Source organism: Pseudopodoces humilis, chromosome 2, assembly GCF_049639895.1.
Source record: "Pseudopodoces humilis isolate 2021_Gansu_Grassland_sample_001 chromosome 2, ASM4963989v1, whole genome shotgun sequence".
NCBI classification, from domain to species: domain Eukaryota; kingdom Metazoa; phylum Chordata; class Aves; order Passeriformes; family Paridae; genus Pseudopodoces; species Pseudopodoces humilis.
The window spans coordinates 26,149,312-26,221,100 of NC_142201.1; the positions used below are offsets into that span (position 1 = coordinate 26,149,312).

General features: G+C 40.9%; 2 protein-coding genes across 3 annotated transcripts; one reads left to right on the plus strand and one right to left on the minus strand.

Moving 5' to 3' along the window:
* Positions 1-28,104: 28,104 nt before the first annotated feature.
* SOWAHC (sosondowah ankyrin repeat domain family member C) lies at positions 28,105-32,816 on the minus strand. Its single transcript, XM_014250662.2, has one exon. The coding sequence runs from the start codon at positions 32,719-32,721 to the stop codon at positions 31,219-31,221; it is 1,503 nt and encodes a 500-aa protein (XP_014106137.2). The 5' UTR covers positions 32,722-32,816; the 3' UTR covers positions 28,105-31,218.
* A 161-nt stretch (positions 32,817-32,977) lies between these two features.
* Positions 32,978-57,318, plus strand: SEPTIN10 (septin 10). Of its 2 annotated transcripts, XM_088051088.1 has the most exons (9): positions 32,978-33,091; positions 36,534-36,651; positions 37,354-37,549; positions 39,010-39,196; positions 43,125-43,286; positions 44,766-44,862; positions 45,447-45,609; positions 52,571-52,703; positions 55,110-57,318. In XM_088051088.1, exons 1-9 carry the CDS (start codon positions 33,062-33,064, stop codon positions 55,332-55,334), a joined length of 1,311 nt encoding a protein of 436 aa, XP_087907214.1. In that variant the 5' UTR covers positions 32,978-33,061; the 3' UTR covers positions 55,335-57,318. The 2 variants fall into 2 exon arrangements, with proteins under 2 accessions (XP_087907214.1, XP_014106871.2); XM_014251396.2 differs by lacking the exon at positions 52,571-52,703 and having other exon boundaries at positions 55,110-55,248.
* The last annotated feature ends 14,471 nt before the right edge of the window (positions 57,319-71,789 follow it).

Here is a 71,789-nt window from a genome sequence, read left to right on the forward strand (position 1 = left end):
CTAGTATGACAACTTTCATCTGCTGACTAAGCAAGCACAGTCTTGCCTTTTCTCAGCATGGTCATGAGTCAAAAACAAGTCATTGGGAGCTGAGGATCTTAGGGCTCGCCCGCACATGGTTTTTCCATTAGTGCAATTAGACAAGTTCAAGTCAAAACAATGCATCCCCCAAGTATGGGTGAAACTGCATTTCTGTTAAATTCAGCACAGCTTATTTGAATCAGTTCAGTGTAAAAAAGCAGTCCATGTTAGAATAACTGCTCTGGGGTACATGACTGACTATCCTGCTCTGGCTGAGATGGTACCACAACATCCACTACAGTGACAGTGTTCCCAGAAAGTTTTTTTCTGACAATATAAACATGAAATTTTAGAAAGAGTTCTTAGGATAAGAAATTGGACATTCATGCTGTTCACCAAAAACATGAGATTTTTTTCCCTCTGCCTCCTTTCAGATCTGGGAATTAAGAGCCTGGACTCTGAAGCTGCAATTGGCTATAGGGAACAACATAACACAGGGAACTGGTGTTAATCTCACACCAAATGACTGGGTGCAGAAAAAACACCCTTTGCCACTTACCCTAGGGCATCAAATGTTCTTCAGACACAGAAGCTCATGCAAAGGGCTTACAATGCAGAAACCTTACCACAGGACCAAACTGAGGGTAGTTGTTCTTTACCACATGTTGCACTGTGCATGACACATTTTCTGTATCATGAGAGATTTCTTTGTTCCTTTTTTATTTTTTTCTTTTCTTTCTTATTTTAAAGCCTGACTACCATGTGCTGATGGTGCAGGTACACAATGTGTTTGCTTTGGCAGTGAAAGCAGCTGAATAATCTCCCACTTCTTCTTCCCCCAGCCCAGCTGTTCACCCTGTTCCTCTTGGTTGTGCTGACTGTTTGCATACGGGTAGGACAAGCCAGGACAGAGAAATAACAGTGTTAAAAAGTAACTTTCAATAAAAAAGCCCCAGCATTCACAGTTGCAAGGAGGACTGACTTGTGATAGAGACAGGAATGCACTGCAGAGGACAAACAATTTAAATACAGCATTACAAAAGTAGCTCGTACAGGAGTCTGCTAAAGAAGTAGGAAGCAGCTTGTGTTAGGGACAAGGATGTTAAAGCTACAAAACATGTGAAAAAAAAGTGTTGAAATAAATAGACTAAACAACTAAGATGACATTTAGAATTACACAAGTCTGTTGTCATCTACTGTGAGCATCACGTGTACTTCTTCAATTTGTCTAATCTAATATAAACATAGAACAGCAGGTATATCTAAAAAAAGCCTCTTTGAAAACACCACAGATACCCATCTTGCCTGGGGAGATGATAAGGAAGACAGCAAACCAGGTATGACAGCACCTGGAGGCATAATTTAATGTGTGGTTAGAAGGCATTCACATTCCACTCTGATGAGAACAGTAAACGAGAGGAGAGGAGACTCGAGGAGAGGACACTCGAGGAGAGGAGACTCGAGGAGAGGAGAGGAGAGGAGAGGAGACTCGAGGAGAGGAGACTCGAGGAGAGGAGACTCGAGGAGACTCGAGGAGACTCGAGGAGAGGAGAGGAGAGGAGACTCGAGGAGAGGAGAGGAGAGGAGACTCGAGGAGAGGAAAGGAGACTCGAGGAGAGGAGAGGAGAGGAGAGGAGAGGAGAGGAGTGGAGAGGAGAGGAGAGGAGAGGAGAGGAGAGGGTGAGGAGAGGAGAGGAGAGGAGAGGAGAGGAGAGGAGAGGAGAGGAGAGGAGAGGAGAGGAGAGGAGAGGAGAGGAGAGGAGAGGAGAGGAGAGGAGAGGAGAGGAGAGGAGAGGAGAGGAGAGGAGAGGAGAGGAGAGGAGAGGAGAGGAGAGGAGAGGAGAGGAGAGGAGAGGAGAGGAGAGGAGAGGAGGAGAGGAGAGAGGGACTATGCAAGTTCAGCATAAAAAAAAAAGATAGCCTTAAAGCTTCTTTTTTGGATGCTAAATTTACTGGAGCAAATGGAATGTTTTTATTGCCACTGACATATTTAAAAGCAAGTTTTCCCTCAATATGTTTTTTTTCTTTTTTGTCTTAGAGCAAACTGTTATGATTAAAAAACCCCACCTGTTTCCAAACACACAGCATTAGGACAAAAGACTCCGTTCATGAATTCCGGCTTGTAGGAGTAACTTTGACTCGAATATCTTTTGGGACACTCCTAGAGCTTGTGTTTTGTAGAACTTCTTCTGAACTTCACTGATTACAGAATTTTTTCTTGACTGGTAATTGATGAACCTACATGGGTTTGTCCTTCCACCCTAACTTATTATTGGTAAGTAAAGTGAAGTGTCAAGATTTGATTTTGCAGTAAGGATAGGAATGAAACTGCCATTTGATTTTAATGGTGACTTTCTGGGCCCTGTTTTGTCCACAGATGACCTTGCTCAAGAAAGAGGAGAGAACTTCAGATTCTGCAGATGAGAAAACTTCCTTCTGAGAGTAGAAACAACACTGCCTGATATGTGACCCTTGAATGTCTTTTCACTCTGATTTTAAATTAAGCTAACAGATATTTATTAAAACTTCTGCCATATTTTGAGTGTTGTTTGGATGTAATCTGTACAGTAACAACTTCCAAAATGTCCTCACTCTAAACAGGAGAGGATTTAACATGCGTTTTTATCTCATGCTAAGAAAAGGTTTCAGAGCAGGATTAGTCGAGGAGACAGTGTTTGCATTTGAATCACTTTTCTCCCTTAAGTTTAAATTCTGCTATAATAACACTGTCTTTCCAAAAAATCTTTTTGATGTAATTTTCCCCAACAATGCTGGAAATCCCATTAAATCACTGGTGATCATATTTCATTGGTTTGTGGGTGAAAATTTGAAGGAGTTCCTGAGATTTTTTGGCTGTGCATGGTCAGAAATTGGAAAATTGTTCCTTCTTTCTTTGGTTTTGATGCAGAATAACTCCTACCTTAGTGATACAGTGTTTGTTCCTGTCCATGGTGTTCTGGCAGGAACACCTGCACCAGCTGTTTCCTTCTCTTGCTGCTCTTCCCCCTCACTGTTGCACTGCTCAGATCTTCTTCCACCTGCAGAGCTGGGCTTTTAGTGCCCAACACGCTGTTCCCTTAAAATGTTCTCTGTCGATGCTTCAATCTGTCTTAGCAACTTTTGCCTGTGGCCTGGAGGGAAATGCTTTAAAACCCAACAAAGAACAGATTTCTGCTGTTGACCTCAGCATTTCTTGCAGCTACATCATTTCCCTGATACTTGCAATCTGGTAACTGGAGAGGACACAAGCTGGCTGGCTTTTGGCCAGGGAGCCGGTTGCTCTGCACATTTCTTCCATCACTCCAGTCCATTGCCACAAACACCACTGGGAGTTTAAAAAAAAAAGAAACCCAAAGATGTGTTACAGATGCCTCAGTCTTTGCAACTGTGTATGAAAGAGAAGCCGACAGCCTGTCGCTGCTTTGGGGATTTACAGTACTGGGATGTGAACAAGACCATTCTCTTGTATTCATTTCTGCACAGGCATTGTTGAAAACAGTGGTAAAGCAGTGATTTTTTTCTTGAACTTCAGATCAAGCCCATATTCCTGGGAGGGCCCCATTCTTCCCCCATCAAGCAGGTTGGAACTTACCTGAACTGATGGTCACAGAGAGGGAAAATTTAGGTAGAATGAGATACCAGCTTGCCTAGGCAGGAGACGTGCCCCCCTGGCCATTTGAACGATGGGTATTTTTGTGGATCCGTTGTTCTCTTCTTCTTGTGTGTTTACTCACAGAACAAACAATGTATTTGCTCATATTTCAACCACGTATACACCAACACCTTTCTTTTACAATGCATCTCCCCAGTACATTTCAGATAGATCTTTGCATTGAATTCCAGCTATTGCAGCACAATTAGTACTAAATAGCTAGTCTTGTTGCTTCTGATGTTTTGGGGGTTAGTTTGGGTGCTTTCTCTTTGTTCTGTTTTGTTTTGGGACAAGCAGTGATAAATTCAGGCTCCTTCCCCACTGCAGTGGTAGGCACTGGAATCATTGGGGATCTGTCATGGCTGTAAGACAGGAGTATATCAAAGGGAATGTCATCTCTGCAAGGTGCCTGATTGTCTTGTAACCATCGCTCTCAAAGGTCACCCCTGGGACAGTCAGACCAGCTCCTGCTGCAGACAAGACAGAAACAGGTAAGGGGGCACACCCAGGCATGGTGCACAAGAGGCTGACACTTCCTAAGGCTGTAACTTAAAACTACCAAAGCAAATGGTACTTAGACCCTTTGAAAATTTTATCACCACTTCCTAGTCCAATATTTTGGATACTGGGCCAAAATATGAGTTTCCTTGGATTTTTGGGTTTTTTTTGGATGTTGTTCAGTACTTTCTCAAATCAAAAGCCAGTAACCCAAGGCAAACCCGATGGAAAGGGTTCCTTCTCAAATTCCCTCTGTGACTGAATGCACAGAAGAGAAAGGATTCTTTTTTTTTTTACATTTTCTAAAAGTTTTAAATTTTTTTTTACAGAAAGAGTGATAAAGTATTGGAATTTTCTGCTCAGGGAGGTGGTGGAGTCACCATCCCTGGATGTGTTTAAAAAAAGATTGGATGTGGCACTCAGTGCTGTGGTTTAGTTGAGGTGTTAGGGCATGGGTTGGTCTCGATGATCTTGGAGGTCTCTTCCAACCTTGTGATTCTGTGACTCCTAGTCTCAGCTCCTCTGTCTAGCCCCAGAACAGTCAAGAGAGTAGAGAAACTGCATAAAAAGAGAAGGCCTATGCAACTCTAAACTTGACCGTGCTTTCAGAAAATAAATGTAAAAGTTGTTACCTTGTCTCTACTAATCATACTCATTTTTTTCGACATCTGTAACCTAGAAATAGGAAAAAGCACATTTCATGCCAAACTGCAATTTTTTCCTTACAAGGATGGTGATATTGCAACCTTTACATAATTTTCTATGTGAAAAACCCCACTTCGGTGTTATTCTGCAGTGCCTTATCTCCCTCAGCTGACATGGAAAGAAACAAGCTTCCCCCTGCCCAAAGCCCTTGATTAAATCAAACTGAAGTCAGAGAATGGAAACTTTCAGACCATATGTTCAAAGTTATAAACAATTGAAATCAAGGTAATTTTCTAGCCAGAACTATCAACCATGTCTACAATGATTAGTTCTAGTTATGTTTCTTTAAACCATGTTCCTTTTTATCCCCATACAAATACATTTGTGATCTAGAGCTCCAAATACACTGGAAAAAGAAAAACAAACAAACACAGAAATCCTCTTCCTGAGAAGATGAACAGAAACAAAATATAATTCAAGTCAGAAACAAGGATACTGCTCACAGAGGAAAAAAAAAAAAGAAGCCATATCTTCATCTGCTTACAGAAATGGCTTACAATCAGATGGTGTGTGGGTTTGTTGCCACCCTTGGCAGCAAATTACTTTCATCCGCTATCCATAGCTCTTTGACATGACCATCCATGGCTTTATCATGGTTTCAGATGAGTTAACAGCACACAGTCTCCAAACTTTCCTAAGGGGAAAAAAAGTTTGCATTTTTAATCTTTTGCATTTTTCACATTTTTGACATATTTGTGGTATTGCTGCATAGCAGGTAACCTGCAGAGGAGCATGTACATTTAAATGCTTCTGTCACTATCTACTGGCAGCTTCACCCTCAGCAGTCAGCAACCTCAAAACCCATTTCCATTTGAGAAAATCTGCCAGGGTGAGGATGATTCCCTAATTAGCCACATCCTCTGTGTTTCACCATTAGATAACACAAGGAAATGTGTTCACGGCTTGCTGCTTCATCAAGCTGCTGTAGTGATTCATTCCACATCAACTGGCACTGGGATAGCAGAAAAGCCCAGGCTGACAGGGATGTGAAGGAGAGCACCATTCCTGCTCATGACTTCAGACAGTATCTCTCCCATTGTTTTTTCACAGATGAAATTTTGCCCTGTGCTGCCCCAAGGGCCTTGCCCTCCATTTACCTCCCAGAGTAGATGTTTTTGGTTGGGTCAGTTCAAAACATGTGTGTCAAAATGTGTGTTTTTCATAGGGATATCAGCTGATTGCCAGTATCTCTCCAGAGCAATAAAATACTCAGTTCCCATGAAATCCTGCTCCCGGAGACAGGACATCTCTTGATGACATTCTTGTAGTCACAGGACTATTTGCCTACAAGAAGAAAAGGGGCATGATGCCCTGCTCTGGGCACTGCACACACAACACAATTAATCATCCTATGTGGGATTCCCCATTCAGCTGTGCCTGGCTGAGCACTGGTGCATCCTCCCAGAGCAGGGCCTGGACTCCTTCTGTGGCCAGGGAACAACAGCCACATATATGCATCTCCAGCAGGTGTGTCATCTGTCTTGGTTCAGACACTCACAACTGTACAGGAAACCTAAGCAACCATTTTTTGGATCAAGCTCTTAGAATGTTGTACTTCAGCAAGATGCATGCAGCCCTCTATCTGTAGTAATAGGGCATGTCTACATTTTCACTTGATTCCATCTGTCCCAGCACCATTCCTTGTCACCCACATGTAACCTGCCTATGCTTATGATTCCATACTCTGTGTATGTGTAGTCTCAGGGTCTGTCATCAGCCTGCTAAGAAATGTGATGTGTGCAGGAATTACTGACAGTACAGCCTGGTGCTCTGAGTTATTCCAGGGCCTCAGAGTTATTTTTGAAGGATGCACTGTATTTTATATTACATGTCTACAACACTGTTACTTACAACTGCAGAAAGTCATCAGCTTTTATTGCAAAGAATAGTCTCTTCCAGGCATCTCCACTGGGCCTGTCATGTCTGCAAGCACAAACCCAAAAGGGTTGAAGCAACACTCAAATGTATCATGAACTTGATGACTACCCTCACAGGACTTAGGCCAGTCTGAAGGACTAGACTCAGTTCATGGAATAGTGCTGGGAGTTTCCCTCAGGAAGAAAGTCTGGTTCAGTGAAGGTTAGCATTCATCCCAGCAAGAAATATGGTTTTATGGTTTAGCCCTGGTAGCAGTACACCAGTTAAGTCCTTATTAAAACACAGCTCAAGTGTACTTTGTCAGTGTTTGTGGCCAGATGGCAAAGCCCTGTGCTGACCTGCATCAAGGGAAATATCATGCTTTGATCTCCAGACTGGCTAGCCCACGCTCCTCCCAAGCTTCTCACCCCCAGCCTCTTTATCTACCATTGAGCAGGCTGATCAGCTAGGCATTTGAATTCTCAGTACTGCTTTGTCTGTCCTCATTTACCTTGCTGAAAGGTTTCCTTTCCCTCCAAAAGGTGACTCCTTTCATGCATTGGCATTGCAGCCCAATCTGCTCCAGAAACCTGCCTGAAGATGATTGATACCTTTTAAGCAAACAAAATGTTTAATGATATTCTAAGTTCTTTGATACCATGTGAACCATGTAGGGAAGGATGGTTTTGGTTTTTTGGTCCTTCCTGTTTGCCTGTGGGCTCATGGTGAAAAGCCTAATGGTTGGGTTTCAATTTTTGTATGTGGAAGTGAAAGGAATTAAAGCAAGAACTTGAGTTTCTGTCCTGCAGCCATATTCAAAGTAAAATGCCCAGGTGTTTCTGCATATGAAGCTTATCATATGTCAGTGCTGGAATCTCTAAAACGTGCACATATCTTAAAAAAGGAGAGACATATTTTTTGGTCATGTCTGGTCAGTAATATCATTATTTTTGTAGCTTCGAAATATTGTGGAAGTTCCTTACTTTACATCAGCTCCTCAAGCAGGGCATTTGTCTAGTGTCAAAGTAGTCTGGCAGGCCAGCCTGACTTCTAAGAGGACAATGTCCTCATTATTAGTTGTATCTCTCTTGGGATGCCATTTTTTTATTTACTTAAGAATAAGATAAGTCAGTTAAATAATGTTTGTGATCAAACTTTCCATTCTTAGGAAAGGAGGGGCCCTTTTCCTCTTTAAGGGTGTTTGTTCTACTTCTGCTTCTTAGGATTACTCATTTCCAGCACACTGGCAGGTAGCATAGAGAGCGGCGTTTAGCAACAGATTTTCTACACCTGAGTCACAGGATGTACTATGGAAAGAATATAATGTTATTTAGAAGGAATTACAGTCTCCAATGTAGGGCATATACAATGTAAAAACTAGCAAAGTAATGAAGTGGTGATGTCTCATAATTTTCTTCCCAAAGAAAATGTGGCCAAACCCACATCAATCTTTTAAGAAAACATATGAAGCCACTAACATATTTCATTACATCTCTTTTTCACACTGATAGTGATCTGTTTTGAAATAGTACCCCCTAATTTCTTAATCCTATTCTTTTTAATGCGAAGCAGTAAATAACCTGAGATGCAGCTCCTTGCTGCACAATTACTTGGAACAGAAAACTACCATGAGCAGGGATTCATTGGAACTATCACTGCCTAAACACCTTTTTGTGTAAAAAGCCTGTCTCTGCAAAGATTTCTGTCTTGGCCTGCTGCTGTGCCACTTGCTTGTGGAGGTGCTCACCCCTTGGCTGCCATCAGATCAAGCAGAACTCCTCAGAACATGTCACCTTCCTGCTCTTCACCATCCCCATGCTCTGTTCCTGTTGGCAGCAGCCCAGGCTGGCTGCCAGCTGCTCATGCTCTTACTTGGGTAACAGCTCAACAACTATTTGAAATACAGTTGATTTGAAGTACAGTTGGCCACGCTTTCAGCAACAAAATAGGTAAAATCAGTGTTCTGCAGTCCGTGATTGCATGACAATGTGATCCAGGAAAAGACTGCAGAATGGTATTTGTAAATAATTTCCCACACAGTCACTCACTGATATGACTGAAGAACAACAAAAAGAAGTACTGGTGAGAGACAAAGCTTCAAACTTGGGCCCTTTTTCATAGTTGTAAGTGCAGATCTCTGTGACACTGCTGTACAAATAGTCTCATGTCCTTCAACAAAAAATGTTGAGGAACACTGGAATTGACATCTCTCAGCTTCTACAATTTTCTCCTATGCAAAGGGTAACTTAAATAGCTTTTCACAAAGGCAGTCGTGTCTCTTGCACTGCAAATGTGACCCCCTTTAGCAGCAAAAACGTAGTGAACAAGACAGGTTGGTTGAAGCCCCTGCCTGAGTAGCCCTGTTCATGAAACGACTTTAAGAGGAGCACTGAGACTTTTCCCATTTCAGTGAAATACCCATTCCCCACAGGCATTGTTGAAGTGATCATCTGATCCTCCTTACAACCCCTCCTCAAAGTCCTTCTTTGACATTCCACCAAACCTCACAGATACCCACCAGCAAGCAGTGGGCCAACTATTACAAATCGCATGGCCTTGCTTTGCCTCAGCACTTGATTACTCTCTTGTCTTGTACTGCAATCAAACTGTAAAATCTGGGGTGATGACTATCTCCTCCTTTTCTCTGGACCTCTTAGCCCAACAGGATCAGGTCCATGATAAGGATATTGAGAAGCTAAAGCAAAAGTAGTAAACAAAATATTGCAAATTGTTAAAATAATGAAGAGTTAAACAAATGAAGTAATAAGTACACGTATTTGGCACATTATACATATTTTTAAACAGTTAGTAATGGAAAAGATCACCATAGGAATAATAATTGTTACTATTTTTGTCTTGTGTAGATCTTTTAATCTGTGACTCTCTGAGCATACTAATTAAAGACTGCACATATCCAAGTACAAATAATTCCCATCTGGAAGGGATGGGATGTGAGAATGAAGCAATTTAATGCCAATAATATCCTCATATGACATGATCACTGTAGATCTGCGGTTGAGTTTCCATTTTTAATTAGCTAGCAATCTACATGTGGCATAGATGGAATAAGTACATCCTCACCTACTGTTTGGTACATGGGCCAGTAGTCACCATCAGATTATGGATGTTTGCAATGGGCAGGTAGCAACAAATCTCTGACCTCTGAAGTGAATCTGATATTGGCCAGAAACACTTGTGTGCCAGTCTGCAGCTGTAAAACTGGGACACAGCTTCAGACCTGAAGGTGGCAACTTCCTTTTCATTTTACCACTCATTATGTGTGGTAAAATAATTCCTTCCTCCCATTTCTTACTGATGGCACTAAAATTTCAGCTTTTCCTTTGTGGGATGGCAACCACCTCTTTTCTGCAGTAAACAGCTGAGGTAGGTGTCAGTATCAACCACAGACTTTCTTGCCAGGCAGCTACAGCCCCAGAAGACAGTCTGCTCAGCAGAAAGCAGAGAGCTTTTAAACCTTCAGCATACCCCTATTTATTAAAACTTCTGCAGGTGGTTACACAACTTTTCACTTTGCTCTGTGCCCACGGGGAGGGATAAAGGAAATCACTTTCTCCCCTAGCTTCCCTGTTTGACACCAAGGTGATTCCCATCTCTGTTTTAGAGGTCAGCTACCCATTTGCAAAACTTGCAGGGTCCAACTCTCTTTGCCTTTCACAAACTAACAAATGCCCAGTATTTCTCGGAGCAGCTCTGAGTCAGGTTTGGGTAGGTGCCACAAACCCGTCACAAGGCAGCCAAGTAGGCAAAAGGCACTGCAGTCACATTTAACAGTATCCTTCAGTAGCTGTTTCAGCTGTAATTCCTCTATTGTTCAGCCTGGAGCAGATGGTGAATCAGAGCACATTTGGGCAGGTGGAAAATCTTCCAGCAGCAATGTCTGGAGCTCTGAACTCGACTCCTTGCTTGCCCTCCCCACTGCCTATCTTGCTGGCCCATAGTGCTGTGTCTGCTCAGATGGCTCCAGACAGAGAAGTGGGCTGGGGAGGAAAAGTGGCAGATGGCAGCTGAAGCTGGATCAAAGCAGGAGGCCTCACCTCCATAAAAGCACTGATAGCTGGAAATTTTTTCCAGCTGTGTTTTAGGCGGCTATATTTAAAAAAAAAAAAAAAAAAAAAGAAGTGCCCTTTACAGAGAATTTTGGTTTTAAAAGTTCACAACCTTTTGCTGTTTTCCCCATCTCACCCTGCCTGTGGGCATGAAGGGACAGATCCAGACCTAAATTGAAGTAAGTGTGAAGCTCAGGTGGAAGGACCTCATGGCTCTGTGTTGACCAAATGTAATGCTTCAGCTGCAGGGAATTTTTTTCAAGGGGTGATCCATCTTTATTGCCATGTTTGCTCTGTGAACATGTCTCTGCAAGATGTGTAATAGAAGCGAGGCAGCTTTTCCTATGGCCTTCCTGAGTTAACAGAAAGCTGGCAAAGCTTTCATAGCCCTTCCCAGGTGCCTTTCTTGTGACCATGCCAACATGTTTTGCAAACACTGAATTGGCCAAAATTACTGCTTTCACATAACCTAAAATTTGTCCACATAAAGTGCTGGGACGGGATGAGTAAGAGTGGTGAGCAGGCCTGTAGGAACTGGTATGTGCCCCTGCAGTGCTGTTCTCTGTGCAGCTCAGGATACAATAATGCTCTTGTGAAAGTCCGGCAGGATTTAGCAGAGGTGCTTGGTACCTGCTGCTCTTTCTTTTCACTTCTCCTGCTTTGACAAAAAAGGGGATGGGTCTGCCAGCAGAATGATGCCAAGTCCTTGAATAAAGCAAGTATCAGACATCTATAATTTTGCAACCTCACGATATGGAAAATCTAAAGAGAGACCAATACATGATAGGAAAACTTGCTAGCAGGACAAGAAAATGTGCCGGAGGTATCAGGACAGCTCTAAGACTTAGGTCTTCACTACTCACATTGATTAGGCAGCACTGCTGAGATCCATAAGCCTGTGTTTGCTGCTCCACCAGAAGTGCTTGTGCCAGTAACTGTAGTCTTGCCATAGGACAGAAGTGTCCCACCTACTCTGTCATGACATCCCTGAAGAAAAAGAGATCTAGCTATGAAGTTTGTCAGTCTGGGGGAACCTAAACCAAAGCTAATCTGAATTACAGAATCACAGAACAATTTAGACTAGAAAAGACCCTTGAAGTTGAGTCCAGCCATTAGCCCAGCTCTGCCAAGTCCACCACTAAACCAGGTCCTTCAAGTGCCACATCTACATGTCTTTTAAATACCTCCAGGCATGGTGACCCACCACTTTCCTGGGCAGCCAGGAAACACTTCAGTGAAGAAATGTTTCCTAGAATCCAATCTAAACCTCCCCTGGCATAACTTGAGGCCATTAATTATGTTAATAGTAGACATGGGACAATCTGTTTCTCCTGGCTTTCATCCTGATGATTAGGACCACTTCAAGCATTTCCAATCTTGTCAATCTATTTTTATCTGGAGGACGTCTCACAGAACATGCAGTATCTCAAAGAGAACAATACTCCAGTAAATTGAACTGTGTGACTTATTCCAAGCAGGAAGTGGTCTTGATAAGCTTTCCTAGTTCTCTGTTTACAGCTTCAGAAGCAAATTGCCAACCTAGGAGTCACCTTGTTAGATGACCTAGGAGAAGATGTGCTGGCAAGGGTCCCTAGTCCATCAGCAGGAGGCTAGGCTGGAGCAAATGGGCTCTACTTGCAAATTGTGTCCTGAAGCATTGCATGGTTTGTAAATGGTTATCCTCTGTGTCTTTCTTTTGAGCTGGAGCTCCATCCCATCATCACCTGTAGATCGAAGAAGTTACAGGGAATCCCCTGCCTGATTGCATGAGATGTGACCTTCTTCCATGGAGGTAACTCTCCATTGCATCAGGTACCCTTTAAAATAAGCTCAAAGAAAAGTGCTTTGGTCTATTTTAATATCTGAACTAACTGCTTTTGTCATTTCACATTCATGAGGTGAAATGACAAAGATTCTAGCAGAAATTGTGGGGCATTGTCATACCTGTAAATGAGAAGGAAAACATCTGGGTTTCTGAATGCTGGTTTGCAGGAAAAAGCCAGGGATCTGCCAAAAGTTTGCTAAAATTTAAAATATTAACTAAGCCTCAGAAAAATGTTTGAGGTGGTACTTCCACAACCGCAGTTTTGAGTGAAGACCAAGGAGGACAGCAACACCCCCTCAAGACAGATTCCTTGCAGAGGGGAAAAGTGGGCAGGGGAAGGGGACCCAAAACAAGCCCTATAGATTGGCAGGGGGTCAGCTTGCAGCACCCAGCTCTGGTGTTTTGGTGAAGGAGTCCATGGGCTGCATGGCTGAGAGAGTACTAAAGAGGGATAACACTCTTTAAAAGTGCTTCTGGAAAACCTAGCAGTGCCCAGAGGACTTACTGTAGTTCTGAAAGGCAGTTGTGTTTGTTCCCTTTTTGTCGAGGTATCAAACTGGCTGCCCGATTCTCCACCTTATTTGCAGAAATGGAAAAGCCAGAAATAATCTCCAAAAAAAGCTGTCTTCCAGCATGTAGATCTACTGTATAGGCTCTTGCATCACCATGGAAATTAAGAAATCTCTGACAGCTTAAATCTCACTGAGAAGGAAATAAAATAGTAAAATGTCACAACATGGCAGGATGAAATCTGTCCTTCCTGGATACCTAGTGAAATAAATAGTTCTGGACCAGGGGCAGACAGAGCAACTGAACTATAATAGGCTCCTGTCAGAGGGCTCCACTGTCAGAGAGAAGTATTGTTTTGAGTAGTTAAAGTGCATTGAAAATTTCTATCCTGCCCCTTGGAAAAACACATTAGTTAAACATTAATGGGGTTCCTTTGCCAGTGGCACAGGTCACAGAACGGGGACAAGCACAGACAAATGACCACAAACTTGTTTCTCTCACCTTTCACAGATCCAGTGTTATATCCTGGTTTTAGGCTTCATAGGTCATATTTACTTTATATATGACATAGTGATTTTAGGAAATAGTGTTGCTGATTAGCCAGCACAGTCTAAAGCCTGCTGAAGAAAGTGCTGCTGTGCCAGAGCCACCACTGCCTTCTTTCTCAGTCTCTCAAATATTTCCTACTGCCATGTCATTTGGCTGGGCATTGGTGCTCCTCTGATCCTTCTCTGAGTCAAGTTATTCCATTAAGATGGCAAATAACTAAGGAAAACTGAATCCCTGCTGGGTCTTTAGTAGGGAACTAGATCCATTCACTAAAGGGTCAGATAGCTGGCAAGGAAGGAATTATATATTGGGGAAGAGCAGGGCTTGAGAAGGCAAGGGGCAGGCCTCCCTCCTTGGGAAACAAGGAGCTGAGGGAGCAGGGAGGTTGTCTTGTCTAATTGCATCCATATTGCTCACAATGCAATAGTACCCTGGCAGCAGGGCTGGCCTCAGCCCCTGTTCCATCCTCCAGTGAGGAGGACAATGAGACAGGCTGCAGGAGCCACTGCAAGATGGATTTCACTGGAGCTCTGACCTGGGGGAAGCTATGTGGCAGTCTAGGACAGGGAAGATATGAAATATATGGCCAAGGGAAGGGAAAACAGAGAAGGAGGCTTTCCCTGGCTCCAGCTGCAGTAGTCCCACATCCTGTTTTGGTTACTGCATTCCCTCCCCTATGCTGATTTGCTCCAAAACCTTCCAGGGAAGTGAAAGAATAACCAGAACAACATGTTTGCTACTGAAAGGTGCTCAGCCTTGAGCTGTACACGTGCAGCAGAAAACAGGGTGTCAGAACCTGGTGCTGAACGTGACAGGCCAGAGATAACATGGATCAGGCAAAGACACAAGGTCCCAGCCCCATGGGGTCAGGAAGTGTGTGACACGGGACTTGTGCCGTCCCCAGGCTGGCCCCAGTAGATGATGGGCGATGCAGCATAAAGCTCGAGCAGCACAAACAGATGATTCTAAAGCTCCTATTAAAACCCCAACCCTGCCAGCACAACAGATTAATGGTGAATACTTGACTCAGCAGCAAGGGTTTGGTGTAAGTCAGCACTTTACTTTGTGTGGCTGCAGTGATTTTGACCTCAGATCCCTAATGCTGGATTTATTGCACTGTGAAATCATGGGCACAGTAAGGGAAAATCAACAAGTGTGGCCAAAGCACCCAGCACCTCAGGGATAGCAGCTGGTAGGACTAAGCCTGCAAAAAAACTAGATCTGCTAGGTCTGGCAGTGTTCAGAGCTCTCAGCTCTACTGTAAGCACACATCAGAGCAGATAAAGAACTTGCCAAGTCCAGTGTCTATATGAAAAGTTGGGAAGAAGGAATATGATAAATTATCTTCCCATATCCTGATTGCATCTAATTTGGTAACTGACCATCTGTCTACTTTTTTTCAGCCTCTTTTTACATCTGTGACGTGTACTTGTTTTCAAAATAACTTCCAGATATAAAATTCTTTTAGGTAGCAATTCCTTTTTAATTCTTTCACATTAGATATTTGGGTGTAATGGGTATTGGTGAAATGATGTTTTTACCATTGCCTTGTTCATAAACTCTGCTTTTTATTCCAGAATAAGAATGCTCTGCCAGTCCTTTCATGTAAGTATCCCCAGTGCCTACAATATACACACTGACATCCAAAGTTGCAGTTCTACAAACTCCTCTGCACAAAATAAAGGTCCTTTAAACTAGCAGAGAACCAACTCAGCTCCTGGGGTAGTGTGCTTGAAGTGCAGTCTGTAGAAAGGAACTTCATGAGAGAAAGGAACCATGTAAGAAAGAGATTGGTGTTGTCTCTGATTAACAGATTTTTGTTTAATAGCTGGAAGGACTGGAGTATCAGACCTGCACAGTGACAAGGACTGAGTTCATAGAAAAATTAAATAACCTAAACATTAAATCCGCATGGAATGCCATGAATTTTAATGCCTAAAAATTTGTCTCCTAAGGATTTCTGAAAGACAAATTCCAATACTCTTTAACAGACAGTGAAAATGCTCTGAAGCCAGGTCTGAAATGAATGCATTTCTCAAGATGCATCATCTCCTCTCATGTCGTTTTACTTTCTGGCTCAGCTTCAGATAACATGTAGGAGGAGGCATAGTTTCTACAGAACTTATCACAGGCAGTATATTCTGGCTATTATTAAGAATGAGGGATCTTAAATATTTTCATTTCTTTTACGAGAAAGTTAAGAATTTCTTCAATAAGGAAAATATCTTTCTTTGAAAACAGATCCTCGTTATTCATGTTAACTGGAAATAGGATAATGAAGATAATGGATATTTTGAATCACAGGTAGTTCAGAAAAGTGACAGGGAAAAATAACTTTGAGTTGCATAAAAATGGAAACCTTTCAGAAATGGCTGTTGAAATTAAAAGGTTTGAGAAAAATAACTTCAGGATAAATTAAGTACTTGATTTGACTAAAATGCATTATTCTTTCTCCTTTAAGCATTGCCATACATAAGAAACATAGTAGAAGTAAATTTCAAGGAACTACCAAGTCAGAAAGGTCAAAAGAAATCCATTTCATTTTGAAAAAAAGCAGAAGTGAAACGAACAATTTTCTTAAAAATAATCTTATTTTTTTCTCTTAATAGACAATTATAGCCCAGCATCAAATCACAAAAGCTCACAGCGTTACTGAAATTTCTCTGAGAAATAATCCCACATTTGTGCATGTAAATTGCTTTCCAGGTGAGAAGAGGAGAGAACAGGAGGGGGATGCAAACAGCCATAAGGAGACAGGACTTGCAGGCCCTGCTGCCCATCTCCTCTGGTGAATGTCCTGAGGGGCCCCAGTCCTGGTTTGCTGGCAGGACTCAGAGCAAATGAATCCACCTGGGACTCCCAGCCTACACTGTGCACAGATGGAGATGTCTTGAGCCAATGGAAGAAAATCAAAACCTCTTGTGAAACGACTTTAATCTGTTGAGAGAGAGACCTCCATACGGATGCTAAAATAAGCAGAAATTCTTACTGACAGTGTAACCCATTTAGACTTCCTGTATATATGGATTTAAGGAAGACACTGGAACATTGATTTTTGTGACCCCCTTCCCTGTCTGTGCATGGCACCTGAGATGCCACCCTGACTCAAAGGAAATTCTAGAGAGAGGAGCCCTCCCCTCTTTCTCCCTCTGGGTCAGCTGTTGATGCACCAGCCTCTTGCTTCTAAGAGCAAAGGGGCTGAGCACCTTGAGTTCATGCTTTGAGTGATTTTGCTGGGAAAAACATGAGTGTTGCCTTGGTATTGGTAGCTCAGGTGCAGCTCTGTTCTTTACCTTTCAATTTCACCCCAAATTTTCAAATCACTTTCTGTTTGATTTTCAATTTATGCTTCAGGTTACATCTTCTTTTTGATCTTCCGAAAAGTTGTATTTGCTGTATTTGCAAAGCCATTATCAATCAGCTGCTAATACAGAGAAGGGAAAAAAACATTTCTGGCAAAAACCATGAGATTCCTACTCCTAAGGGCAGCATGTCTCAGCTCTAAAACCTTATCTGCACATGAACTGCACTGCCTTGTAATGGCTTAACCATCTTGAGGTGGAAGTGCTTATTTCTAGGAAGAAGAATCCATCTGCAGAGGCATATTTATGTTAATCTGATGGAAGATGGGACTATAAGGTGTGTGAGGCATGAGTGAACCCATAAGGATAAAGCCTCATCTTCATATATAACTCAGTGGAAACTTCCCAATTGGAATATTTTGGCAGTGTGTCACTATTTGAAAGGACGTATTGCTGCAATGTATTGTTTTCTTGCTTTCTGCATACACTATGTACTCCATGGATTAAAAAAAAAAAAAAAAAAAGTATTTTGGCATAGGACAAAGCAAAGACATGAAAACTATAAAACACAGCACAGAAACTCTGATGGCAATCACCCTGCACAGCAGGGGGCTCCTATTCAGCTAAACCAGTCTTCTGGTACAGCAGGTTCTGGCTAGTGAGACTCCATTGTCATTTACAAGCAAACATATTTAAGTGGTTAGGATATCTTCATTCCATTTTGTTCTGATTTGGCTGGTCTCCTTGTACTCATTCTCTCTGAGCACACTAAAGGGACCAACCCCTTCATTTGCATATTCAGTTGCACAATAATTTTTTCATCAGGTCACTCTTCTGTGAGTTGCCATTTGCCAAGTACTGCATTTGGAAGCATTTGCTGGTCTCAGGAGAGGTGATTCTTCAATTTTCTTGGAAAGAAGACGGAAGTCCTCACAGGCAAGAAAAGCTGGGCTAGATGAAAAATCCATTAGCATAAGATAAAAATTTAAGGCGCAGAAATTGTAATTGCAAAATACATCTGTATGAATTCTGGCATTAAGGGAACCCTGGAAACCACAAAGAAAATAACTGCCATTAGCCTGGGAATGACATTAAAACAGGTTTAAACTAAACTACATTATGTGGTGTTCAGGATGCACTGAGGACACGTGCAGTCATTGGGGTGTACCAGTACAGCACATCTGAGGGTTGCCAGCAGTTTGCCACTGCCAGAAGGGGCAGCCTGGCCATTCTCCACTGGACTTAGCTTTACCCCATCTCTGTCCCTCAGATGAGAACCTGTGAACCAATTCTCAACTGGCTCACCTTTTATTTTTGGTAGGGTTATTTTTAGTCAAGACAAGCAGCTTCGGTTAGTGCTTCATTCCAGTACTTGCAAGAGATCAAGGTCTCTCACCCAGTGTGAGCAGGACAGAGCTCAGTTTGCAGCACCTGGGAGCTCATGTACTTTAACTGTACTCTGGTTGTATAATTTTAAGGAGTCTATTCCTGGGCTATAAGAGGCCATCACTTTCCTCCAGGATTCATAATGCTGCAATATCTTTTTCTCTGTGTAGAGCTTCTGAGTTTAGACAAAAAACTGGATTGTTTGGAGACATGGAGTATGTACCCCTTACATGAAGAAGCAGAGGCTTTGAGTAGTTGGTAGGCAACAGTGCCAGAGAAAGCTATGGCTTTGGACTGAGGATTGCTTGAAGTTAGTCTTTTTTTCTCCCCTCACAGTTCCTGTGAATTTATAGCTCATTGCTTCTCATCAGATCAACAAACCAGCTTCAAATACCCAGGGTTTGTCCCTACGAAGAAAGTCCAAAAAGATAAATGATGTGAAGACAGCTGAAAGTGTCATTCAGATGCAACCAAGTCAGTACAGGTTACTGCTGGCATAATTCCTTTTGTTCTGTGTAAGTCTGCTGGTTTTGAGTTGGTTTAACTACACAGCCTATTCCTAAGAACACTACAACACCAGCTGCAGTTCCTGCCTCTTGTGCTACTATCCCAACTTGACAGTCACTGCTGCTAAACGGCAGCAGAACTGAAATGCTGAGGAATGTGGATGGGAAGGGACTTTCTGGAGTCCAAGCAAAGCTTGTAAGGAGAACAGCTTAAGCTGCAAATGTATTTGGGAGGTCAAGATTCTGTAGAACAGATTGAAACTTTCAGAACAGAAAAGGATATTTAGCTACATATCTTTCATTAAATAGTATGAGGAAATCGCCATGTCCAGCTTGGAAAATTTTGATATAAATTATTTAATTGCAGAATGACTGTCTTCCTGAGCAGTACTAGCTCCAGCTCTGACCCTTCATAAGTACCAAACTTATAGAATATAATGACACAGAACAAACACAGAAAAACTGTTACACATACAAAAGTGCTGAAAAATTGAATACTTTGATTAAAATAAATAATAAAAACAATCAAGTTCTTAAACTCAAGCTGGCATTTAGGGGCTACAGCAATCTAGAAAACTTGGCAGGAAAAGGAGCATTGACCTAAGGTTATTGTTATTATTCTTTTTCTGGTAAAGCAGGAGCCAGTTGTGTTAGAGTTTATCCCACTTATTTTAAAGGGAGCTGTTATTATGTTGTTCTCTTAAACTTCTGACAACTTCTGGTTTCATTTGTTTTTTGTCAAACCCACAAAAATTTGTTAAGGAGGACTTGGTTAGTTCAGTGCAAATTTCCATTGCTTGCCTTCTGGCCACTGTTTCTTTTAAATCTTACATGAGCAGAGGTAGCTTGATGGGTTTGGAGCTTAAGTTCCCATTCTTTGACAATCCAAGCATGGGAGAACTGTAGTTTTATATGCTCAGAGTGGAAACTAGGGAGGTGTTAGGTTTCTTAAGTCATCTCTTCTGTTTGTCAATGTTCCTTCCCCCCCTGCCCCCCATTAATGACTGCTGAAGAGTTTGCAAAGAATGCTGCAGATGACCAGTCTTGTGTACTGCAAAGTGCTATATTCCTCTGCCCCTGGAAGCTCCCTGGTGTGAGCACCTTTACCTGTTTGTACAGAGAGCCTAACAGGTTGAACTCTAAGGTGAGGAAACAAATCTGTAGAACTCTCAGAAGAGTAAAAATTAATAGATCTGAAAAGAGATCCAATGAGAATTATTGCAGAGTTACACAGAAAATTAATTTAGCTAGTGATACAAGATATATCAGCCTGTTGCCCCCCATGAAAGAACAGACTTTTATCCTTGCCTGAGACCTTCCCAATATCTTTTGAGGAAATGACTACGAACCAAGTCCCTTTGAGAAAACAAGTAAGAACCAACTCCCTTTGTAGCTTTTGGGTTTGAAATATTTCCCACTGTCCAAATAAAAAAGTTCTTTCATAGAATCCTTGTTCATCTGGTTTTGACCCTGAGCAGGAACTAAATTCCCCAATCACCACAGTCCTCAGGGAGACCATAATTCATTCCAACGGCAATGGCAGCTCAGCTTTCAGTTGTGATAGCAGGCTAAAGGACCTCCCCCTCCATGGTCCCTTGTCAGAGGTTGTGTGTGCATACATCTGGGAGTGGGATGGGGATGGAACAGGGGAATCAATGTCTTTCCTGTGTAAGCCCAGGTGGCCCTACATAGGTATAACATCAAACCACAGGATAGGATCAAGGATTGTCCATATAGTCACCTCCAGATGCTGGTTTGTTACTTCAGAACTTTTCTGATGGCCAGGATTTCAAAACACCCAACTTGCTTGTTGACTATTTTAGTGTTTCCAAAACAAGGAAACACTTTTTACTCAGATGGAGCAGTTTTTAAGCTTTGAGGCACAGAGCATTCTGTGGCAGAGCTCGGAGAAGCAGCTAGTTATTCACGCAGTGGTACAGGGCTTGTACACTAATGTGGCTCTTTTGAAGCTGATTACCAGAACATAATGAAAGAAATAAAAGTTGGATGGAGTAACTTCTTGAATTTACTCTCTAATCTGTGGACTAACAATTGGTCTACAATGCCATAATTTGCTGTGACATAGTTTGTGGTATGCAAATCATGGAGAACTCTGTCTCTTTATTGCATAATTACCATAACAATTTATGCTGGCTTAAAAGTACTTATCCTCAGAAAGCCTTGTTCCCTCCTTTAGCTTTAGAAAGATTAAAAAGAGTAACTGACACAGTAATTTAACTTCTTGATGACCATATCAGTTCTGTAGATCCTGCTCAATCAAGATGCTGATACTGCTGCTGATAAAATACAAGTTGTCTGATAGACACCTGCCCCAAATTTATTCCTGCACTTGATACGAGGTCAAACATAAGGAAATTCTAGTTAATCATAGTTCTGGAGTGAAGTAGAAGCAATGGACGTAAATTAGTGTAATACAGAGCAATTCTCAGGAAAAAAAACACCCTAAGATTTTATTATTATCTCCCAGTGAGACTGCAGTTTGCACTGAAATTCCATCAGCTGTCTTTTCTGCTTCTGTGCATAATCAGATATAACATCACATGTCATTAAAGAAACAATTATTCTAACAACAGACTAATAAATGCCTTCTGTTAGATGCCGGATTTAGCCAGCAAACATAAATAGACCTTTTGCATCAATACCAGTGAGGATTAACAGTGACATTTTTATGTCACCCACTCATTTGTGAATTGCCACATTGTCACTACAAGCCACAGGGTGGAGGGAAAAAAAGGAGACAACCAGCAAATGCAAAGTTATCATTTGTGGGAGTGAAGAAACTGTGACAATTCAAAGATGTAAGTCAAAAACTCTAAAATTAGGAAATATTTCAATCCCACATAAATTCCATATTTAAGATTGTAGGATTGAACATTTAATGAAAATTTGACAAAATAGATTTTTTTTGGGTACAGTACTTCTTATTCATAGTCTTCCTGTGTTAACTTGGACAACTCATACAGTATTTGTATGCCACATATTTCTTCAGGCTTTTAATTTTTGGGGTATATTTTAGTCAGTATTTCCCATTCTTACTGGAAGCAGTTTAGTAGTGTCTGCAGAGAATCTACAGATGCTCTGTGTGGGTAGGGAAATTCTGCTGTTCTGATGAAGCATAGGAACCTGAAGATCCTGTAATAACAATTTTCCTTCGCACTCCACAAATCAAAAAAAAACAGATTACAGGGAGCAGCAGGGTTAATTTGATTCTTAAGTGGTGGATAGTTAAAATTACACTGCAATATTAGACAAAATTTCAGAACCAAACTTTTCAACAGAGGTATCTTTTTCAGCAATTAGTTTCTTAGACACACATAGTAGGTTTTCTGTAGCAGTCATCATTATAGCAGTTAGCTAGCTATCCATGCCAGGATATAAATGCAAGTTGTCAGCTAAAGCCTTGCAGCCAGTCTTGCAGTTACACAGTGATTTCCACATACATCCATTGATTAGGTTGGGCTTAAGCTCCTTCCTAAAATAAGAATATTTTATCAGTTAAGCCTGAATGCAATTGTGTCCTTTAAACTGAATTTCAAGGATAAAGAGTTGAAGATTTAATGATATCCCTTTAGTGTTACTTGAAATTTCATGCATGTCAAATGCGCTACAAGATTCTGAAATGAGTTGACTGGCTCCCAGGAAAGCGGTGGGAGGGAAAAGTAGGAAAACATCCAGCCAAAAGCTTTATGACTTTTCTATTCTGTGTCTGCATTTATTTGATCTATTTTGCAGGCATGATCCCTGCCTGGCTGCCACCATTTAAGCAGGCTACGAAGATTCTAAGGACTGTAGGTGAGGAGCTACATCCTTTCCTGTATTAGTACAACATCCAATATTATGGGATACTGACTGTGCAATGTCACCAGGACAAGTTTTGACAACTTAATGCATTTCCTCTTCTCCCAACCAATCAACTTCTACTTCTTCAGTATCATTTCCCTTTTGCTTCATTCAATCTCAAGTCAAACAAGCAGGCAAAACTTTCATAAGCCTGCAAAGGACCATTAAAAAAAAGCCACACTGGCAACATTGGCAGAAAGAACTCCACAGCTTGTGGCAACAATTCCTTTCCAAAAAGAGCACTGGTGAAAAAGCAGTATTCTGAGAATAATTCTTCATTACTGACCCACTACTGTAACAGGTCAGAGGGATTTAAACCAGAAAAGGCGCCCTGAAGAGCTCTAGTGTGGAATGTGGAATATTAAAATCATTCAACAGTTACAAAGACAGGAGCTGTTTTCCTGTACTGCCTTCTCACTGTGTGTACTGGCAAGTTTGAGATGGGTTGCTTTTTTTTTCCATTGTCTTTACAAAAGGCATTTCAGTTTGAAGGGTGTGTAGGAAAGTGAACTTTCAAAATGTTAGTCATCTGTAAAGTTACAGTATTCTACTTTCAACAGGACATGAGGCAAAGTTTTCCAGAATTTAGATTCAAAAGGGGCTCATCTATAAGAGGATGATGTGGACATTCCAGTTATCCAGAAATCCTGATAAGGACCCATTGTAAAATATACTGCTTTTGACATAGTTAATGAAATAATCACTGTAAATCCTGTGTAATTTGTGCAGTGTTTCTTATTCAAAGTAGAGTATAATTTAAAGCGTTGACTTTAAGGTCCACAACACTAAAACCTGAAGGAGGAAGTGTGGTCTTTTTCTGCATTTGCCCACCAGCTTTAAGTTTTGCCTGTGTTATAATTAAAATCACATATGTGGAGACCTTTATCTCAAAACAATTTTTGTTCTTTCTACTCTTAAAATTTCAAGTGGAAAAATAAAGCTTATGTTTATTTTTCCATTTAATTCTTAATAAAGAGACTTCTTTATTTGAAGCATTCCCATTTTCTGAGCTCAATAGCTCTATTAATCAATATTTATAGAATCAAGCCACTTAAAAATAGTGAGAGAGAGGAAAAAAAAGGGACATATGGGAAGTAGCTAGGAAAGAAGAAGATAAGTATACAAGGGATGAAGACGCACAGCACTGTGCTCCCAAGAGCTCTGTGCTTTGCCAAGCAACATCGGCAGATTTTTTCATAGCAGGACTTTACTACCTAGTGGAAAACCAGTTGCTTTGTTTTTAGCCAAAGTTCCAGTCTAGAAGGAATCACACTTTAATATAGAATTCTCTGATTTGTTATCTGTTCTGACCTAAATTGTAAGCTTTGCAATGATGTAAAACATAACAATTACTATTTTGTACAACAGATATATCAGAGAGAAAAAAGCAGTCCCTCAGTGCATACAGCAGAAGTCTCTGCTCAATGTTTGCCTGTTTGCAAACATTGCTTCAGATAAATTTACTCCATATCTGGGAAAAGGTTTGGGTTCTCATTTTGTTTAAGCCCCACAAATGTAAATACTGGATAAAGGCCACTACCATACTTCTCTTGCATACACAAGTTCAAGAACTGCCCAGCATTTTAGTTGTGCCAGACAAAAATTTGGCTAAAAGGAAGTTGAGATTACTGCAGGAACTTGAAGCAGACTGTCAAAGTTGAGAACATTTCAAGTCAATACCCAAAAGCCTAATATTGCCTAGCATGCTGACAGCTGTCAGTGACCTACTATACAGCCCTTAAAAGACATACTGGGGGATGTAGTACTGCAAGCTCTTACCCAAGACACAACTAACTCATTTTGCAAAGAAAAATCATCCTTAATGAGATATCTTTAAGAACAATGATATATCTTATGATCAGATACGATAATCTTGCAACAACTCTTTAGTTTCCTGTAGCTACTGTTCAGTGTTGATCCAACTGATTTCTGTCAGTAGCTAGAGATTAATAACAGACTGTTAATTAGCTATGTCAGCTGTATGAGGTACTTGGCACCATTTAACACCAAAAGTCTTCTCAGCCCTCCAGTTTCACCCATAGTTCAGTTCACGTCATTTATTCACATGTGAAAGCATAATACCTGTGTAAATGTTGCAGGCAGATGAAATGATGTAGCATCTCTGTTTCCACCCCCATCCAAGGAAGAGCTGCCAGCAACTTCAAAAGGCCTCAGACTTACCAGTGTTGGAGCCCACACTGTGCAGCTGTAGACTGCAGGGATGGCAGCTATGACACCCACAGTCTGTTCCACCCAGCCCAGCTGCAACAGAAGGGGATGTTTCAAGATGCAGAAGTGTGAGGTTGGTAGCTAATGGTCCTGCTGTGGGAAGCAGCTGAACCAGCAGGACTTGCCTGCATTTCTTTAAGTATATTGCTTCAAACTGTCACAGTCATCTCCATAAGATGTATCTATAGTAAGATACTATGCCACAGGTAACAAGGAAAAGAACTAGCAAATAGAGATGTCCTTATATATTCAAGTGTTACAAACATATTTTCTGGTACTTAGATGCTTTATATCATGCAAGTGTATGTCCAGTGAACAGGGACATCTTTATAGTCTGCAGTTAATTTTGTCTTTCTGTATTTAAAGCAGTAAAAGGGACAGCACCTCTTTAATATGAAATGTCCCAAGGTATGTCTGTGCTTCAACATATACTGCAGACATGCTTTACCTCTTTTTAAAAAGGAACCCCCCCCACCACTTCCAGGATAGTCAACTGCCCCACCCAACCAACCACCACCCCACCCAACTTTAAAATGAGACATGTTACTTATGCCCACCCCACTACCAGTTTCACAGGCACTCTTAAGGAACTGTATAGTGAAATAACTGGGGGAGCTCAACAGCCAGCCAGGAAAAGTGAAAGGCTTCTGGCTTCAGCAGAGGAGTACTGAGGAAATGCCCAGATACAGCCCACATGACTGAATTATTCTGGTAGCTAGTAGCATTTGAGATTAGGTTTACAAAGTCTCTTTTCATGGACAAGGGTTGATGCAAGGATACATTCTACAGGCTTTCTGCTTCAGACTGATAGCAGTCAGCTTCATTCATTTACCTGCGGATGCAGAGCCGTGCATGAACACAGCTCTGCTCAATTCCATCACTCTTGCCAGTCCCAATCCCGGTTTGCCAAATGCCTCTTAATGAAACAAAGGCAGGTTAAAACTACTTAATGTCACTTGGAACGGGAGGAGACTGTTTACAACTGTCTATGCAGAAGGACAGGTGCACCTAAATTCACTACAATGGCTCATTTGGTATGGCTGGTCTAGCTGAAAGAACACAATATGCTTTTGCACCTTGACCTGAGTATTACCTGCTCTAAGGGCATCTCATGTGCCACTAGCAGCTTCACTCCTTGTAAAAGTCTCAGAACATAGTTTCTTCAAAGTTTTACTACAGGAGATAAACTACCTAACTTGTAATACAGTTTTATTAAAAGCAGACACAAAACCTGGTAGGTTGGCTCAGTTTTTTCCAATAATGAATGCACATTAGAACACAACAATACTAAATTTGGCTAAACTGAAAAAAATCACAAGATAAATTGTGGAACAGCTGTAAAATGATTATGTGATATATGATGTTTCATTATAACAAAACTAGAAAATCAAAATCATGTTTCATTTTTTCTGTCAAATTGTTCAGAGTTTAGCATAAACTAAAAAGCTAGCCCCTCTCCTAATCCCTTCTATTAATCTTGGACTTCTTCCTCCTTTGTACACTCAGAAGAGGACATGAAAAAATGGATGTACTTTTTTTTTTTTTTTCCTTCAATGCCAACAAGGAAACAAAATGTATAACTCAACTACTTTTTTTTCTGGATGAAGTCTCTGAAGTTTAGCCTATTGCCTCCAGGTTCATATGCATTCCATATAACTCAAGGTGGATTAAATCAGGACTCTAATCTCCTCTACTCTCCTTTCTAGCTAATGGAAAAATAAGTTAGCAATCCAATGCTGAATAGCTTCTCTTCCAGTGAGAAACCTGAAGTTAAGCTGGGCTATTCTGATGTACCAGGACTGTGCTGCAACAGCTGTAGCTACACTCAACACAAGAGTTGTTTGTGCTTTTGCAAACAGTACTAGTCACACAATGAGATGCTGGTAAGAGGGCCAACTAAAATACTTAGCATCAGACATTAATTTATGTTAAGAGCTTTCAGCAAGCCAACTCTGTCAACTACTACTCTGCAGAAGGGATCTATGTTTAGATGCAATTTCTATAAATTAATACAAGTTTCTAAAGAACTAGTCAAGCCACTGTATGATCAACAAGCCTCACAGAGGCTGCTCTTCTACCAAGTCCTCCACTTCCCCCATAACCTCAGCTGCTTTCACATGCCTCCCTTCTCTCCTAAGTTTCCAAAAACACTTCCTCCTCCCCTTCTCTCGCTTGCATCACCATACTACTGATTTTGGGTTGCTTGGCTTGGAGCTGCATGCATCCTGATCCACCAGCATGGTAACAGCTGAGACTTTACTCAGTTCAAGCATCAATCTGGATGTCTGTTAGGAGCTACTGGCCACATGAGGTTTTAATGTATCTTCTAGTAAGGCAACAGCTTCAAAGAATTTTTAGATACGCCAAAATCCCACAGTCTAGCTTGGTGATGAAACTTCCCTTTACAGTAGCCACCAGCTGTAGTTAAGACACATTACAAAATACCTTAATCCTAAACCCTTTTTAATTAGGTGTTGACCTTTACACAGTGACTAAAACTAGTATTAGTCTTTCCAGAGTCAGAGATATTAATCTGCATAGGAGTAAGGTCAGGATGCTATTTTAAGTTAAGCAAAGCCACTCTCCCAGGCCCTTATTTAGGCATATTTGTCTACACCAAAAATTGTTGTGTCTTCATTTACTTCGAAATGAGTTATTAGAAAGTAGCTGTCAAAGAAAAATGTTGCTGTCTTGCAAACAGCTGTAGTGTATTTTTCCATGTCTTACTGCTTGAGTGCTAGACAGTATCAAACATCCTAAAAATTAAATAGTAGATATTTAAGTAATAGATTATTAAAAAAACCTAACACAAACCAGTAGATAGTTTTAACAGCCAATATGCACCTAAGTATGTAGCATACAGGAGCCAATTCAGAGCATTCATGGGCTCTTTTTATTTCATAAAACTAAAGCTTACAGATTCTCAACTCATAACCATTCAGAGAGACAACCACAAAAAGTGTATTAATAAAACCCAACAGGCTTCCAGGCCTCTAAAATTTTTCGAACATAAAGTACAAAAAAAAATACCACGTTACATTACAGTCTTGCTGCCTTACACACCATCATAAAAAGTGAACAAAGACATCCAGCAACTTCAGGCATACCATTAAAAAGATACCAGTAAGTGCTCCAGTTTTCTGTACCATACAACTTTATTTCAGTCACATCTTTGTAGGCAACGTATCCAAAATATTTGACTTAAGCATACCTTTAGACTGCAAATATACTGAAATAGGGCATCATGTCTTTCCTACCTCAAAAAAAACCCCCATTAAGTTTTAGCTCCTGTTATAAAAAGTAACCATGTGGAATGTGACAAGTAGTAATGTGAAATCAAAGTGCTTTATTCCCATAGCACAGACAGACACGAGTGGTTATGCAGCCATTCTTTAGTATATCTCAAACACCAAAAGAGATAATTCTCCTTTTGCACCTCACCTTGCAAAGACCTTTGAATCATTATGGTGAAATTCTATTAACTGACAGCTAAACAGTATCGGTGGACCTGCAATTTCACTTTGATACTTCAAATAGTAAGTTATAAATGAGGCATCTTTTCATCATTTTTCAAGTTCCCTTAATAATTTGAAAAGTTCTACTGTATTATGTAACATTATATTCCAGTTAGTCTCTTAAAATCCAAGGTATGCTCTATTTGAAACCCTCAAATTATTTCCCTAGAGCCCAATAGCTGTATAAGATACAGTATTTTGTGCAATTCTTTGCTACTTGCATGTGAAGAGAGAAACACTTCACCCAAGCCTGTATGAAAGAACTATAAGTTCTCAAAGCAGAAACCAACTTTAATAAGGTTTGGACATCATTAGTTGCATGGAGTATGTGCTAAATTCAGATGTGCCCATACTAAAGAATGCTCATATTTTAAGTGTTCAGTCAGAAAACTTCCTTCCTACAGAAGTCTAGAAACCTATTTGTCTTGCAGAGAGAAGTTTAAGACTTAGGCATTTAATTATCTTTTCTTATTCTTCAACAGAATTAGCTCTACATCATAACGTGCATGATTAATGCCCCCTGTTTCAGACCCCCCACTGTACAGGTGTACAGTTTAAACAGGAAGGACTGAGGGAAAATTTCTGGTTCCGTCCCACAGACATAAAGACAAAGCGCTTTGCAAGACTGATTTTGTCCACTGCATTTATGTCAACCAACCCAAAATGAAGGCACGTGAAATCTGTAACATTATAGCTTATAAATTGTAAACTAAAGCTGAACCTCTCTAATTTCTAGTCCTTTTGCACAGAAGTAATGACCAGCACCTATGCAGAGGTTCTATATTACTTTTTAATGCAGCTTTTACCAGAAATAGTTAAGTGTCACTTGCATGCCTGTGCAAACACTGTAATTTACTAGGTTTTGACATGAAGTGCAGAAACTGGTTGTTCATCTGCATGGAAAGTCTGATGCCAATGAATCAGTAGCACTTCCTTCCCGTGTCACTACAAGAAATCTAAGTCACTAGCAACTGCCACAGATGAGCTATTACCTCAAAAGTGCACACTCTTAGCAGCAGTTTTCCTGTGAGGTGTTCTACAGCTTGTGGCATGTATTTAATCAGTGTCTCAAATTTGGATTTTAACATGTCAAAACCTATCTATTTTTGGTTAGTTACAGGCCAGGCATGCACATGCATCTTAAGGAAGCCAACTCCAAACATGCTTTGACAGATGCTGCATTGAAATTGGCCACACTTTAACAACTAAACGCAGATGAGCTGCTACACTGAGTAGCATTCAGGATCCAGGGTCAGCTCAATACCTCAGCTCTTAAGGAAAGCTGAATATGGATTTAAATCTGTCTCCTAGATTTCACTGTAACTGCTACCTTTAAAGCAGAGAAACAAGATTCAAGGTTTCCGAAAGCTTTACCAGACGGATAGGCTCGTCAATCAGATTAAGACTTAGTAGGCTGTCAAACAACGGTTCAAAGCCTTGACTATCACTTCTCTAGAAACATAGGTTAAAAGAATGCAAACACCACTGCCACCACTTAACTAGAATATGTAATTATGCTGCTTCATTCATTATGATAAACAGGGAGAGAGTTTTGGAGTTCTAGTTTTTCACCCTTGCATGAATTTGCACACCTTCCTTTTTTTTTTTTTCCTTCCCCTCTGTTTTATTTTTTCTCTATTTCCACACAGTGTCAGCTGAAGGGATTGGCACACAAGTTACTAGCAAACACTGTAGGTATCACATTACAGAACCATATTAGAGTTTCATGAAGATTTCATGCAATGGTGTCTGTGCTCTTTTATTCTAAAAAAGAACGACTTTCACAGGTGACACATACAACACTATTTTCTGATTTTAAATGCAGTGAGTTACACAAAGAACATTAACAAGACTTGACCAGACTTAATAACTGGAACTGCACTAGGTCTGGCACTTGAGAACTCACAGTGATTAAAATAAAATGCTTTGCCTAAGACAAAACATAAGATACCAAATATATATAAAAACTCTTTGCTTCTATTATCTTGTATTAGTATTCCAACAGCAATAAGCAAGCTCAGTAGTACCTCAGACAGCAAAGACTTCTGCACATGGTTAACTTTATACATTGCTTGCAGTGCAACAGATTCTTTTATTTTTTAATAACAATATATTCATGATGTCAAATTAAGCAGTTTTCAATGCATAAAGTCAACACAAGGCTCAACTCTTTGATGGCTTGAAGCTTGGATTCTGACAGGAAACCATTCTCTACCATCTCATTTTGTGTCCCAAACTCCACACCGTGCCAGGTGGTATTGCTGTTAAAGAGAAACTTAAGGTATACCTGGATATTACTGAGGTGCTCTTCTGACATAGCAAGTTGTTTGCTGATAGTTAATAGTACCAGTTGATAATGTAAGAGTAAAGCATTTGCACTTTTCCTTCCCCCACTCACTTCGCTAATCCAGGTTTACAATCCCAAAGCCTGCTTTTAGAGAGAAAGGAGCACAGCTTTTAAACACCCCAGTGTTTCTCAACCCACCCCCACTGCCTCCCATTTCAGCACTGAGGGCCTGGCTGAAGCAGCTGCTCTCAGGAGCTGTGAGCTCCCAGAGCCCTGTTGGTCTGCTGGGCTCACACCGAACCAGGAGATAAAGCAAGTTACTCAGGACCCTTCTGGCCAGAGTCCACGAGTGTAGATGAGCGCCCACTCGTACCTGCCTCACCTTCTGTCTACACCTGAGGGCACTTTGGTCCGTGCATCCACCTCCCAGACCTCCTGCTCCCCGGCCTTATCCAAACACATTGGACTTCGGCCTGAGCTTGAATGATGATTTCAGGGATTTCTCCTCATGCTCTTCCTCCTCAGCGTCACCACGAAAGGAGGGCGTGTTGTGGATGATCTGAGTCCTGAAGCGGATCTTATTAAGCCGAGGCTTCATCCGTCCGCTGCCAGAAGCTTTCCTGGTCATCTCCTTGCCTTTGCCTGGCACCGCTGACCCATCTGTACCTTCAGCTTCCTCCCCAGTACCGTGATGGTGGTGGGAGAGCCGGTAGTTCATGAGATTAGATGGCAACACCTTGGAGAGTCTCCAGCGCCCGCTCCCGTTGCCAGCATTCCCTTCCTCCTCCTCCTCCTCCTCCAAGGCCCCCACGAGGCTCCGCATGTCCCCCGAGGTGCCCTGGTGCAGGTACTGCGCGGCCTTGCGCCCGCTGTAGTCGCGGATGTCCACGTCGGCGTCGTAGGCTCCCACCAGCAGCTTCACGACCTCGGCGTGGCCGTGCATGGCGGCGATGTGCAGCGCCGTGTGCCCGCCGCTCGTGCGGGCGTTGATGTCCACGGGCAGCCCGTGCCGCTGGGCGAAGTTGACCAGCCTGGCCAGCAGCTCCTGCCGCCCGTGCTTGGCGGCCCAGTGCAGCACTGTGAAGCCGGTGATGAAGTCCCGCTTGCAGAGCAGCGCCGGCTCGCAGCTTAGCAGCCCCTCCAGGCTCTCCCACCGCCCGTCCGAGGCCGACAGCATCCAGGCGTGCTCCAGGGGGTCCAATGCCACGGAGCCGGTGGTGCTCCCCTCCTCCTCGGCGGACGAGGCCACCGAGGCGCTGTCCGAATCGCGGCCGCGGCCCCCGCCGGGGAGGGCGCCGCGCTTCAGCTGTGGGGAGCTGCCCCGCGCCCCGTCCCTCCGGCTCCGGCGGCCACCGCCCTGCGCCGCCGCCCCGGGGGCTCCCTCCGCCGTCCCCGCCTCGTCCGCCGCCGGAGGCCGCCCCGGGCCCGCGGCTATCGCGGTCTCCTCGCTACCGCTGCCTTCGCCGCGCCCGGGCGGGGGGCCCCGCCGGGAGCCCCTCCGTTGGCCTCCAGCCACCGCCGGGCTCGGCCGGGGCGGCTCGCCCCGCTGCCCCGGGGGCTGAGGGCGGCTGCCGGCATCCTCGCCTGTTGCCGGCGGCGTCTGCTCAGAGCCTGCCCGTGGGGAGGGCGGCGAGCTCGGCTGCTTAGCGTTGTTCTCCGCCGCCGGCTCCTGCTCCCCGGGGGTCAGGGGGACGGTGACGGGGGGCTCAGGGGCGCAGTACCGGCGGCGGAGGTGCACGTACTTGACGCCGGTGCCGGGCTCCTGGCGCACGGTGGCCACTGCATTGACCAGCTCCTTGAAGCGTTGCCGGGCGGCGGCGCGGCGGGAGGGCTCCGCGGGGTTCAGCCAGTCCCGGAAATGCTCCAGCAGCTCCGCGTTGCGCGCCCGCCCGCCCCGCGCCGCCAGGAACCGCACCACCGACTCCTGCTGCAGCTCCGCCGGCTCCGCCATCGCCGCCGCTACCCCATCGCGCCGCCGGCGCTCCTCCTACTGCTACCGCCGCTTCTGGCGATAGTGGTGGCAGTGGTGGTGCGGACGCGGTGGGGCCGCCGCTGCCCGAGCCCCTCCTCCCGGCGGCAGCATGCCCGGCAATCACTGCCGCCGCGGCGGCACCGCGCCGCCCTCCGGTCGGGAGGCGCCCGCCAACAGCGCCCGCCCCGGCGGCGGAGCCGTGGCCGCTTCCCCTCCCCGCGCTCCTCCCCGCCGCGTGCCTCTCCCCTTCGGCGGCAGTTTTGGCCGCGTCTTTCCCTCCCCGCTCTCCTCCCTCCTTCTCTGTCTCGCCTGGCGGGCTATGGCGGCTTCCGATGCCGGTCGGTATCTGGTAAGTCCCCTCCGCGGTGCGGGGAACGCCGGGGGTGAGCCCGGCGCGGCTGAGGGGACGGAGGGGCCCGGCTGTGCCGGCACCAGGAGGGGAAGGGAGGGTGGCGGTCGCACCGTGCGAAGAGGTGGAAGTGCCGCCTGTGCCTCGCTGCCTTCGCTGGGGCGCTGCTCCGGGTCCGTGACCGGCGCTGGTGAGGGCCGCGTCAGGGTGAGGGCCGGGTTAGCGGGGGAGATGAAGGCTCCTTCCTCACGCCGTCTAGTTCCCCGAGCTGCCAGGCTTTTAGAACACTTGTTAAATGAACTTGTTTTCGGATGTCACTCTTAGGGCTCCCGTGGCTTATCGAGTATTTAAAGTAATAAGTTGAATCTTATCTACTGAAGAATTACTTCTGTGTAATGGCAAAGCTGTCATCAGCTCTATGTTCTGAAGACATTGATCCCATCCCCACGGCAGTGCTGGAGCGTTAGTTCCCCCGGAGCGTGGTCCCTGTGCCTGCTGTTAGTAGTGGAAAATTCGGGGCTCAGGAAGAGTCAGATTTGGGGTGCCCATGGGCACATTACTGGGGAGATGTCCCAAATTTCAGTCACGTCTACAAACCCAGTAGTGAGCTAGTTTCTTGCTTGGACTGCTAGTCTGGTTCTGCAGAGGCTTATGCAGAGTGATGCATGTAGTCTGAGACCTAGCTTTTGCTTTGGTACAGCATGGTGTTGTGCAGTTTTAGTCAGACATATGTGGCAAATTTTAAAGATAACTATTTTAGTTTCTTTCTTTCTGAAAGGAAAAAAATTAAATGTTACACCGTCTCAGGCTATGTATTTTTTATGCTGTTTTTAATGAGCAACTTTATATAAACCAAAATATTTGATCAAATCATAGAATGGCTTGGGTCAGAATGGATCTCAAAAAGATGATCTGATTCCAACCCTCCAGCTCTGGGGACAGTTTTCACTAGTCCCATCCAATGTAATGAATCTGGAGAAATCCAGACACATTAGTTATGCTACCAACCTTTAAAAATGGGTTTGAGGGAACGAATGGGATGTGACTTAGGTGATACTTAGGTGATAACAATTAGGTGATCAGCTAGGTGATATTTCTTTTGGAAGTCGTAAGAATGCAGATATCATGTGGTCAGTTTTGTGTATTTAATTTCTCTGCCTGATAGACAATAGCAGAGGGACAAATTCCCGATGTCCTTGGAAAATTTCAGAAGGAAAAAAATGAGCTACTGCTTTTCTTTTAAGAGAATGCTTCAGTTGCTGTCAGGTGGAATAGATTTACACAGTGATTCTTCTGTAAGGAAAGGAGGTGTTCTGAATGAGGGCTCACTGCTTGATAGGCAGCAGCAATTTACACACTGAGACAAGCTACTTCTATTTCTTTATTCTAGTTGGTGCAAAGTAGGGTGCTAGGTGATAATGCACAGAATGCTAGCTGCCCAGTCATCAAAACTACATTTATACATTTTAGCAAACAAGGAAATCAAGGGTCATTTGCTACCAGTTGCAGTTTTCTTAATTAGTGTTCTACCTTCTCTTGGTTGGTGATTCTCTCTTGTCATGCTCATTAGTCCACATTCGCAGTCTTTCTCTTGGATTGGTGGGTTTCTGGTGGTCGATGAGTTGGTGGTCACAATCTCCTCCGGCCAAAATTGCCTTGGAGCTGAGTCAGTTGGAGGTGATTTCAGCATAGTTGCTGAGTTGGCTTGGTTAGTTTCTTGCCTGTATTGGGAGTTCTGCCAAATGTCCTTGTGGCCCGTGAATTCTGCATTCTTTGTGTCCACTTTCATAAGCACATCCTTCTCCCCAAGCTTTGTTAACCTCCTCCAAGTCTGAGATCATCGAGGCATGTCAAGCCCTAAATCTTAACAAGGCAATTCTACTGACAAAGTAATTTATCTTTCTAACACCTGGACATCAGAAGGAAGAACCCATCCTGCGAGGATTTTTTGTTGGAGAGTTACAAATGGCAGTGCAGAGGTTTTGATGGTAGTCCAGCATGGTTGGGATTTAGGCTGGTGACGTGAAGGTGAAAAGCCTCCCTTTTTCCTGTCACTGTGCGTCTTGCACTGGCTTTTGGTGTGGAGGCTGAATGGTTTGTGTTAGAGGAACTGTCTTAGCGAAGTGGCAATAGAGGTGCTTTGAGTATCACGCTGAGCATCAGCTAGAGTTCTTAGATGTGCAGCCACTCTGTCTCAGATACACTTATCTTTAAATAGACAGCAACCTGACAGTTCTCAGTGTTTCTCAGGACTTTTTAATAGTAATTTTCTTCTAGTAGAATGCCTTGAGAAATTTTGTTTTCTGACATGCTTTGAATGTGCATTTTTTAATAGCCCAAAGATGTCATATTTTCTATTTAAATTGTTCACTTTGCATATGCATTTTCCCTCATGTTAGTCTAAAATGGAATTATCTAATTACAGAAATCTAAAATGAGAGTTCGTGCAGTTAGTGCAGTGTGGTCTGTAAGCTCATACAAGGAAGTCCTGTGCAAATAAAGAAGAGATGAGTATATGCTGTGAGGAATACCCATATCCTTCTAGCTACAGGAATTCTGAGACTTGTTATGCATACCTATTAGAAAAGGTGTCACTTTAATGGGCTTTTAAGTTTTAAATTAAAAAAATTTCCTACTGTTGACCATATGCATGTTCACAGGAAACAGTAATGGTTTCCCATTCCATGTGGATTGGAAATACAAGAGAAAGAATATCATGGACCTGTCACCATTTCTACTTCTGACATGAAATTTTTTTTAAAAAATATAGTTCATTTGTATGAATCAAGATATTTCCTTTTAGCCTTATGCATTTTAGAATGCTCACTGCCTTGATGTTGTGGTTCTAGATTGCTGTCTGATGTTTGAAAAGGAATGCGCCCCTTTAGATAGTTCTAATAAAATAGATGTAATTCTGTCTCAGAGTTCTGGTCCATATAATGAGTGTAGATAATATTTTAGTTTACATAAATAGCAGTTTCAGGTCCAGCTTTTCAGAATGAATTCTGTTTGATAATGTACCCCTTCTTCTGATTATGCTCTCTATTTTGAATTCTGATGCTTAGATTGTTTTTAGTACTTTTTTCCTAATTTCTAAGAGCAAACCAACTGTGATCTATTTTCTCCCTACAGTTTACATTTTCAGTTGGACTTGTCTACTTTATTTCATTCACATTTCATAAGATTGTTTGGCTTGGGTTTTTTTTTTGTTTGTTTGTTTTCAAAACCTGGATTTTATTTTAAGCCTGCAAATAGTCCTGTAAAGTAAATTTAAATGATTTCTCAAATCATGGAATAAAGGTGATTTGGCAGGTCTTTTTTTTTTTTTCAGACTTTGGCTTTTCTTCATTGCATGTGAAATCATAAGGAATGAATTCTAGCTTTTTAGTAGAATTAATTTATTGCCATTGTTAACTGATATTTTAAAATTATTTTTCTGTAGCAAAATGTTGGCTGTCGAACTTTGTCCTTGTCTGCACATGTTGGGTTTGATAGCCTACCTGACCAGCTGATTAGGAAATCCATCAAGCATGGCTTCTGCTTCAACATTCTTTGCATTGGTGAGTAGTACCTGGTGCTTTAAGGCTTTAGTGGTATACCCATTTTAGGAAGTGACAGATTTAAATCCAGCTATGTTGTTAAACAGTTTCTTTAATGTTAAGCATGAACTGTAATTCTACCCCTTCTCCCAGCTTTGTTTATTTGGGTTTGTATGTAGCATTTTCATAAATAATGTGAAGACCAAAAAAATGTTGAAAATGGATGCCAGTTATTTATTAATTTATCAGCAGCCTTTTGGATTTTTTTGAGTGAACTGGGTTTACGCTTTTAACAAAGAACTAGAGATTAAAAAAAATTCTGAAATTCCAGGGTGGTATTACTGAAGTGTTTCTATACTTATCAAATGTTTTGCTCTAATATTTTACCCTTATTCTTAAAAACCATCTGGTTTTTGACTCTCTGGTTTCACAGCTAGCTGCTTAACTTTTTAAAATCTATAGGAAGATGGTTTTACACTTTTAAAGAAACCAAAGTGTCAAGTCACTGTTCTGCTCATTACTCATTAGCTGGTAATTACTCATTACTGTTATATGTAGGATGAAAACAATAAAAGAAAATGTATTTAGTGTTCACTAAAAGAATGTACAAATACATTTTGCTCAGAGAAATCGGTTGAGAAGTTTTTGTGTACGCTTTCTGTGATTATTATGTGTTTATTTAATGTGCAAAATGACTTCTCCAACCCTTCTGTTTAACCTTAGGGGAAACTGGAATTGGGAAATCAGCCTTGATGAGCAGTTTGTTTAACATCAACTTTGAGGACTCTCCATCAACACATTTTCTGTCAAGCGTGCGACTTAGAACCCGGACTTATGAACTCCAGGAAAGTAATGTGCTTTTGAAGCTGACTGTTGTAAAAACAGTGGGATTTGGTGACCAGGTGAACAAAGCAGATAGGTAAGCGCCTTCTTGTCACTATGTTATGCTGAAGTTTTGGTCTTAATTGCAAGTTGATTTTTCTTTGGGCTTTGTAGTAAGTGGTTGTCTTACATGTATTCTGAATAGATGGTTAACTGTTTTCCTTGTGTGCCAAAATAAATACATTGTTCTTCTCATGTAAGAAATCATTTTATAATTCAGATGAAATCTGCTCCTTTCTTTATGATATAATCTTTTATAAATTTGTGTATATGGAGTAGTTTTTTTGCGGGGTGAAGAAAAGCAGGGAGTTTGATGGGAGGCTTTTTAAACAGCCGAGAAGATTATAAAGTACTGTAGATTAAATAGATTAGATCTACAGGGTTGTTAACAATTCAATTGTAACTTGTTGAAGACCTTAAACTGGAAGTAACATCATGTGGATCACTGAAGATCTTTGTTTTTTGTGTCAGTCAGTTTAGACAGAAGATGTAGAGGCAGCACACTGGTGTCTTTTAGAACTTTTTTTGAGTCACTGCTTGTGTGAATTTTTCACAGGACTGAACTGTCTCAGCAGATTTTGTTTCTTTCAGCTTAATTGTAAAGAATTTATGCTATGTGAGCACCTAAATGGTGGTACGCATATAATAAGAGGTTAGAGAGTCACATTAAGACTATCATGACAGCTGTGGCTTATGGTATGACTGCATAATAGCTACTGCTGGTGAATTGAATGAAGGAGATGCAAGTGGATACTAGTATAGCTATTAAAGGTTTTGATGTGTGGTATAGGAGGTGCCTTTTTGTTCTTTTGTTCTTTTGATTTTGTGTGTAATACCTGCTTCTGGATTTCGATAGCAATTGATCTGGTTTGTAAACTTATGTTCTGTATAACAGAAGTGTAAGGGTGCACTGCTTCTACATCTAGCAAATCTTTCTTTTTGAAAGCAGATTAGTATCTGGTTTTAAGTAGGATAAAGTATACTTAAACTGTACTTACTATGAATCAGATTTTTATTCTCTAATATTTCTCATTTTTGTTTTTGTCTATTGTTTAAGAGCTCTCTCATGTACAGTGCTTCAGAAGATAAAGCTTATCCTGTTTCTTGGTACTATTAATTGCATATTCTTTCTGTTCTTGTATTGTACCTAAGAGGTTGTTTTATCTTCCTTATATTTAAGAGTTCTGCATTTGCACAACTTAATTGCAGAAATTTAAAAACATCACTTGGGAAGTTTAGTTATAATCGTAATTAACTTTATGTAGCTTTTTTCCACTATGGTAGCTAGGAAATATTTTGTTTTATTAGATGCACAATTATTTTTTGAGTAGCTTTTCAGAAATTAGGATTAGTCTGTTTTTTACACATAATTTTCTGCCCTACTTGAGCAGCCTTTTGACATGTAAAGCAAAAATCTGCAGAACAATATAAGAGAGTTCCTTTCTTAGTCTGTTTAGGAGTAGCTAATATCTGGTTGTTAAATTTTATTTCCTACAGCTATCAGCCAATAGTGGATTATATAGATGCACAATTTGAAGCCTATCTCGAGGAGGAACTGAAAGTTATACGTTCTTTATTTAGCTACCATGATACTCGCATCCATGTCTGCCTCTATTTCATTTCACCTACAGGCCGTTCTCTAAAAACCATAGATTTGTTAACTATGAGAAGCCTAGACAGTAAGGTAAGACTTGGAAACAGTTCCAAGAATTTGTCTTTCTAAAGCATCTTTTAGCTTTTAGGTCCATTACCATATTTCAATTCTATATCAATGCATTTGGTTTTGTAGTTTTTTTTGGTACTGTACTATAAGTTCAGAATAAATGGGCTGTGCAAGTAGCTTGCAGTTCATCACTTGTTTGTTTACAAATCCAAAGGAGAGAGACATGTAGCAAGAACACTGAAAAAAGAAGCACAGCAAAGTTAAAAAAAGTAGAACCACACCAACTTTACTATTATTAAACTATAAACAGCATAGTGAGATTGGATAGGGTACCTTCCATAAGTGCTGCAGTATTTCTAATTAAGCTTGTTTCTAGTTTTGGGACTGCCGGAAAGTTGGCATATAAAAAGCTGTGCAGCATTATGAAGATCTTCATTATAGATAACTGAAGATGCATGAAGAGCCATGAACAGAACACCCTGCCAACGTGGCTTTTTATGTGATAGGCTGCAGTAGTGTTTTAACATCTTGATTTGTTTAGAAAGGTTTAAAATAGCAGTTTCTAATGAAATTACTTGCATTTTCTAAATCCTTAACTTTTTTCCTGTAATGAAACATTTAGCTGTGTGAAGTTAAATGTTTAACCTATTTTAAGAAACCTTATATTATTTGGATTTAATTTGTTGAAATGTTAAAACATTTGAAAACTTAAATGCATTTGCTGTGCCTTTCACCTTTTCCTTTGTGCTTTACTAGAGCCCCTTCTCCTAAATTCCTGCATTTTCTTGTTCGTGAGAAGTTTTTTCCAAGATAACAAGGATTTAATCAGCTGTCTAGACCACATTTGTGGTTGATAAGCACATGTGGGATTTTTGTTACTTTGTTTGTGGCTGTATTTTGCATTCTGAACCTCTCAATAGCAGAGAGCAAGCAGAGGGAAGGTGTGGTGGTACAAAGGTAGAGTAGAGGAGAGCGGGGTCATTTCTGTGTGCTGTGTTGTTGGTTTCTAGGTTGTGCCCTCTCTTTACTGGACTTCATTTAAAACTCTTAAAACCCTTTAAAAGAGTGTTTCTCTCAGAAGAAAAGGATACAGATCTTTGAGTCCCAGCATCCTAAGAAAATATCCACAGGATAAACCAAAAACTTTGGGGAATTTTGGCTTCTAGCCACCTACTGCAAATAGTTTTGGTTCTGCTTTGGCACAGAGAGAGCATGAACCACACGTTCACGTTTAATCCCTTTGCAATGGATTCTTTATGATCTTACTACAAAATTATCCATGTACACACAGAAAGGCTGTAGTTTTAACTGTAGCTTTGTTTCCATCTTGTTGTGGAGCATGTTTGTGGTGCTTTTAGTACTGCTTTCTCTAGTGGTAGTTAAGAACTCGGAGTTCCAAGGACGTAGGAGTCCCTGGGTGGATTCACTGAGTACAAGATTCCATAAAGAGAAGATGGTGCAGCCACATGCAAACATCAAATGTGTAAATCTATGTCAAAAGCTGTCTTGAGCTTCTTCCTAAATCCACTACAGTGTACACTGTGTGCTTTTGTTACGGTCTGCTGCTACAAAACAATAGCAGATTACACAGTTTAGAGGTAGAGAGGGTTCTTGGAATGGATTAGGTTTGTCCTGTACTCTGCAGTCCTTGAAGAAAAAAACAGAGTATCTATGGTCAAATTCTTTTTCTCTATTATGAATTGGATGACTAGCTAAGAATTTGGACTCTAGCATTTAGACACTGGAAAATCCTGTAGTTTTGCTTAGGATGGCATCACTACAGGCCAGCCAGGTTTCATTCACAGACAAAAGGAATCTTTTCCTGTAGACTTTCTTGATGGAAATAGTGGTTATTCAGCTAAGAGCTCTGCAGTTCTAATTTATTCTCTCAGAATTGTATGCAGGTTATGGTCAAGTCAGTAAAGTATTGTGGGGATTTAGTTTGGGTTTTTTCTCTTCAGAAAGAATCTTCAGAAATTTTTATATTGATTCATAGGGGTACAATTAAATCAGCCTGCTCTTGCAACCAACAGTGATTTTAAATACATGTATTTCTTTTCCGTCTTTGTTGCTTTTCTAAAACCAGAGTAAATTTTATGCTTTTCAATATTTTATACAATTGTGGTGATTTAATGTCCATGTTGATAGCTGTAATCACAGTTTCTGATGATTTTCACAGAATCATTAGGTTGGAAGAGACCTCCAAGATCCTTGAGTCCAGCCCAGCTCTAACAACTAAACTATGGCACCGAGTGCCCTACCCAGTCTTTTTTTAAACACATCTAGGGATGGTGACTCCACCACCTCCCTGGGCAGACAATTCCAATACTTTTAACACCCTTTCTGTAAAAATCTTTTTCCTAATATCCAACCTGTATTTTCCTTGATGCAGCTTTAGACTGTGTCTTCTTGTTCTGCCAGTTGTTGTCTGGAGAAAGAGACCAACCCCACCTGACTACAGCCACCTTTCAGGGAGTTGTAGAGAGTGATAAGGTCACCCCTGAGTCTCCTTTTCTCCAGGCTAAACAACCCCAGCTCCTTCAGCTGTTCTTCACAGGGTTTGTGTTCCAAACCCCTCACCAGCCTTGTTGCTCTCCTCTATCCTTGGTAAACTTTCTCTGCTATTTGTTTTCTAAGTAATTCTCTCCTAATTAGTGAGTGCTTGAAAAATGTTCACATTGAAAACACAACTTTCATGTTGAAAAAGAATAGAGGTTAATTTACTTCTGAGGACTCTGTGTTCCATCAATTTTTAGACCTATATTGGAGAAAACCTAACTTGATGTCCGTCTGCTAATTTGATTGAAGGTGTGAATTACTCCTAGCTGTAACAGATTGTTTATACAATTCTAAATTAGTTCAGTTATTTTAAAATATATTCCATAATTTTATTTGATTTTAGATATTTTACCCCACCTATGCTTAGATCATGTGTGCTACACAGTTATGGACTACTGTCAGGTAATCTTGAAGTCGTACTGAGACCTGGCTTGCTTCTTTTTCTTGGGGACATTTTGCTTAAGACAGAAGTCTTATTTGAAAAATAACAATTTTGAATCTGTTATTGACATTTAGGCATTTCCATTCAGATGGAATATTCAGAAGAACAGAAAGTATTTTTTTTTCTTTTCCTCTCCTTTTTCATCTGTGATCAAGGAACTCTGTAAACCTCTTCATTTTCTGAAATCTGAAAGAGTTATTTCTGTTGTTTTTCCAAAATATTTGGATATTGGCATTCATTAATTCCATTTAGTTCTGAAAAATATGTATTTTGGGAGTGGTAATAGTATTTGTAAGAAAAAAATCGGCATCTACTGCCTTCCAAGTTAGTGTCATAACTATTTTAGGAAATAGGGCAGTTTAATAGCACAGAATTCTGTGTTCTGAATAATGAGTGTAAAGACTATTAAGCAAGAAGCTCTAGCCTTTGTCATTCCTCTGCTCATACTGGAGAATACTGGAGAAGCTGTGCTGCAGTGGTGGGGTGAAGGAAATGTAGCTGAAAGGAACCCAAGGAAGAGGCTTGGGGGTAGGCAGGGTTTGGTAGCCAGCTTCTTTTTCTTTGTGTATTTAGACTGTTAGCTTTCATTTAACACTTGAGCCATGTCCTCTGCTGCTGTACACTAAACAAGCTATTTTTTTTTAACAGAGATATAAATACTTAATGGCATTTAGTTAATAAGTAGGCAGTGCTTTCGTTTGACTTCCCTCTATGAGACCTCCGTCCTTGTTCTTAGAATCAATTATTTTAAGGGAGTATATTAAATAATTGGTTGCTAGTTAGTTAAATGATGCCCATGAGAATGCTTTTCATTGTAAAAATTTCGTATCAATGGATAGAAAGGTTTGGACTGCGGAGAAAGTTTCAAACAGCTAATTAGAAAACAATTCTGTTTATTAATGTTGCCACCTCAAAACTGAAGTCTCATATAATTTATGTCATTCATAGGTCAACATTATACCAGTTATAGGCAAAGCAGACAGCATTTCTAAAACTGATCTACAAGAGTTCAAGAAGAAAATAATGAGTGAATTAGTTAGTAATGGCATCCGGATATACCAGTTTCCTACTGACGATGAAACTGTTTCTGAGATTAATACCATCACAAATGTAAGTAAATGACAAAAATACTGATATTTCAGTACTAAAAGATCATTCTCTAATGCTGATTAATGTCACTGCTTTCACCATTGTCTTTAGGCTTGTAAGTTTGCATGTCACAAGTTTGTTTGTTTATTCTTCTTAAAAAGTTCTTATGTGTTGGGGGTCTTTTCCCTACTTGCAAATCTTCCTGCCCCTCTACTGTTGATACCTGTAACAGAAAAGAGGTTCTTATGCATACATAGTTTTTCTAATATCTAGTTAATTAATATATAATTATTATTACAGATGGACAGATTGACTTTGCTCTTTTCCTCAATAGATTCAATTTTACACCTGGTAGAAAAGATATTTAGGTGCTTCATGTTGACAACTTTCTACAATAGCAAGTCTTCCACCTGCTTCTTTTTCTTTTATTTAGTACTTTCTTTTGAAATTGGGGCAGATTTTCTCTGGGGATGTAAAGGTCAGATGTAACTCTGGGTTATTTTCTGTTGTCCTTTCCAATTGTCCCAGGGGTAGTTGCCAGCTTTCAAGTGAAGCTGTGAAGCTAGATGGCTTTGCCTTGAGCGCTCTGTATCTGATGCTCTTGTGCATGTGTTTGTAGGTACACATGACCGTGTTTGTGTGTACTGGAGTTTGAAAGTAGGGCACGGGAGCCAGGATGCCAGAGCCCATGGTTGTACATTCCTAACCTCTGTTACCCAGCCAGGGAGTGAGAATGTGCAGCTGTCAATCAATAACAGGTCCTTTTCCTGTGGTGAAACCTGGTGGTCTGTTTCTTACCACTTCCATGCTCTGCTAGTGATTAATTTTCCAGGTCATGGTGTTGCTTTATTTGGTCAGCTGTTGTGGGTCAGCATGCAGGCAGTAAGTGCCCAGCCTTTGTGCCAAGCCCTCAACAGTAACCAGACCACAAGTTCCAGCATGTGATTGTCATGTGAGTGTTACTGGGATATGAGCTTTGGTTGAATGTGAGTCATATGTTCTAGGGCAGTTTTCTGTTTGGGGTTGACATTTCCTAGTGTGGCTCAGGATGTAGTTGGCTGCCTTTGCCATTGGGACAGACATCCTGAATGAGGAACAACCTGCTTTTCACCAGGTAGTCTTATTCTGCAAAATGCCTTTCCAGACATATGGCCCCCAGCATGGGCTTATTCCTCCTGACACACAGGACTTAGCATTGCTCTCATTTTCACTTCCTGACGTGCCTGTTGGCCCATTTCTCCAGCCTGTTGAGATTCCCCTGAGTTGTCAACACACGCATCTGGATCTATCAGCTTCTCCTTCTGTTTCTGTTGTAGTTTGAGTTTTTTATCAGTGGATACTGACTAGCTACTGATCCCTACTAGGGCTGGTTTCTGGTTTCAAATTGCCTGTTGGCTTTTCCTGAAATGGTGTTTTCCTCCCTAATTTATTTCTGAAGTGTTTCTATGTTTTAGCGTAAGAATGCTGACAGATACGACTTTATTGGTATGACTCCTACAGGGTTATTTGCCATTTGCCGTGGTTGGAAGTATGGAGAAGGTGAAAATTGGAAACAAAATGGTGAGAGCTCGTCAATACCCTTGGGGCATTGTAAAAGGTATAGGAATTCTTAAAAGTATTTTTACGAGATTTTTGCTGTTGTTGAAGTATAAATAAGTATATGAAGTATAAAATTAAATTCCAATAATACAAAGGGCTGTTTCACTGATGCCAGGCTGATTGTATTTTGGATCAACAGTATAAGGAATTTAGCAATTAATACTTGAGGCATGCACTGTTTTATAGTTTCATCCACACTGATGCATCCTTAGAATCAAGGAATGAGATGGTGTGTGTAATACTTGGGTAGGTTAGGATAGTGATGGTACCTCTAGCACTACTAGATTTCAAACATTTGGTTATTGTCAGTAAAGAGGGTTAAAAAAGAGAGAAATGTGTTCAGCTCAAACAGGAAATCGGGACAGGTTGAAATATGTTCACCAGTACTTACAGGTCTTCAGTACTTCAATGTGTATATTAGAAACTATAAGAAAGTGTGTAAGAGGTATAATAAACAAGATAACCTTTCCCTAGAAGTATATTTAGTGAACAAAGTAAGTGACGCTGTTTAAAATGTATTTTATTATGTATGACTATTTTGCTACTTCTGTATAATAATAAAATCTTCTTTTTACTGATTAGTGGAAAATGAGAGCCACTGTGACACTATAAAGCTTCGCAGAATGCTTTGCACAAATATGGAAGACTTGAAAGAGAAGACTCGTGCATATTATGAGTTGTACAGACGCTGCAGACTGGAAAAGTTGGGTTGTAGAGACATTAGCCCTGAGAACAAACCGGTCAGGTAAAAGACAATCTGCAGCACTTGCTTTCAGCATCCATTTGCTTCACATCAACCCAATGCAGAGCAGTGTTCCTACATAAAATAAGTTTTCTGAGAAGGAAAGAATATATTTTTTTAGTTGGAGGATGTAGCTGTTCATTCAGTTACCTTCATGGAGAAGTATATGGGTTTAAATGAGCATTCTTTTTAAAAACATGAAAGCCAGTTGTGTTTCCGAAATCTTTCTCTTCTATAATAAACCTGAGGATTTTAATTTTTCTCAGGAAGCATGTCTGTTTTCCTTAGGTACCTGTGCTTTATGAACTTTTAAATTATTTTCATTATATATTAGTATTATGTTTTACTTTCTCTTTTAAGAAAGTCTGATTCTGAATAATGGTTTGGTTGGACTCCAGGCTCAGAAGGAACTGAAACAAAAACTTTTACAAAATAAGTGGTTACACTGTTGACTTCCCACATTATCTGCCATAATAACAAATGTCTTAGCATTTTCAGGTCAAGAAATCTCTTGCTGGACTGTAGGAAGTTAAAAGAGAATTCCAAAGGAAAGTTAAGCAAAAGGTTATAGGCACTCAGTTGTTTCATGTAGTAAAGCTGCTTTGTGCAGGAAGCATTTAAAATTTCTATATCCAGTTTGTTTAATCTTTTATTTTGAGTTCTCTCATTTCCCTCTTCCAGCTTCCTTTGTTTTTTCCTTATGCATGGGGCTGTACTTTTAATTGGTCAGAATCCTGCTGGGGAGGAGCTATAGCTTTGTGAATTGTTCAAGCCTTGATGGTTTAGCAAAGCACCGTTACTGCATAGTCATGGTGGGAAATACTGACTTTAACCAGGCATGAAAACAGAATAAAACTTAGCATTAAAAATAGCTTCTCATTGTTTGAACTGAGGCACTTTTGCAGATTAATTCATTTAGATGATCTTGAGCTGACCGTGAATCAGTGGTCTCTTGACATTTTTCTTGATTTTAACAAGAATGTAATACATCCTTTTCATAGAAAGAGAACCAAAGGTGAAAGAGGTTTAAAACCAGCTGAAATTAACCATATAATTTTCATTTGGTTTAGGTTTAAATTTAAGAACCTGTGTTAACAGCTGATGCCTTGTTATCCTTGTCTAGGGAAGACTTTTTTTAGAGATTTGCTCACGGCCATACTGACTCCAGTACCTTTGGCTTTTCTGAAGCTGGATTTCATGGTGTACAGCTGTCTCAGGATAAGAGTTAAATTATAAAAACCATCATCCATAGATGTATTTTCTTTCACAAGCAAAGGAATTATCTTTGTGAAACCCCTACAGTTTGCATTTTGTTAGCAGCCTGAAGTGGCAGGTTCATATCAGAACGTCCCAGTATTTTACACTTCAGAGCTCATTTAGAAATTGTCTGCTTCTTGGATATACAGAAGAGCTGAGTTGTCTCTGGTGTGTAGAATTTACATAGGGCCCCCTAGATGTCAATTTTATTGAGAGAATTTTGGCAGGAAAGTACACTTAAGAATTAGTTTTGGTAAATCAGATGTATTGAAAATGTCATTGTTTTGGAAGGATGAGAATAGATATCCCATAAGACTCTAGGAAAATGAACTTTTTCCCAGATTTACTGCAACAGGAAAAGTAAGACTAGGATAGATGTGGTTGTTCCTCAGTAATCAGTGAATGATGCTGAGGTCTGAAAGAGAAGGTATTTGGTACTTTGGGAGAGACATGATACCATAAAAAAGGAAGATAATTTAGAGGATGTGTATGCAGTGTAATTAGCATACTAATGCAGCCTTACCCATAAGGTGTTTTATCAAGTTACTGAGGAAACAAAAAGTGTCATCCTCAGCAATGTGATAGAAAATGTCTTTTTACATAGAGGAAGTTCATTGCTTCCCAGTTTGTTTGTACATTTAAATAACTTTTAGAATAGGGACTATCCAGTTATTTAGGTTAAAATGTGTTATTAAATTGTCATCCTCTTTGCCCTAAAGATGTTTACAATATATACATGTGTATTCTAAGAGCTGTAGTTTTAGAGTATTATTAATATTGCATAGCAATATATGCCTGAAGATTAAAATTTCATGCTAGTTGTGTAAATAATGATCAAAATGCATGTTGAGAATTCATATTTTGTGCCTGTGATGTAGCTGTCTGCATATTAAATTTGATAATAATGTAAGTTTAGAAAACCTTTGCTAGACTTGAGTAATTGTCTGTTTGTAGCACTTGAACACTGACACTTTAGTAGCGAATGTTCCCTGCCTTTTGGCATATTGGGAAGAAGCTGCCTGTGAAGCTCCTGTACTAGTTTTTTGGATTTAGAAGTAGGACAGTAGTTTATTCATCCAAAATTGTATGCCACTGCAAAGCAAAACCAGTAATTCTTGGATGTCCAGCTACCTTGTGAGCAGACATCTGTAGAGACTTTCACTCTTAGGAAAAAAACATGTTGGCAAGTTTTACTTTTTTATGGGAGATGTGGAAAGAGATAGTTTCAGCACACAACACCAAAATAGATTTGCACCTTTATTATTAGGTGTGAGAAGGAAAAATAAAGGTAATCTGAAGTGACTGTCTTGTGCACACTTATACTTATTATACACTTACACACTATATCTATTCCCTAACCCTGTATTTTTGGTGAAGCTATTTCGTAATAACTTTTTAATTTGTTAGTTTGCAATTGCATTCTAGAATGATGTAATGAAGTCAATGGATAGCAGAGTATTTAGGGTGTGGTTTATGCACTTTATGCAGTATCTGTTGGATATAAAATTCAGGAAGTGGATTTTTAATAATTTTATAATTTTTTGCTACTTAAAATTGGCATTTGCATTTCTTTATTGCTGAAAAGTAAAGATAAGCTTTTTTGTGTGTGTGCAGATGGTCTGGTACTGCCTTTTCAATGGTCCAATTATGTCCATTAGGAACATGAATTCCTAGTTTCAGATCACTCTCAGCAAGGGATAATTGCTTAGATGTTTTGAATGGTAAAGTTTGGAATAGTTGAAAACAGAAATCTAGACATGAAGAGTTCTTCCAGGAAAAACTTCTAAATATACACGCACATACCTAGTTAGCCTAGGTGTTTGCAAGGGAGAAGAGGATTGCTAGTGTTTTGAAGCTGGACATTTTGTTAAGTCCATTTTTCAATTTAAGTTGTTGCCTATGGGCACATTTTTGTTCTGAAAGAAGAAAGCTGATAGACCAGGGTCTGTTGAAAGAAGCTGAGGATTGACATTCAGGCTGTATGCTTGTGTGTTTAGATTTGCTGATGTTAATAATTCTCTGGGTTAGTTGTTTTTCTGTCATCATAATTACAATTTGTTCTCCATTCTAATTGCAATTAAACATATTTGTAACATAAGCATCTTGGTTTCTCAGTATGTGGGGAATCATTCTATGCTTTTTTCCTCCCTGAAACTGGGATATTCAGACCTTGCAATTCTTGAACTTGTTTATTTTTCAGTCTCTTTTGAAGATGATGACAGAACACCAGGAAGGATTCAGTGATATGAATAAGTTTATATGTAGAGGAAGTTTGACATGACTCTTGTCCTGTCTAAGAGAAGAAACCTAACATTTTAAAGGCTATTAGACCTTTTCCTTAAGAAGTCTTTGGCAATGGAGTTCATCTGACCAGCTGCAGACCTTTTCGTTTGAACTCAATATTTTAGCCATCTTAGAATGAGATTGGACCACACCCAAAATACCTGTTTTTCATGCCTCTACTGGAAAATTGATAATTCTTTAGGTCTACCACATCCTTATTATTGCTCAGTATCAACTGAGATAGTTGACTTGAGTTGAAGGACTGTGCTAGAAATACCTGCCACTAGTTAATTTTTTTTTTTTTTACTTTTTCTGAAATACTTTGATAGCCAAATGTTATGCAGAAAGTTACAAGTGTTACTTTCAAATTTGAAAGCTTTTAAAATTGTAATTGAATGAACTTTAAATATCTGTATTGTTCAAACCTATTTGCACATTGTGTTCCACTGAGAGTTGAATTCACTTTAGAGTCTTTATTTATGAACATAATGTGTCTGATTTTCAGTTTTAGGCTTCCATGCTTTCAGTCTCATGCAGACAGAAAAAACTGTATGTCACAGCTATGCTTCTGTAGAAAGGCAGGTGGTAGTGCTGGTATGTATGATTAGTTTAGACTGTCTTCACAATCCCTTTCTCCAAAACCTCAGTAAGAATGCATTATTTAAATAATTAGTTATAACATGTAAATTTTGCAGGTGTCTTTGTACAGAGCGTAACAGTCTGACTGTCTAAGCCAGAAGAATGAGAGAATCTGTGAACTTGATTTTCATAATGTGCTAAATGAAAAGCGGTGAAACAGGTCTTCAGATAAACCAGAAACTATTTTACTGTAAGCAGTGGATGAAGTAATGTTGAAAGGATTGACTTAAGATTTAGTGAACTGTCTTTCCTTCCTCCCCAAATCTCCTAACACCAAAGAGTGTTTGGGTTATTGTGTTGCTGGCCTGCCACACGTAGAGAAGGAAATTGGTTTAGTTCTGTCTCGTTGATTTCCAGAACAATCAGTCCAGGGGGAGGGGGTATTTCATGGAGTCATAGAATGGTTGGGATTGAAAGAGACCTCAAAGACCATCTAGTTCCATCCCACCTGCCATGGACAGGAACACATTCCACCAGCCCGGGTAGCTCAAAGTCCCATCCAGCCTGGCCTTGAACACTTCCACATGAACACTTACTGGCATCCACAACCACCTGCATAGTAAATTTTAAAAATACACTTTTATTTCTCCTCTTCTTTCTATGTGTAATATGATTAGTTACTGAGTGTCTTCAAAGTTAATATTTTACTAATTTCAACACAAAATTGCTTTTACCTGATAAAGTAACCTAGTCTGGGTCTAAGGATGTCCACATAAAGAAAGGAAGGTGTGATTGCAGCATGTTAACTTAGTCTAGCATTTGCTTTAGCAGTTTTATTGTTCCCAAAGGCAGCATTTTATCTATCAGAACTGACTGTGTGCAGAAATGTGTATAGTGTGAGACTGCTAGCACTTGAAAAACCTGTGCTGTAGCATTATTGTCTAAACTTAGTGATAGTGTGAATTAATAAGTGTGAAAACCATGCCTCTTTTCATGTGGATTTTAGGGATTTAGAGTTTCAGGGTGACCTAATTTACTTCACAGCTGATTAAAAACCCCCCAAACAAACCCGAACACAAGAGGGTAATTGTTCTGAATTTATTTTGTTGCCATGTAGTGCTTGAATAAGAGTAGGAGGAGTGCTCTGGCCTTCATATCTTATGAACATTGTCTCCATGTGCAATTTCAAGATGTTTCTTCTCTCTTAACATGATATTTTGAATACAAATAAGAAACTTTGGGGCTGAGAAACTGCCCAGTCACCCTAAATTTAAAGATAGAGCTGTTTAAGCTTAGTGGTGCTCTAAATAATTAATTCTTTAGACTTTTAGACTTTATTTTTTGGTAAATTTTTCCATTTATAAATGGTTTTAATAGAAACAGTAAAAGGACAAAAGCACAAGTGTGTGTGTGTATATTAAAAGTATAAATCAAAATGAAATACTTAATACATGTACCTGTTTATTTAACATGAGGGTGGAAGGCATGAGTTACCTGGCAAAGGACAGTAACTCATGTTAGCTGTGAAGGGCTGACCAGTCAGCACTCAGCAAGTGTTAGGAGAGATGGAAGGTGTAAAGAGGAGCCCCAGAGAAAAGCTAGACCATTATCCATGGTTTAATCTGTTCTTAAGTCCAGTGTCATAGAAGACAATGCCTTTGAGTTTCCAATAACCATTAACATAGCTGTGGTCCACCAATTCTGCTTTCTGGAATCATGTGACTTACAGAAGTTTATGGTAAATATTTTCATGGAAGAACTTGTGTCATTAAGCAGGTTTGCTTTTCAGAGGAAGTTCGGTGTATGAGGTACATCTGTGTACTAGCTACATTCACGTTTCTTGAAAAGCATATTTCCCTCAAGTGGTAGTATAGACCCTGAAAATGTCGAACCTCTAGTAGTTTATTCATATGAATAAATTACTAGCATCTTTTAATTTGCCGTGATATGCTTTGACATGAAAGAAGTATCTCAATTTCAAGTACCTGTTGTTTGGAAGAAAAAAAAAATGTATCTTGTGTACTGAAAAGAGAAGGGAGGCATAGATTTAAAAGTAAACAAATGTTTGATTTACTTGCTGACTTTTTTTTTTTTGCCAGGGATTTGCTCAATGATCTGAACTAATTTATTCCTCCTATATAGTTCCAAATATAAGTATAGTATGTATGCAGTTTATTTGCTTCTGGAAGAGAGGGTTCAGAAAAAAACAAGCAGTCTTGAGGTTTTGGCTGTTGCATGTTGGAAAGTAACCCTGTATATTGGGTGTTGAGCAAGTTACGAAATTGAATTCATTCTATATTGCTGTAATTGTGCCCTATTTAAGTTTTGACATTACAAAAAGAGTGTTATATGTTTTGAAGATCCTGTTATTTTCTTCCATTTTCGTATAGGAACGTTTTTTTGTTAAATTAATGCTCCAGATTGTTTCTGTATGGTCCTACTTGAAGACTGAGGTTTCACAATAAGGAAATTTTGGGAGAATTCTCCAGCAATTTCAGTGTCTTAGTACTGAGCAACTTAAAAAGTTGTGCCTGTTGGAGTCAGAAAGGTATAAATCAAGTCTGTAGAACATGAGATGCCTAAAGTGTATTTACTTCAAAATGTAAATTGCCCAGGAGCTCTTAGCATACATAAGTAATTTTACTCGGGGTTGTTTATGTAAATAAAAAATAGGAAGATAACATGCTTGCTTCTGTTTAGGTTTCTTTATGATTTTTTATGTAGGAAGCTGTAGAAATTAATATTTCAGATGAGTATTAATTGTTTAAATAATTTTCTAGATTGTTGGTTTTCCACACTGAATAGAACAGTGTGCTGGAGAGTTGCTTACATTTTTGAACTTCAGTCTGCAGGAGGTCATTGAGGCAAAGAGGCTCGAGTTCTGCCTTGAAATGGAAAGAAAAGAAGAGGAGATTGAGCAACGATTTGTGCAGAAAGTGAACGAGAAAGCAGCAATGTTGGAAGAGGCAGAGCAACAGGCAAGCATGCCTGTCTGTCTTGAGTTTGTTTTCTGAGATTTGGAACAGCTAAGTTCTTAACAAAATCGGTGGTTGATATTTATAATTTCCTAATATTTTGAGGACAGCAATGCTTTAAATCAAAAGCAGTTTGGCTACACAGATTGATTTGATTAGCAGATGGATTAGACACCAGCAAAGAAGACAATATGTTTTACGAGGAGTAGCTGAGGGAGCTGTGGTTGTTTAGGCTGAAGAGGTCTCGGAGGACACTTTATTGCTCTCTACAACTACCTGAAAGGAGAAATGTAGTGAGTTTGGGGTTTGTCTTTTCTCCCAAGTGCTAAGTGACAATATGAGAGGAAATGGACCTAAAGCTGTGTCATGGGAGGTTTAGGCTGGATATTAGGAAAAACATCTTCACTGGAAGGGTTTTTAAGCTTGGAGAACAGGCTACCCAGGGAAGTGGTGAGTCATCATGCCTGGAGGTATTTAAAATATGTGCAGATGTGGCACTTGGGGACATGGTTTAGTGGTGGGCTTGGCAGTGCTGGGTTCATGCTTGGACTTGACGATTTTAAAGGTCTTTCCCAGCGTAAGTGATTCTGTGATTCTATAAATGGCACTCTTGTTACCAAGAAGGGAAGGCAGGAGCTCGTGTTCTAAAGGCTTTGGTGGATAGCTGGTATGCATCTATAGAAGATTGGGAGTTGATATGGTGAAGTAACAGTGATGAATATAGTGGTTGTGTTTCTTTGTCTTCTCCCGCAGTGTGGTGAGAAACATTGGTATGCCATAACAACACAGTAGGTGCTTTTCGTGCATAGATTGCCCTGTAAAAACCAAGATTTTAGGAAAAAATCTTTTCAGAGGCTTTTCAGAGCGGGCCATGTGTGTTTGCCTGACTTCCAGACTCAGTTATTTAATCTAAGCTCAACACTCATGCTGAGAGGTTTGAAAGTGTGTATGTATGTCTGGTATTCTGTTGGTTTGTTTCAGTTCTGGTTTCAAAATCTCATCTCATCCCAGCTGCTTTAAGACTATTTGAAGATGTGGTGTATTTCTTGGCTCTGTTTTTGAAGACTTAGTCCTCTCAAGCTGGACTAGCAAAATAGGATCTTCTCATCTACCTTCTGCCAGACTCTTATCGTGGTCGTGCGTATTTATATTCAAACACTGGTTTAATTGAAATTGGAAACCTGTGTATTTTTATTAATTTCTTTTCTGTAGCAGTATCTGTAGCAATTTTTTTTTTAGGTGTTCAGGTGCATGTTTTAAATAAGAAGGCGGCTTAATATTTGTTTCCTAAATCTGTTAAGACCCCCATGCTACTTGTGGAGAAAAAAAAAGTCAGATCCAGTTGTTCTCAGTATGAGGCAGTCCAACTGGAAGAATGCTTAGCCATGTTCAAAGCAGGTTCAGCAAGGTCTTACACAGTATCTGTGCTAACCCTTTGATATTATCCTTGTATGATTTATACGGAGTTGTTTGTGAACTCTGCATATTGCAGAATTATGGATATTAGTTTTCCAAGTTTCTGATGTGGGAAAGTGATCATGCAATCACTCCTAAACAACATTTGTTATGTACTCTTGCTGCTGTATTTTGTGTCTGGAAACCAAAGAAAGCCAAGAATTTCTGTTGTACTTCAGATTTCTTTCACATCCTTCATTTAGAGGAAACTTGTAGGTGCACCTACATAATTTTTCAACTCTGCTATGTACAACAGGCATCCTGTTACATTTATAGTCTTAGTTTCTTCTTTGTAAAAGCAGGATTCTAGAAGAATTTGTGTGGGGGGAAATGGGAGATGAGAAAGGATTGAGTACCCCTTTTGTTGTCACACACAACTTCACAGTGGGTTTAAACTGGTTGAAATACGTCTGGAAACTAAAATGCATTAATATTTCAAAAAAACCCAATCAAAGAACAATTACTGTAGAAAAGTAGGTAGCTACTTGCAGCCCACATGTAACTCCCCAACCGGATTAACACTGTGTTCTTACTAATATTTAAATCTGATCAATATACACTTCCCCACTTGATTTTAGGGAACTATATTCTTCTTGAGATATATTGATTTAATCTGTTGATAATTGGTTCATCTCTAAAGGCCTCTTCATTTTGATACAATAAAGATACAATAAAATGTGGTAGGAAATCTAGTATTCACTTAGTGCCTTCCCTGTTTTCCTGTACTTTGAGTATAATAGCCTGGATCATGAGAACAGTCTGATAAAAGTTAATATTTTTCTGTATTGCTGTTTTTTAGTCTTAACAGTTTGGGGAAATAACTGCAATTTCTAACAGCTATTAACACAAGTTGAGATGGGTTTTGCTGTTAATTTTCAGAGGGTTTTTATATTGTGATATCACCACCTTGTGTTGACAGTTGGAAATGTTATTTTTTGTGCTTTCTTTAAATAGGTACTGACTAAATTTGAACATCTTACGCTAATGCATCAAGAAGAGGAGTTGAAATTAGGGGAAAAGAAAAAACTTCTAGAAGATGAAATAGCTCAGTTTATTGAAAAGAAAGCTGTCACTGTATCGATTCAGTCACAAGTGCCTGTCTCTACCCCTGTTGTTAGTTCGAAGACACAAGGACTGCAAAAAGTAAGTGCTGATGCTAGTCATCAGAGGCAGCAATAAAAAAATTCTTCACATTCACTTTTATAACTCAAATTTCAGTAATCTTTTAGAAAAGACAGAAACATGCTCCTATTCTGTGATAAGAAGACAGAAGTGTGTAAAATACCCTCATGCTTGGATTTACTTTTGGAGTAATTGCTGTTTGTTCTATGAGCATTGTTTTGTCTTTCTTTTCTTTTTTCCATGAAAGAACCAAGATTTTCAACTTGAAGTCCAATGCTTTCATGTCAGAGATGAAGGAACTATGAATGTTGGAGAGCAGAGCAAGAGGGAGAGTGAGAAGGAGGAGTTAGAGAGAGAAATTCACCCAGGGAATTTCAGGAATAGTATTTGATTGCAGCACTCAGGTTTTGAATGTAGGATATGTTATTAGTTTTATGAAGCGGTCTAACTACTGTTGGATAGATATTACTGTTGGCACATATTAGATGTGTCATCCTAGGACAGATTTTTGAGAGAAGAGATTGATAAAATTTGCTGTAAAAACACAAAGTGCAGAATATGACCCAATAAAGATTTCACTTTCTTCCCACCCACCCACTTCTTTCTTTCACCACTCTCAAAGTTGAGTTGAATAAATTGTGAAAATTCAGAAATACTTTCAAAAGTAGTGTTCAGAATAACATGCCAAATTGATTTATATAAAAAACATTGAATTAAATACTCATATAATAAATTAAATTGACTTAAATGTTTTTCCCCTCCCAAACCAGAACTGAATTAACTTACTCATTTTTTTTTCCTGATAGCTTACAATTTTACTGCAGATAACATTTTGTTAATTAATAACTTCCTGCAGTTGAAAACAGATTTCTTGGTTCTGAATTTATTTATAACTGCTAGATTCTGAAGAACTTTAGAAGCTACATTGGTGCACATATTTCCACAGATATCATCAAGCTTTGACATTTTTGGGGTGTATGCTAGAAGCCTAATTTGGCCAAAATTTATTGCATTTCAACTGCTGTTACCTAATCCCTTTTCTTAGATTCCTTTGATTCTGGATTTACATATGAAAGTGGAATTCTTGGTAACAAAAGTCATTATCTGCACTACTATGAGTAACTCTTCTTGTTTAGTTTTATTTCTTCAGAGTATGTTAAGTTTATATGCTTGCTGTGGTTTTTCAGTTCCAGCTTTATGTAATACTGATGACAGAAGACACAATAATGATAATTTCTCATGAGAAAGCAGTGGTTCATGGTGTGCTTTTGAAGGTATAAGAGTTCCAGTTTCTTACTAAAATGTTTGGCTAATAGGTCTTGTTGCTGCATTCTGCAAAAGAATAATTTTTAAGCATGATCTGTACACACACAGTGTGGTGGTTACTGTAATTATCATCACAGGCTTTCTGGTAAAGCTCTGCCTTGATATGTGTTTGCCTTAAACATCACGCCATAAGTGTGCTTTGCTTTAATTTTAAATGTATTGTGCCAAAGAAGGTGTTCCTGCCATAAAGAGTTCCATTCAGACTATGAAGAGTGTACTGCAAAAGTATTCAGTGAATATATCCACTACAAGCTTCCTAAAGAGTTCTTTTCAAATGGTATTGTTTATTAGTCCACTGTTATTTAATACAACTACTGACATATTTGAACAATTTACTCATTTTGCTGACAGATTTTTGTTTATAGGCTTTTATGCACGAGCAGTGTTCTAAATTTCAGATATACAGTCTTTTTAGTAAAAATTTACTGAGATGTTTTTGCAATCCTGTACTGTTGCAGGATGGTTTATTTGATATTACTAAGTCAGTATGGAAAGTACCTGTATGTAAGGTTTTTGAGTGTGGTAATCAGTTACAGTTGAAGATTTACAAAAACTCCAGGTTGGTTAAAACAAGTTCTAAGTGCTTTGTATGTTTTCAGTAGTCGTGATAACTAATGGGAAACTTTAAGAGGTACAGTTCTCTGGAGTTGTGTTGTTGGACTGTTTAAAAATGAAATACTATCTGACAGAAATAAAATAGATTTGTTTTGCTTAAGTGTTACTCTTGTTCTGCTTGCTATCCCTCATGTATTACTAAAAAGGAGTAAGATTTCACATTGAACTGAAAAATATAAAGGTTTTGCATCTGTTTTAAATACCTCACGTCATTTATTGATTGGAAAAAATAGGTGATTTGTGTGAACCGTACCAGAAGGGCAGTGTGACTTGTGATATACTTTTCGTGTACCACTGTACTTAGCATATAGTCATGGAATATCTCAAGTTGGAAGAAAACTGTAAGGAGTTGGAAGAGACCCTTAAGGTTCCTTGACTCCAGTTCTCTGCTCCTTGCAGGACTACCATAAAATCCAAACTGTGACAAAGAACATTGTCAGACACTCCTTGAACTCTTGACAGACTTGGTGTCATGCATGACCACTGCCCTGGGGAGCTGTTCAGTCACCAACCTCGCCTTCTGTTTTACTCACACAGTGATGCATACCATACAGTTTTGAACGAGTGGAATGGACATTAAAGATCATCTAGTCCCAAGCCCCTGACATGGACATGAACACCTTCTACTACACCAGGCTGCTCAATGCTTCATCCAACCTGGCTTTGAACACTGCTAGGGATGGGACATCCACAACCTCCCAAGGGGCAACCTGTTCCAGTCCTCACCACCCTCACAGAAAAGAATTTCTTCCTACTATCTAACCTAAATTTTCCCTCTTTTAATTTGTACCCATTGCTCCTTGTCCTATCGCTACAGTTTCTGACAGAGTCTCTCTCTGGCTTCCCTCCAGGCCTCCTCCAAATACCAGAAGGTTTTTTCCACACAACCTTCTCTTCCCTGGACTGACCGGCCCCAAATTTCTCAGCCTGTTGTTGTAGGGTAGGTGTTCTGGTCCCCTTATTAACTTTGTAGCCCTCCTCTGGATTTGGTCCATTAATTCCATGTTCCATCCAGAGCTGGGTGCAGGACTCCAGGTGGGGTCTCACCAGAGCAGAGTGGAGGGGCAGAGTCCCCTCCCTTCCCCTGCTTGGGGTGCAGCCCATGGTTGGATTTCTGAACAGTAAGCACACATTACCTGCTCATGTTGAGTTTTCCATGAACCATCATCCCCAGGTCTTGTGCAGGGCTGTTCTCAATCAATTCTCTGCCCAAACCTGTACATAAAATACTATTTTCCTTCAGTAGCAGTGAGAGGGAATAGATAATGAGACATAAAACCCTTCATTGACCAGGAAAGGGTCAAGCTGCTAATTCAATCATCTCTACAGACAGAACAGGCTGTAACATAGGAGGAAAGGGTTAAGAGGAGACTCCACACACTTGGACAACATACGATTTTGTTCAAGAGAAGAAAATGGGGCAGGGCCATGCCCTGTGATTGCTCCTTCCTGACCAAAATGTAGCTTGATGAAAGACTATTTTTGGTTTGACTTTGTACCATTGAATGGGCCATTTGCATTTGTTGCATTAGAAAGAAGGGATATGCCTTTGTTAAAGCAGGTAACAGCCAAATGAAAAGAAAAAGGTTTTTTTTAAAGTGATTTGGAAATGTTATCAAGTGATCTTGAACAGAATGTAATAATAATTGAATGATGTGTATTGTCAGTGCTCAGTTATCTCCCAGTGTGCTGTTCCAGCTGCTGATGTTAGTTAGCTCAAGCACAGCTCAGACACTTCATGAGTGTTACAAAACTGCATCAAAAGACAGATTTAGCTGTCTGTAGTCTGGCCACTTTGCTGAGGACAAAGACTGAGAATAGTTAAGTACTGTTTGACCTAAATAGCTCTGTGCCTGGCCAGTGCTAGAGGATGTCCTGTGCTTTGACAGCTGGGAACCATGAACAGGGGCATGTGCTACCACATGTCTTGGTCAGATGGGTTTCTGTGCACTTGCACGTGCTAGCCCTGCAGGACTCAGCAGCAAAACAAACCTGGTGCAGGCACCTGTGCAGGTCTTTGGAACAGGTGACAGTCAAAGGGGGGTTGTTCAGTTGTAGCACAAAAACAACATAGCACAAAGTGAGAGAGCTGGTGGGTTTTCCTTTTCATTTCCTTATATTCATTTAAATAGTGGAGATCATCCGGAAGTGTGGAAAATTCCACTACTATTTTGTTTAAGTTTGCCCAAAGATGAGATACCAGGTAAGAGCACAAGTGCACAGCCTGACAGTCAAATGCAATTCAAAGAATTAAAAAGGAGCAACTAACTAATATTGTCCGGAAGTGGAGAATTAATAGTGGTGGTAAATAAAAACATATATGTCTCCTTGTGGTTTATCTTAGCTGTGTGTTTTTCAGCTGGACACTTCAGAGAGGTTTATCCTGCATGTGAAATGGTTTCAGAACCACTTATTAAGGTCTCTTTATTATGGTACCTTCTGAAAGTGGCTGCTGCAAGATTATTTACACCCTTTACAAATCTGAGGGCTTTGTTCATTTGAATCCTTTTCTTAAGGTTATTTTCCATATATATTTTGTATATTTATTCACAAACATCTTTAGTTAAAGTTACAAGACACAGTCAGTAAGTAGTTTTATCTTAAATCTGGCTGACAGATTGGGCTCAAGGCGTTGCAGTAAATGGGGTTACATCAAGTTGGCAGTCAGTCACCCCAAGGCTCACTTTTAGGGTAAGTGCTCTTTAATGTTTTTATAAATGACTGTCCATAGGAGTTAAATGTACATTAAGGAAGTTTACTGATGATACTAGATTAGGGAAGTTGTGGACTCCCTCTAGGATAGAGAGGCCTTACAGAGACATCTGGATAGGCTACAGCGTTGTGCAGTCCCCAGCTGATGGAAATTAACAGCAGCAAGTGCCAGAAAGTCAGAGGAAGTTCAGATTGAACATTAGGAAAAGACTTTTCACTGGGAGGATGGTTAGAACAAGCTCCCCAGGACAGTGGTTACAGCACCAAGCCTGTCACAGTTCGAGAAGCATCTGGAATATGCTCTTAGTCATATGGTTTCATTTTAGGTGGTCCTGCAAGGAGCAGAGACTTGGGCTCACTCCTCATGGGTCCCTTCCAACTTGAGATATTCTGTGATTCTATGATTTTGACTTACGGAAACACGAGCCTCTTGTAACAGCAGCAACATAATATTTATATAGAAAGAAAAATACTTAAAAATGAATAATTTTTCAATACCTTTGTGAAGACTTCTGTAATTCACATTCAGTGAATCATTGCAAAAATAATTGAGTGTAATTCATGGATGGGTAAAATACCCAACTGAATTTTTATGAAGTACTGAGGCATCTATGTATCCACGTTTTCTTTAATAAATGTATTTTTTAAAATCCAGACCCTACCATCAAGGCAGCAAAGCGCTGATAGTTAAACATGGAAACTTGCAGGATTTAGAACTAGACAAAAAAAGCTTCAGCAGGATGATCGGCAGGGTGCGCTCGAAGCACATGGCTTTTTCTTTTCGGGACAGGACCGTGGCACTGAGCAGCTGTGCCCTGGCCCTAAACAGCCCCGTCTCGTTAAACCTGCTTTTGTCGGGGGTTTGGAGTAGGTGGGCCCCAGACGCCCCTTCCAACATCAGCAGTTCCGTAATGCTGTAGCTCATTTGTCATGAACAATTTTTTTTCCCTTCAAATATTAAGAAAATATTAACTTATTTTCTGTAGAAAGAAAGTTGTAAGCACAGAAGGCAACATAAAAGTAAGTGCTGTGAGAGCTCTAAGGTGATGTGGTGGATGCATTAAAATGCTGGAATCGGTCTCTATAGTTTGAAAACCTTAGAGTACAATTGCTCCTCATTCTGAGATGGAATCTTTTAAAATTACTTCTTAGAAAGGTGTGAGAAAATAGCATATTTTTCTTTTTGAGAACTACAAGTGATATGTGTCAGGATGATTTTGGGTGACCATCCTGTGAGCTTTAGACTTTCTGAAAAAGAGTATTTATGGAGCTACACAAATGTCTTTTGGTAACATATCTGTAAGTATCTCTTTATTTTGGGGGTACCTGTACTTGCAATCATTAAGGAATAATCTCTCTGGGTACTTCAATGTATCACAGTTTTTAAGTGCTGTTTTCATAAATGAGAAGCCAACATAACCAATGATTTCAAAATTAAATTCTTGCTTCCTGCAGAAATTTGCCTTTCTCTGAGTTTCATATCCAAGTGTGAAGGATTGTGGTATATTCTTATTCATATATACAAATCCATACTTTTTTGTAATTTACACAGAGAGATGTATCTCACACTTGCTGGTGTCAGTGGATATACAGACCACTCACAGCAAGTGACAGACGTTAGCTAAGCGTGGTCCTTGGGCTGTGTGATTCCTGATCAGTTCAAGGACTATTTTAGTGCTTCACACTTGGTCTGGATGCCTGTCTGCAGTTTCTGCATTCCCTTGTGCTGGGAGATGGAAATCTTTACTACCCCCTTAGTCCACATACTTTTGCGGGGCTGATCGTTCCCACTGAGAAGAGACAACAGGGCAGAGCTCTCTGCAGATTTTACACCTCTGTCCTCACAGAGTGGAAATGTGGACCTGTTCCCTCCTCTGGAAGGTGTTAATGCCTTCACCCAAGGCTTAGAAGAAGCAGACTGGTAGTCGTCACCCCTTTGGAGAGAAGAGGATAATTGGCATGTTTAGAAAGACGATGAGAAGGTGCTGGTGTCTGCACAGCTGTTTTTCATGGCTTCTACTTCGGTTTCATTGGTAAGTCTGGGGAAAGGCAGGGATTGAGTTCCATTCCCACTCGTGCTGGCAGTGTGAAGATGATCAGTCCTTTGAGCTTCTGGGGAAACAACAATCCCAGTGCCTTTTGGCCTATCCAGCTGACAAGGTGTGTGAGCAGCCAGGCAGACGGGACACACAGATCTCTGTTACAGCCTTTCCTCAAATGTTTGTTACCCCCATCACATCAGAGGGCGTGACAGGACTCATTTGATTTGCAGGCTCTGGTGAAAAAGGCATACCAGGTTAAAACATAGCAGGCAGTACTGATACACTGTGCAGAGGAATGCAAAATACCAATGCTGGTTTATGGCTGTGTTCACAGCAGATGAATGACATCTAAGCTTTGCCCCAAGGTCAAATCAATATATACCTCTAATAATTTAAAATGTACAAATGTGCAGTGCGAATACCTACATGTGAGAAATAATTCCATTGCCTGTCCTGGTGGGGTTTGAGATTGGCACATGTATTTTGTCTCCAAAGTTACAGGATTTCTTTTTGCCTATACTAACTTCTCAAGGAAAAAAAATCTCTTGGGCAAGTCAGAGTATCTTCTGACTGCTTCTCAATCTTCATTGTATTTATTCTCACAAAATGCACTAAGAAGTTAAAAGATACTGCATTGGAAAATGAGATCCACAGTGGGTAGGGCTCAGATTTTCAAGATTTTAAATATAAAAATATCTAGATTTCTTTTTTTAAATTTGCACCCACTCAGTGAAAATGAGCCATGAAAGTAAATAAATTGTAGCTTTTAATGTGTAGTTACAGTCCTGCAGGAAATCTGTGATGGACTAGGTACTTGGGCTAACATCCTTTGCTGGTAAAAAGCACAGGCTTCTGCTCCCCAGACTTGTACATGGATCTCAATCCTAGTGTTGTTCTGATTGATAAATAAAACAGAAACGCTTTTATGGAAAGTGATCTATGTAAGGAAGAGAACGTATTCTGAATTCTAACTACTTTGGGTTAGGTTTATATGAGACCTTGGTTTCCCTAAATACAAAATTTCAATGCTTTATGCTGCAGCATCTCGATTTCTCAGCCACTTGGATTTTATAGAGGAACTCACATACATGTTTAACCACAAACCACGACCATACTGGGTTTCCTGAAGGAATATGTCCGTGGTGTGGACCTGAAGTGTCTGAGTGTGTCCTCATCAGAGGAGAGGCTTCCCTGATAAGTAATTTATCCTTGGTTGATAATCCATCTTGCTGGCCTTCTCCAGCTTTACTGACATGGTAAAGTATGCATGGATTGTGAAAGAAAAAAATATTTCCAAGTTTAAGTTCGTGTCAGATTTTTCTCATTGCTCCAGTATGAACAGAGTTTCTCAAAAATTCCTTAGCCTGGAAGGACAAGTTCATTGTCTGAAATGTGAGAAAGCTCGTTTCAAATCCCTTCTCCAAGTTCGGCAGAGTAAGGGGCTGGGTTTAAAACACTTCACACTCTGAAATAATTTGTGAATATATTTCCTGTAGTTTCCTACAGGGCAGGGCTTTCTGTGGTTGCTGAGTGACAGTGATCTTTGGGAAGGCAGTTGTTCTATATGTGACTTCTTGGAGGCTCTGGAGTCATCAGAAGTTAAAAAAAAAAAAAATAGAAAAAACACTTCTACCAAGCTCCACCCCAAACTTCTGTTTCTGGGAAGGCAGCACTCTGGCCCTGGGAGCTGGTGCTTGCCAGAAGGCCCTTTGTAACCTCCTGTCTCAATCAGGCCTCAGGCTCATCCCTGACCTCACTAGTCTGGCTTTGGTGGGGCTAGAAATAGTTCAGTTTATGAATCCAGTCATTGCAAATATGATCACAGAAACTAAAGATCACAATAACCTGAGGGCAGTGCTGGTGATATTCTTGCTAAGTGTAATGTATTTATGGTGGGTGGCACAGCAGATTGTTCCAGTAAGGACTTGCATGTTGGTTGTGTGTTTTAAACGTGCTGTTCTGTGCCTGTGAGGTCAGGAGTGTTCCTTGAGGGCTTTATGGGATGATATAATGGAGTTTGTGTATTGGCAGAACTTACTATATCAATAAGTAAAGCTACTGCAGTGCATGCTGTGAATTAACAATTGCTGCAAACAGTTGGCTGAGTAGGCTAAGTAGGCAAATAAAGGAATTGCAGCCTAATATGCCTATTGCTAAATTTCTTGCTTGGAAATTTGCCTGGATAGGATGTTTAAAAAAAGCCCATACAATCCCTATGTGCTTCTAAAAGATTATTTACAGCTTTAAATTTTTTATAAGGTGTAATAATACAGATGTCATATCTCAGAATGTAATACCTGAAACAATAATTTCCCTGCCCTCTTAACAGAAAGACAAAACCCCCATGCAGAAGTTCCTGGGCCCTGCCTTGTGCAGCCTGGGAGGTTGCAGGTGCATTGCTGAGTTTAACTGGATAGGAAAAAAGAAAGTATTTCCCATTTGATATGAAATGAAGTTGAAATGTAAAAATGTAAAATGGCAAGCAGCCCATCCAAAACTGCAGAGGAATTTACAGATCTATGTGATTTCAAATAATTTAACTCTGGCCAGCATTCAGTCAAGACTGCACAAAGACTACAAAATTATCCCTCATCTTTTAATGATGGCAAATGTAAAAGACACACCAACTGAAGTATCCTCTGGATGTGTATTTTTGTATCACCCTTAGTCTGCTCACCTTTGATAGTTGGAACTCAGTTAATGACTTACTAAAAGGATTCTTCAAATAAAATGTTTTCCTGTAGTTTCACAGAAAAAAAATTGGATATGAATCTCAGCACTTCTGTTTTTTCAAAAAACAGACCTGTTTGTAGGAAAGACTGTTTTTAAAAAAATCTTACAATGGTCTCGGAAATGTAATTTCTTTGAAGTTAGGAGGGAAAGGTATATTGTGGTTGCTGTCAGTCTGGGTTTCTCTACCTTTTGTTTGGTACATTTTTGGGTTTTGCTCTTCTCTTTGTATTTTAAAGGCCCTTTCCCAGAGGCTGCCAGTGAGGGGTGCTATGTGATCACCCCAGAGAGGATGGAGCTCCTGAATCTGTGTCCTGCTGCCAGCCAAAAATTATGTTTAAGCATAAAAACAAACCCCCAAGCAAAGGAAAGCTGTGAAAGACACACTTTATAAGGCAAACATTAAAGGATTGTCAGGATTTTACTCCTCAGGAACAGCCAGAATGGAAATCCTTAGGCAGTTTGTACTCCATGAGAGTGGAGTGGCAGGAAGGGTTCAGCAGCATGGGATGTAAAACGGTGTCTGGAAGGGGTGAGGTATTTCAGCATGAGCAACCTGGGGGCAGAGAGGAGAGCGGCTGGGGTCGGCACAGCAAGATAGTCAGGAAAATCCTGACCTTCCCAAGGTGGGGAGTTTGATACAGTATGCTCTAATGCTTGGATGTTGAAGACTCCTGAGATTTTTCTGTCTCATCTTAGTTTTCAAATGCACAAGACATTATTTTGATTTAAACCAGTTTAACAGTGTATTTTATCATTGCAGATTTTTATTTTTTTTTAATTCTAGACATAACAGCATATCCTTCCTCCTTCATCTTAGCTGCTTGCTCGCTAAATATGGTGAAGGTTCTCAGCCTTAAAGCTGAAAATGTGCATTACCTAGGTTCAAAAGAATGCTCTTTGGTAATATACTCAGTGGTTTAGATCCAAGAAATACCCTTCAAAGTAAAAACTGCACAGCTGATGTCCCTTTCCTGCTGTGTTGACACTGGAGCTGGAAGGCACCTTGGCTCTGTCAGGCACTGTGCAGATGCTCACTGCTTCCTGTGGTGTCTGAGGATGGACTTGGAAGTAGATCAAAGTAGAGAGTGAAAGTGCAGCTATAAGTAGGTAAGACAACAGGAAACTCCCTATTTAAAAGAAAGAACTTCCATCTGGGGTTTCTGATATGACTTGGTGTTGGAGTGGGTGATGTCTGATCCTCTTAAGAAGGGGTAGTAGGACAGGAGGAGTTCTGTTGCAGCGAATGTTAGAGATGATGGAAGGTTCACCAGCTGAGATTCAGCAGTGGCAGGAGTAGTATTTTTCTGTCAAAGGCAAGACTTGAGTCCTGGCTCCTACAGAACCCTGAAGAGAAAGCTTTTTCTTCTCCTTTCTCAACAAAACCCAATGAAATAAAACCAGTAATTTCATTTCATTTCATTCTGCACAAACAGTTCCTCTGGACACCATGAAACATTTTATTCTCTGGCATGAGAGGGCAGCCTCAGCCTTGCTTGGTGGCTGGTGGAACATTTTTAGAGTCTGATGGAACTGGTCTGTCTTCAGTCAGAAAGAAATGAGGGCTGTCACTACCTCTTTGCCTTTCAGATAAATGCCCCAATTGCTCAGCTGGTGATAGCAGGGAACGGGCTGATTTTCAAATATAATGATGTTTTTACTTTGGGGCTGATTTTTAAAGAATTTGGGGATTAAACCTGAGCCTTTTAGCAAAGAGAAAAATAATGTCTCTTTCTCTGTTGGTTCCCATTCCAGCACCAGCTTGCTTTTTCTTTCCATGCTTCTCTGTGATTTCATTTGTAGGTCATAAGGGTCTTATCCCCTTGCCTTAGTGTCTGCAGCCTGCCAGGGAACTTCTGGCAGCAGGGCTGATGCAGCTGTGCGATCTGCCCTGGAGGGATGGGACTCTTCCCTGGGAATGCAATGCAGGCTCATGATGATTAACTGCAAGCTTTTTGGCTCATGTAATGCAAATGCAGCATGGACAAGGAGTAACATTTGCCATCCTTTTGCAAAAGTTTTGAACATAAGAACTTGGTTAATCCTGCTTGGGAGGGCTTGCTCATTATTATCAAATAACCAGTTTTTTTATGCACTGCTGTACAGTCTGTCACGTCTGCAGCACAGGACTGTGTGCCATGGCACCCGAATGAAAGCAGCAGGAGAGAGGAAACACTGCGGTGCTGGTGGCACCTTTCTGGAGACATGTGGCTGTGATGAAGCTGCCTGTGGCCCCCTGCACCATGGTTCTTAGCAAGGCAGAGGCTCTTGCCCAGGGGCAAGGAGGGATTTCTGCATCCTTCTCTGCAGACAATGCTATTGCAGGATCGACTGTGGAAATTAAATACGGATCTCAATGTCCTTAAAACTGCAATATGACCCCATGCTTTTAGTGCTGTGTAATTCCCACAGAGAAAAGCTCTTCCAGGCTCCTGTTTGGTCTCTTTCTGGAGACCGTGCACATGCTCATTCTTCATCTCTTGCTTTATAGGCATATATTAGTCCTTGCTTTCTGGGTGCCTCTTCCATTAAATGTGTCTCAGTTTGATTATTTTCCTTGGGAACATTGGCTTGCACCTTCTCCAGAAGTTTGTGTGTGCAGGATTTGCAAACTTTTCAGGCCCCCTTGTATCATTTCTCTGTGCTCACTTGTGACTGTAGCACCTCCTGGCTCCATATTGGCTCCAAATGCAGCATGCTATTTCCTACAAACGCTAATGAGAAGACATCAGCTTGACATCAACTCGGATATGTGCCAGGACACGTGCTCCCCACTAGACTGCTCCTCTGCTGTGTGCCCTGGAGGAATGAAGCAGTGACTTGTCTGACAGCCAGGGGTGTGAGGTTGTGCCTTGAGCTCCTGCTGGTGAGCGTGGCACAGCTGGCTCAGCTCTGAGCAGCTGGGTGGGCGTTCAGGCTGGGCCATCTGCACACCACTGGTGGGAAAAGCTGGATTGGTCCTGATGGATCCCTGAGGAGTGGGGGCTCTCCAACCCCTCCTGGCCCAGCCTGAAACCCTGATGGAATGGGTAGACAGCTCTACTGGAAGTGTTGATACTAGAGAGAACTTTTAGCCTTTGCTGGTGCTTGGAGATTCCAAACTATCTGTATGGCAGTGTATTTATTTAGTGGCATGGCAGCAGCCTGGCCAGGGACACTTAGTAAGAAGCCTCAATATTTAAAGTGGAAGAAGTTGTATGGAGAGAGAGGGTATGAACTTGAGATTTAAGCCTTTTTCCCTGCTGAGGGGAGACCTCATAGCTTGTTCACAAGGGGAAGCAGAGGGGCAGGCATTGATCTTTTCTCTCTGGTGACCAGTGACAGGACATGAGGGAATAGGCTGAAATTGTGTCAGGGGAGGTTTAGGTTAGGTATTAGAAAAAAGTTCTTCACTCACAGGATGGTTGGGGACTGGAACAAGCTCCCCAGGGAAGTGATCACAGCACCAAGCCTGACAGAGTTCAAGAAGCATTTGGACAACACTTTCAAGCTCCTGGTGTCATTTTTGGGCTGTCCTGTGTGGGGCCAGGATTTGATGATTCGTATTGGTCTCTTCCAACTCAGGATATTTTATGATTCTGTGATCCACATGGGCCCTGGGATCTCTGTTCATGTTTTGCTCTGAAACAAGATTTCCCTGTGGCCAAGAGCGCTAGAAAATAATCTTTCTGGGCCTAATGTAAGCACCTATCAAAGATTCAATTTCTGTCATTTTGTACGACGTGGGATAAGTATGGTAATTGCTGTCTCAGGGCTGGAGCTACCTTTAGGCTTGCACAAAAATTGAGTAGGTGATAAGAGCCAGGGCTGTGGGCAATTTTACATGGGTGAGTCTGTGCATACATATCCATTACTTCAGAGGTAAAACCCTTTGCACTGGATGCATAAAATATGGTAATTCCTCAAAAGGCAGATTAGAGCAGGAAGAGCACTTATTTAATGTTTTTTTGCCCTTATATTTTCACAAGAGCTGGATAAAAAACATTAGCAGCCTGGAGGTCTTTTTTGCTTTATGCTGGTGGATATGCTAGTCTGCTTTGTGTCTGTTTACAGGTTTCACAGGTCCCATGGTCTTGGACAAGGGTTGGAGTTGCAGTAGTTTTGGGACCACAAGGGATGGAGGACAGAAATGGGCTGAACACAGGGGGAAGGAAAAAGCCAGAAGCAGAAGACAGCAGGACCCACCAGCAGATGAAGGATAACCATGGGTTTCCTTGCAGGCGTTGTTGGGGTCCTGGGTATGGTGGCAGAGGGGTGCCCTCCACACTGCCCCACTGCTGGCACTCACAGTTCTGTGGTTGCTGCTGTGTTGGCCGTGGCAGCCCCGCTGCCCTTGGGCCAGAGCTGCACCCTCGCTGGGCATCCCCCTGGGGCTGGAGCAGCCCTGCCAGCCAATCCACTTCCCCCTGTGTGCCTCAGCCCCTGCTGAGCCCAGACCAAACCCGAGAGCAGCGTGCAAAAGCATGGGGTGGCCTCAGCCGGGGTCAGGCGTGGCAGTGGCACGGGCTGATCTGAGCTCACATCTCTCTCCCTGTGTTGAAAAGACTTTATAAACATTTAGAAAAAGGAAAACAGAAGGAAAATATATGAATTTGACACATATAAAAAACTAAACTATATAGAACCAGGTTGCAAAATGTATTCATTTAAAAACATAAGAAATACTTTAATAAACACAAGGCAATGTTGTAACTGATTAGCTTCTGAAAACCTGGGGTAAGAACTGAGTTATACTTACTAGGGTATTATGGAGGTTTAAGTGAGACACAAAAGAGATGTGTTCTAATATATTGGATTTGATGTAATTTTATTAAGTCTGGGGCATGCCTGGCACCATGCCTTCCTTGGCATGGAGCAGGCACCAAGAGTGGATTTTCAAATGCATATTATCACAGTTTGGCCCATGGAAAAGTGATGGCTTAAAGGAGCTAAAATCAAGCCCAAAGCCCAGTTTGCTATAAAGGTCTGTGCTGCAGTCCTCTTAAAAACACCAATTTAGGGTTTCCTTGACTCACTTCTGGTTGTGCTCAACCCACTAGAAAAGCCCGTACTGCCATTCTACCTCCCCTATGATGACAGAGGGACTCGCTGAGAAAACAAAGAAAAAACTGTAATCAGCGTCAAGCCGTAGTGAAACTAAATTTTGCCTTAACTGTGTTCAGTTCTGCTGCTGCTGCTGCTGCCACATGCCAGAGGCTTTTGTTCCTAATTGAAAATGATAGCTCCCCGGGTGCTGGGGAGGCATGTGGCAGCCTTTTATTGCCGTGTGGATTATGTGCCCACTATATTTCACACACTGCCTGGAGAAACGTGGCAGATTTTATTGATATGAGGGACTGTCCCTCATCATGTTTTTTTCTCTCTCCCTTGCATTCTTGGTGCAGCTCATTTCCAATTTTATTAACATCTGGGATGTGGTAGGAAGGCTTCAATACAAAAATTAGCAGAGGCCTCAGGAAAAAAAAAATCCCCAGTGCTTGGATTACAGAGATGCACACAAGTATAATTCTGATATTTCTGTAAAATGTAACTCAGGGGAAAAAGTTCCCCTGAATTTGTTTGACCACAAAAATGGTAAAGAAATTTAATTTGTCCTCAAAAAGGCTAATTTAGTCTACCAAACCAAGGAGATTAATGGAAGTGCAAAAATGAATACAGTTTAGGAACTAACTCAGCTTTAGAAAGCAAGATAAGGCTAATGACAAAATAAATCTGTTTATAAACATCTACCAAGACTGGTTCCTGACTACTGAGGTACTGGTCCCTTTCTGAGCTGTGGTCCTGCCCCAGAGCAAGGGTGGAGCAGCAGCTCCCTTGTGCCAGCATCACCCAGTGAGTTTGCATCCTTGCATCCCACTAGGGCTGTGCTGAATGGGGGATGCAGTGCTGGGCAGCTGCGGGCTGCAGGGCTGTGAGACCAGCCTGTGCTGCTGCAGGACCAGTCTGCACTGCTGCCAGCCTCCCTAGCACCGAAATCAGCAGGACACTTCAGTAGAGGGGTGCAGTTTCCTTTCCTCACTGCTGAGAAGAGCAGCACAATAAAAACTTCTCTGCATCTGTGTGAACCTGAAGTAGTCAGTGAGAAAATTGGCTGAGCTGCAGAGCTCCTGCTCGGGCTACAGCCATGCTGGCAGCAGCCCTTACCCAAACCCCGTCCTACAGCCCAGAGCAGGTTTGGATATGCACATTTAGCAGTCCTGATTTTGGACTGAGCCCCCCAGGGATCAGGTGGTTCCTTAGCAGTGATGGCTGTCCCTGCCGGGTGCCCGCAGGTTGGTGTCTGACCCAGCTCTGCCCAGGGGTCTCAAACACTGACCTGGCCTGATCTGCACCCTCCTGCTGCCTGAGTTGGAACAGGGGATGACAGGGAAGGGGCTGTATTATTGGTAGATGAGTTCCATCCCAGCACTTCTGGGGCTGGGCCAAAGTGCTGTGGGCTGCTCCATCCCTTCCTGCTTGTGCTGCACCTCAGGAGTTGCCTGGCAGTGCAGAAGGGGTGGTGGGAGATGCTGCCCCACCAGTTGCTGGAGTATCCAGTCATGTCTAAGGTGGCTTTGCTTCAGGCATCAGCCAGTATTGAGACAGTGATGTGATTATCCATGTCCTTGGGACAACCTCCTGAGCTGCTGGCTCCCCGTCCAGCACAGCGTCTGACTCCCAGCATGGGGAATGTGGAGGCTGGAAGGTGCCTTGGGGCACTCACCAGATCTCTGCTTCATATAAATAACCAGATGCTGCCAGACCCAATCCTCCCCAGCCCAATCACTCTCCCAGGCTTTCTTGTGCTCCCCTCTCTCAGGTAATTAGTATTTATTTAGACAAAGCAAAGCAGTTCTTTTAACAAACTGTCTTGGGCAAAATCCAGCATTAATTTGGTATGAGTTTCCAGAGCAATTTACTGTCCTATGGTCAGGGTAGATGGATGGAGGTACAATATGGCAACTGTTTTTCATATTAAACCACAGGAAATACTCGAGAATGCATTTTACTGCCTTTAAATCTGAATGAGTGCTGCTCTATTTGTCTGTGAGGACAGGAGAATTGAAGGAAGGAGGACTTCATCTTTGCTTCAGTTTCCTTTTAAAGT

Excerpts from the sequence above, each read along its gene's own strand:
- SOWAHC (XM_014250662.2), bottom strand. The coding sequence starts at position 32,721 with ATGGCGGAGCCGGCGGAGCTGCAGCAGGAGTCGGTGGTGCGGTTCCTG.
- SEPTIN10 (XM_088051088.1), top strand. The coding sequence starts at position 33,062 with ATGGCGGCTTCCGATGCCGGTCGGTATCTG. Across the intron at positions 33,092-36,533 it reads CCGATGCCGGTCGGTATCTG|CAAAATGTTGGCTGTCGAAC; the intron begins GTAAGTCCCCTC and ends ATTTTTCTGTAG. Across the intron at positions 45,610-52,570 it reads CCTGAGAACAAACCGGTCAG|TCTGCAGGAGGTCATTGAGG; the intron begins GTAAAAGACAAT and ends TTTGAACTTCAG.